Source organism: Pelecanus crispus, chromosome W, assembly GCF_030463565.1.
Source record: "Pelecanus crispus isolate bPelCri1 chromosome W, bPelCri1.pri, whole genome shotgun sequence".
NCBI classification, from domain to species: domain Eukaryota; kingdom Metazoa; phylum Chordata; class Aves; order Pelecaniformes; family Pelecanidae; genus Pelecanus; species Pelecanus crispus.
In genome coordinates this window covers 21,789,578-21,861,503 of record NC_134675.1, presented here as the reverse complement: position 1 = coordinate 21,861,503, position 71,926 = coordinate 21,789,578, and the positions used below count along the sequence as shown (strand labels likewise).

The 71,926-nt window shown below is 47.3% G+C and overlaps 1 protein-coding gene across 1 annotated transcript; it reads right to left on the bottom strand.

Moving 5' to 3' along the window:
* Positions 1–19,787: 19,787 nt before the first annotated feature.
* Positions 19,788–36,754, bottom strand: LOC142596523 (aquaporin-3-like). Its single transcript, XM_075725672.1, has 6 exons — positions 36,647–36,754; positions 24,109–24,235; positions 23,801–23,938; positions 21,625–21,743; positions 20,648–20,865; positions 19,788–19,956 (listed from the first exon to the last, which is right to left on the bottom strand). Exons 1-6 carry the CDS (start codon positions 36,752–36,754, stop codon positions 19,788–19,790), a joined length of 879 nt encoding a protein of 292 aa, XP_075581787.1.
* Between the last annotated feature and the right edge of the window lie 35,172 nt (positions 36,755–71,926).

Here is a 71,926-nt window from a genome sequence, read left to right as displayed (position 1 = left end):
ACTGAAGCAGTCTCATGTCCGTGTAGAATATGAATGAAGGACTGAAGCCCTCAAAACCTAGGTTAGGGACCAGTCACCCTCAGCCAAATCATCCTCAACTTCCTGCTTGTTAGTCCCAGTCCAGAGCTTGTAATGAGCCACGTGTGTGGGTACATGTGGGAAAACAAGAGTCCTACCTCACCATACAATAATGATTCAGCATAAGTAATTTCACAGGGAAAAGACTGCCTCCTAATCAAGTCAGTAATGAAAGAGGTCATTTGCGGGGAGAGGGAGCAAGATTTGAATCTGAACAGAACTTCACATTGAGTTTGGGTACAAAAGGAAGATAAATATTGAAATGTGCATTTGCTACCGTGAAGGACAATTTAAGACTGAAGAGTTTGCATAAGAAAAGCGCAACAGGACAGGTAGAGAAATGGGTCTTGGACTAGCTCTGTAATGCACAGTGAGAGAGGCCATGCAGGCCAGCCTTAGGATGACTAGTACAAAGTGTGGTTTTCACTCTTCTTCCAGCACATTCAACTCTGCTGTTTGTTTTGCTTTCATAGATAAATTATTTTTTTACTTTTCTTTAGCTTGGCTGGCATTGTAGTTCTTGTTGAATTAATTGCCACTCCAAGAAGACCATGCCAACAGGTGTGATAACGCTCTCTCCTGCCCATGATATTACAATACTCTAGGAAACTAAAGGGTTATAGGCTGTACTTCACTCACCTGCATGGACCACACTAGGGGTAGGTAATGGAGAGGGCATGTGAAAAAGACATTAGCCAGGAAAGCTCTTTGCAATGCATCAGGACAGTAGGAAGAGCCTCTGAGGGCCCCCAGGAAGGCTGCACTGAGAGTCTTACAGTGTCTGTGACCTGCAGTGGCTCTGGCTCCATTTGGAACAGCATCAAGTTACAAAATGTGGGTTTCTGGTCTCACACCCTTCCTCAGTTTAAGCCAATTGCTCTTCTTCTTTCCTCATTTTGAATAATAGTCTTGCCTAAGGAATAGTGGATCATTTGTAGGTGTTGTGAGTCCACAGCCAAAGAGATGGTGACAAATGATGTCTTGATAGATGGGACAGGCTGGGGCAACATGGTTATTGCAGCTCACCACAACTCGTTAAGCTGTAATATCTTGGTTGCTACTCTTCATGTGTCCATAGTCTAGGGTATACCAAAAGGGAAAGGAGAATCAGAAAATATGAATTCTCATGTCCCAAGTCCACTACCAGACAAAAAGCATAAGCCAACAGCAACAAATGCTGCACTATACAGTGTTAATAATTGCTCCAGAAATGTTTTTCCAAGGTAGAGTCCCAAGGAACGAGTGTCTGAGCAGGGCTGGAAAAGCAAAAGTCAGTGGTGAATGAATGATGCCATACAACTTCAGCAAAGCCTTTGCATGGTAGCACCCATCCTGGCAGCACTTTGAAGGACCCTGACATCCATCTTCCCAAGGACTGAGCACAGAGCTGGAAGGATCTGTCAGACATTGGGGTGACAGGGAGTTATTGCTGTCACCACGATGTGTGATCACTTCCTCCAGCTGGTCAAACCCCACATGGGAAGCCATCAGTAGCCACCACAAAGGGGTTGGCTCTCAACCCTGGGTAGTCCAGGTAGCCTGTGCCATTGCCTGCTGATTTTCAAACATGTGCCTTTGTCTTTTATGCCATGCTCTTCATTCCTGGGGGAATGAGGACCAACCGGCGGGGAAGACGACCAGCCTGGCTGAATAAGGAGCTTTTGCGGGGACTCAGGGAAAAAAGGAGAGTCTACCACCTTTGGAAGAAGGGGCAGGCAACTCAGGAAGAGTACAGGGATCTCGTTAGGCTATGCAGGGAGGAAATTAGAAAGGCAAAAGCCCAGCAAGAACTCAATCTGGCCACTGTTGTAAAAGATAATAAAAAATGTTTTTATAAGTACATCAACAATAAAAGGAGAGCCAAGGAGAATCTCCATCCTTTGCTGGATGTGGGGGGGAACATTGTCACCAAGGACAAGGAAAAGGCTGAGGTACTTAACGCCTTCTTTGCCTCTGTCTTTAATAGCAGGACCAGTCATCCCCAGGGCATTCAGCCCCCTGAGCTGGAAGACAGGGACAGGGAGCAGAATGGAGCCCTCATAGTCCAGGAGGAAGCAGTTAATGACCTGCTACGCCACCTGGATGCTCACAAGTCTATGGGGCCAGATGGGATCCACCTGAGAGTATTGAGGGAGCTGGCAGAGGAGCTTGCCAAGCCACTTTCCATCATCTATCAGCAGTCCTGGTTAACAGGGGAGGTCCCTGATGACTGGAGGCTTGCCAATGTGATGCCCATATACAAGAAGGGCCGGAAGGAGGACCCGGAGAACTACAGGCCTGTCAGCCTGACCTCGGTGCCGGGAAAGATTATGGAGCGTTTCATATTGAGTGTGCTCAACAGGCAAGTGCAGGTTAACCAGGGGATCAGGCCCAGCCAGCATGGGTTCACGAAAGGCAGGTCCTACTTGACCAACCTGATCTCCTTCTATGACCTGATGACCCGCCTGGTGGATGAAGGAAAGGCTGTGGACGTCATTTACCTGGACTTTAGCAAAGCCTTTGACACAGTCTCCCATAATATTCTCCTTGGGAAGCTGGCAGCTCATGGCTTGGACGGGTGTAGTCTTCGCTGGGTAAAAAACTGGTTGGGTGGCCGAGCCCAGAGAGTTGTGGTAAATGGAGTTAAGTCCAGTTGGCGGCCGGTCACGAGCGGTGTTCCCCAGGGCTCTGTTTTGGGGCCAGTCTTGTTTAATATCTTTATCAATGATCTGGGTGAGGGGATCGAGTGTGCCCTCAGTAGGTTTGCAGATGACACCAAATTGGGTGGCAGTGTCGATCTGCTCGAGGGTAGGATGGCCCTGCAGAGGGACCTGGACAGGCTGGATCAATGGGCCGAGTCCAACTGTATGACGTTTAACAAGGCCAAGTGCCAGGTCCTGCACTTGGGTCACAACAACCCCATGCAACACTACAGGCTTGGGGAAGAGTGGCTGGAAAGCTGCCTGGCTGAAAAGGACCTGGGGGTGTTGGTCGACAGCCGGCTGAACATGAGCCAGCAGTGTGCCCAGGTAGCCAAGGCAGCCAAAAGCATCCTGGCTTGTATCAGGAATAGTGTGGCCAGCAGGAGCAGGGAGGTGATTGTTCCCCTGTACTCAGCGCTGGTGAGGCCACACCTGGAATACTGTGTCCAGTTTTGGGCCCCTCAATACAAGAAAGACATGGAGGTGCTGGTCATGTCCAGAGAAGGGCAACGAAGCTGGTGAAGGGTCTGGAGCACAGGCCTTATGAGGAGCGGCTGAGGGAACGGGGGTTGTTTAGTCTGGAGAAGAGGAGGCTGAGGGGAGACCTTATCGCTCTCTACAACTACCTGAAAGGAGGTTGTAGTGAGGTGGGTGTTGGTCTCTTCTCCCAAGTAGTTAGCGATAGGACAAGAGGAAATGGCCTCAAGCTGCGCCAGGGGAGTTTTAGATTGGCTATTAGGAGAAATTTCTTCACGGAAAGGGTAGTCAAGCATTGGAAGAGGCTGCCCAGAGAGGTAGTGGAGTCCTCATCCCTGGAGGTGTTCAAAAAACGGGTAGATGTGGCACTTTGCGACATGGTTTAGTCTAGTCTACCCTTGATTGGTTTAGTGTGGACTTGGTAATGTAGGTTAATGGTTGGACTGGATGATCTTAAAGGTCTTTTCCAACCTAAACGATTCTATGATTCTATGATTCTGTTCCTCAAAGATGACCCCTGGAAACCTCACAGCCCCTGCCCCTCACCTCCTTGCACCCCTCTGTGTTAAAGCCATCATTTGTCAGGCTGATCCTTCGGGTCTCACTCCCTTCTTCTGCCCCGTGGATCTTCATTCAGCTGTCGGTTCTTGTCTGACATTAGCTGTACCCACTATGAAACAGGCATGTGTCCTTAAGTGCTGTGAGGCACAGGGGAGTCCACATCCACAATTAGGTCACTTATTCTCTATTATGGCAACAGAGAGGAGGAATTGGGGAAGAAATGCACAAATGCTATGGCAATAATATAGGGAAATGGGCCCTGGAGGAATCCCAAAGGCTCTCTGGTTGTAGAGCCAACAGCTAACAATACAGACAGTGAACGTTTTTGTTCAAATCACTTTTCGGCCAAACGCAATCTTCTTAGGAAATGGGAAGCTTCTGCAAAAAGCTTAACTACGCCCACATCTCAGTGCAGAGGGAGCCAAGTGATGCCCCCCAGGACAGTCACGTTAGGCAAACCACCGATTCCTGCTAGCTTCCAGGTGTGGCCTATATAGCCTCCTACCAAGCCATGCTGGGAGGAAAAGTGCTGCCTTGGACACAGACAAGGCTGGAAGACACAATGTGAGTCATCTCATAGTTGTCTCTGATCCAGGCTCTGTATGTCACATTCATTTTCTGCAAGACACTGGAACTGTAGCAGCTGATAGATAAAAGATGCTCGAGAGCCAGAGACAGACCTGCTCCAATAGGAAACCTGTCCAGCCCCAAAGGCAAAGAATAAGAAGAGAGATCAGGTAAGAAAGTGAAAAAACAGAGGGTGAAGGGGAGGATGGTAGAGCACAAAGGAGTAGCTGTTGCCTTACATCAGAGCTTCCCATCCTCACTGAACCATGGTCACAACTGTCAGCTAGTAACTAACTGTAGGCATTGCTGTGTTTCCCCTTCTAGACCATGCGTGTGTCTTGTTACAGACCTAAAGAGATCTTTTGGCCAAATTACCCTTTGAGCTGTGGGGACACACTTGAGGGTATTGCCCAAACACCTGGAGCATGAGACCACAGGCTTTGTACCTTGGACAGAAAGATTAAACACCCTGGAGTTGCAGCTCTGCAGGCCATGGAGTGAGGCATCCAGTAATGGGAAAAGAAGTGTGGAATAAACACACACCACCCACCCAAGAAAAGCCTTTTTCTGCTATAAATTTAGGTGAGAAATAGATGTGGTTTATACTCATAGCTTTTATACCTTGAAGACTGCAGTGCTCTAACACTAACCATGCGTTAGCATAAATACTATCTAAATTAAAGGTTTGCATTACCCCAGCTGCACTCAAACGCCTTGGACAACGGGCTCAGGAGAGTGACCCGTCAACTCCATAGCTCCAAGTCCCTCAGGCAAGCATTGCAGCAGTGCTTGGATGAGGAAACAACAACAAGAAAGTCACTTCCCTTCCCCACCCTGGGGCTTTGTTTCACTTCAGCCTCCCCAGAGAGTTGGCCCATTCCTGGTGTGATCTCTGCAGCAGCCTGATGACATGATCGTGTTTGCCTCATATCTGGAGAGGATCCATGTGACTCACTCACGGTTCCTCTGGGGCCTTGAAGCTTTGATCCTTGTCCTCATTGCTCATTTTTGTTTTTTCATGAGAGAGAAAATAACAAAGATGACTGACAAACACGCAAGATAAGGAGTCTGCTCCATGGGCACCAAGTGCCAAGGATACAGGCTCGGGCATCTAACAGCACTAGATGGTGGGCAGGCGGGTGCAATGCTGTGCCTGGATCTTACACCAGCATCTTAGATGAGCCAACTCTACCCCCTGGAACAGCGCACATTTTCCTTTGAAACCGGAAAGACCAACATAATTGTCTTCTCCTTCCCAGAAATGAGTAACAGCACAGAATCACAGACGTTTGCTGAGCTGGCTTACAGCAGTGAGTCAAGGTTTGGTGTTTAGGCTTGATTTGCCCAAGGGGAAAAATAACACCCCGAAACAGCCAGAAGGCTCTGGGGACTGGAAGGATTTGGTGCAGAGCAGAGAGGCAGGCTAGTTAGTATAGATCCCTTGCTTTTGTGGCTAAAAGTAAAATAAATTCCTTAACTAGTAAAATGAATAGAAGTCAGCCAGCAGTTTTAATTTGCAGAGCTGCTGAGAAGCTGCCATCATTAACTTTTCTTTCCTTTTTTCCCCTTAACTATCCCCCCATTTTTCCTTCTTTTTTTTTTTTTTTTTAAATAGGTTGTCCTGGTTTCGGCTGGGATAGAGTTAATTTTCTTCCTAGCAGCAGGCATAGTGCTGTGTTTTGGATTTAGTAGGAGAAGAATGCTGATAACATGCTGATGTTTTTAGTTGTTGCTGAGTACTGCTTATGCTAGTCAAGGACTTTTTCAGCTTCCCATGCTCTGCCAGGCGCACAAGAAACTGGGAGGGGGCACAGCCAGAATAGTTGATCCAAACTGACCAAAGGGCTATTCCATACCATATGACGTCATGCTCAGTATATAAACTGGGGGGGGGTGGCCAGGGAGCAGCGATCGCTGCTCGGGAACTGTCTGGGTATCGGTCGGCGGGTGCTGAGCAATTGCATTGTGCATCACTTGCTTCGTGTATCATTATTATTATTATCATTATTATACTGTTACTATTAGCATTACTATTTTACTTTATTTCAATTATTAAACTGTTCTTATCTCAACCCAGGAGTGTTTCTCACTCTTACTCCTCCAATTCTCTCCCCCATCCCATCGGGGTAGGGGGAGTGAGCGAGCGGCTGCGTGGTGCTTAGTTGCTGGCTGGGGCTAAACCACGACATAGGTGTATTTCCACATAGGGGAAAATAAGCGAGAACTGAGTTGCAGCAGTCAGCAGCTGAATATGGAGAGGATTGTGTCTAATCAAACGGGAGCCCTATGCAAGAACAGCCTGCTTAGCCAAAATGGGCTTTCCTCTCTGAAAAGCCCAGTCACCTTTTTGCCAACTCCATTTTAAACAGGAGAAGCTTTGAAAACCAAGATTGTTTTCCAAGTTTAAAAAAAAAAAATCTTTTGCAATTCTAGGATTGTGTTATCACAAGTGACAACTTCCCAATACCATGCTAGGGGATTTATACAAACATGATGTGATTGCTTGGTCTTGCCAATTCTCCATGACTTTAGGAGATCCAGTGTCCCTGACTGAAAATGAGCTTTTCTGTGCACGGCAGAGATCTGGTTGCTGATGGCTTGCACGCATGTCGAGTCTCTGTCATCCAATAAATGTCATGCTTACTAATATCCCCGTCAGTGGGGTCAATAACACCATCTCAGTCCTCTATCCAGCCAGAGACTTTTATGAAATTTGTAGTAATTCATCATTCCTGCTGTGTCTGCCACTCCTCCATGTTTGCCTGCAATGGGCCAAGTGGTTCAAAGGTGGCAGGGGAGCAGAGAGATGCATGCACTCACCCTCTCGCACACCTAGACTGCATGATCACATAGGCCTGGTCTCCTGGGGAAACCAGACAGAAGCGGCTAATCATCTCCTCATTGTATGTCTCCAAGAGTAAAATTATCTCCTGCAGGAAAGATCACTTCTTGTGTGGGTAGATTTCCCTGCCTACGGAGTATGCATACACTAAAAACATGAGACGAAGAGTACCATGTGAGCTCTGGATCCAAGGCAGAGATGAAGCTTGTTTTGAAGCTGATAGCTTGTTTGCACGTAGATCACTCTAGAAGATTTTACCTGGGTTTATTTTGAAGAAGCTAAACAAAACCTCATAGGAAAAATTACTGAGAATTATCTGCTTATCTACCTGGTCTACAGCTGATACTGCAAGGTATAGCCAAGAGCTCATCTGCAACCCAAACCTTCCCTTCCCCCAGAGACACCTCTCTGCCCCCTTCAATATGGGACATCTGTGATGCCAGAAGGGTGAAAAATAGGAGACCAAAGCTACTAGAAAGGGCATACAATATGAAAGAAGATCCCCCCCTTCATTTCCTTGTACATGCTTTTTCCTGGCTGTGGAGTTTCTCAGTGATGTGCTTCATGATGCTCTCAAACATGCAGAAGGGAAAGAGGGTAAGGAAGGAAAAGGAGAGAATACAGGAGAAAATAAGAGGGTTCCCAACCTGCAAGTCCTCTCAAAGGACCCCGAGAGCCTCCTGCTGCTGTGCTTATACGTGTACAAGACTTCCAGACATGGTGACAGGGAGACAGATCTTAAGCAGGAATAAATGAGTTAGAAAGTGGCCTGGGGGTTGAGGGAATGTGAGAAATGTGTTAGAAAATAAAGATACCAGTACAAGAGCAGAAGCTCCTTCCAAAACACTGTGAGGGTGCAAAGTGACCGAGCTGCACACCAAGGGTGGAGAAACAACAGCCCAAGGGCATTGGGTGAAGGAGGTCTCATCCCAGGCTCACATGGTGCCCCAGGCATGGCCATGACATGGTACATGTGTGGAGCAAAGGCAGGGACAGGCAGGCATCAAGGGATGAGAATTCACCTGCCTCTGTCCCTTCACCTGTCTCCACCGCGGGAAAGTCCCTCATGCTCCCCTGCCCAGTGAAATCCCCATTGACGTAGGCTTCAACGGGAGAGGAGGAACAAGGAGGAGGGAAGGATTTGGACAGATTTGCTCAAAGCTCAGCTGAAATGGCTGAGTGGGTGCACTGGGTGGGAGGTGAGGAAACAGTGAGGACCCCCTCAGAGAAGAAGGCTTGGGCATGGTAAGAGGAGAAGCCTGGTCAAGGTCAGAGACCTTGGAGGGAGAGGAGCAGAGCCCAAAGGGTCCATGGGACAGCATGCAGGCTGTATCCCTGATCCCCTGCCATGGCTCTTTCCTCCAGTGACCAGCTCCTGATTCAGCATCCTTGAGGGCTGAGCTCAGTTCCCACATGTTTAGGGCATAGGTGACCATAAAGCTGTGTAACCTTGGCTCAGGAAAAGGTTCTCATTATCCCCGCTCTCTTTGTAGCTTACTTTCTTTCCAGGGGCTGACAGAGCTGCAAACATTTCCTCCTCAAAAATGAGAGAAGAAGCCGTAAAGAGACCAAGCCCTGAAGGGAAATAATAAAGAAACCCATGACAGCATCACCTCTTTGATAAAATGCTGGGAATATTTTATGAGAGCTCCTCAGAGAAACATGGCTGGCTGCTAGCCTGGAGCAAGAGCTCCTAGATTCCCCCTGCCCCCAAATTCCCAGCTTGCTTCATTGGGCCCTGCCTCCATGACCCACAAGTATAAATGGGGCTGGGGGGCTCTTCTAGGACTGAGGGGGGTAGAGAGGGAAAAACACTGAAGAGGAGGAGTGCCTTAATGAAAGAGAGGAGCAGGACAAAACCTGGAAGACAATCACAGACATGAAAAAATGTGTAAGAGGCGCATAAAAGGGCTGAGTGGAAAAGAGGTCATGGGAAGGGAAAAATACTGAGCCATTTAACCAAAATGATTAAAGAGCAAATGTTGTGTACAGGCTGTCTCCATCAGTGCATGACACTATCTTCAGGATACACCTTCTCCCCGTCTGCCCAGGGGCAGGGTGGTGCTGCTCTCTTTCCTTTAAAGGCACACAAAGGCTCATGCCCAGACCAGCAAAGGGTCTCAGGCATGGGAAAGCTCTGTGTCACCACTCCTCACTTCCAGGCACCTGGCATGCACACTGCAGGAGAGACGAGTGCCCTATAGCACAAATAGGGAAAGCCACCCCTCCCAAAGTCAACTCCCATCTCCTGTGACCAAGGGCAGTCCCCAAGTCTTTCCATCCTGTGTTATCCTCCCCTTGGCTATAGGCACAAAACATAACTTTTTTCCCTGGTTCTACAGTTCAGGATATACCCCAGAGCCCTATTTTTTATTTGTTTAAATCCAGCCACTCTCACTGAGAGTGGGATTCAAGGCTTTAAAGTCACTGAATTAAAATTGAGCAGAACTATTGCTGTCCTCACCCCTTCAGGGCCAGGGTCCCCCTTGCTTTCTGTCCCATGGATTTTCCTACCAGTAAGCCCAGCCTCAAAAGGAGGGAAGGTGGGAGACCACATTACCCAGGCAAGAGCCTTGCACTTGAGGCAATTAGGGATCCCACAGCCCTTCACAAGACCACTTAGCTTGTGAATCTCAGCAAGGCTGGTACAAGAGCCAGGTTCTTCTGGCCAGGGAGCCGCCAGAAGTGCTGGAGCAGCATTGCTGCTCCTAGAGGTCAGGGAGCAGCTGAGCTGGGATTTATTGGGTTGTGGCTCTCCTGTGGACTAAGTGCTAGTTCTTCTGTTCCCCTGGCTCAGGGGAGGTTTATGAGCATGGCTTCTCTCCGGTCAGCTTCTTTCTTCCTGAAGGACCAATACAGCTGTAAACATTTCCTGAGTGAGCACAAGGTAAATGAGAGGAAAGGACACAGACACGCAACAGTTTATCTGGGATTACCTAAAGTAATGCAGCAAGAAAGGGAAAGCAAAGTTAAAGGGCAAGAGAAATTCTGACCTTCTGTGCTGGGAGTGAGCCCAGGAGGTTTAAGTGAAAAATGTAATTTTTTCAGGGACTAAGCTGACACCCGCCAAGACATAAAATTCAACTATTGCAAGTTGTCCCAATGAGTCATACCCGAGAGGTGAGTGCTACCTAGATATTAGCCATTTGAGTTAGTTACCTGTGCTCTGTGTTTGAGGCTCCTGGCCAGGGACAGGGCACAGTCGTAATAAGAGCCTGATATGTGAAATGGCATGTTTGCATGACTGATGCCTGAGTGTGCTCGGTTTAGATAGGACAGGGAAACCAGCCTGCCTCTGACTCAAACTACATCTCTTTTAGCTCCAATAGCCCAGGCTGAGCCTTAGCTGCTACATCTGGCAGGGAATGTCCACCTGGGACCATTTCCCAATGATGGGAGCCAGAAACCTGAGCATCTGGGGGGGGTTCCCTGCAAGGTTGTCCAGAAAGGTATTGCTGTATTCTCAAGTAAAACTTAGAACAGTTGAAGATCTCCTGGGACAAGACAAGCCTGTCTGGCAGGGAAGCTGTCTTCCAGCGAGAAAAGAAAAGTGTTAATTATGAGACAACATCAGTGTTTCTCTTTGGGACAGGTTGCCCCTCCCAGCATAAACCAACAAATTCCTTTCAGTTATGCAGTGTCACTCCGGCTCCTCAAGAGAGCTGGTTTCAACCAACTCTGTCACAACTCAAACCAAACCAAGAAGAATATCTGGGAGCTCAAAAGCCACCTTATCCATGTGGGTTTTATTGCTCCCTGTTGCAGCATTCCTAAAGAGGGTAAGGAGGTGTAAGTGGCTGTTGTTGGAGATGGGGTGCAGGGGCAGGCAGACCTTTCATCTGGTCCCTGTGCCATTCTTAAGCCTCTATGGAAATGGACATCCTACCACAAAGGAAATAGAAATATAGAGATTTGTTGAGAATTCAACTCCAGTTCAGTGATCTCCAGGGCTTGACCCAGTTGCACACACATAGGATGCCCTATGGTATCTACATGGGGTTTGGAGCTATGACACAGAGCCTGCAGGAGACCTGAGCTCTTCTAGAGTGGCAACTAGAGCCAGGCAGGACTCCCCAGGGCATCTCAAATGGCTCCAGACCCCTACATTTAGGCATCTGAATTGAGCCCATAATCAGCACAGTCAATGAAGCAATTCAGCTCTCCTTTGCAGATGGACTCAGTGAAAGTTCATGCTGTCACTTGTCAGCATGAGCCAAGTCATGGGCTCTCAGACTTTCATCAGCTGCTATTTTCCCCTCTTGCACTACACTTGTCTCACAGCCACGGGCTGCAGGGCTCAGATACGATCAGCTTCTGCACCTGTCCCCTGTGCTGGGTCTTCCAGTGCTCTTGCGCACTTGTCCCTCCACCCTCTAGTCCCTGGAGGCAGCACAGAGGTCTTCTCAGTGTTTCACCTTTCGTGTCTGGAGGGTGAAGACACCATCGTCTTCATCTCATGTCTGGAGGGACAAACACCATCCCAGTATCAGGAACGTTCATCACTCTGGTTTGTTTTTCAAGCTCAGCTGCTCATCCAGGTAAGCACGGGGCTGGGCTGCAGTGCCTGATATCTGCTTAGCACTTGGAGCATCTGGACTAAGGGGCAGCAAACATGGATGAGAGGTTTGGCAACACGTCACTTTGTGTCCCTGTTGCTCAGAGATAGAGGAGACTGTTATCTTGCATTTCCACCAGGGACGGAGTGATGAATTTAAAGAGTTAGTGGTGTTCCAGGCACTGAGAAGTAGGTAAATGCTGAATGTCCCAGATTAGAAGAGGGTAAATCCTGTCAACAGATATATACCTACTCTACACTCAGTACTATTCCTGGAGCAAAAGGGTGTTTAGGATGACAAGACCTGACCAGTCCCCCAGCTATCTCTCTACCCCACCCCATTCTTGCACATTATAGTCACACTACATACAATGAGGGTCACAGGACTGAGACACATTTTTCCCTCCTGGAGGTGGTTACATGGGAGCATGCTGGCAGTTCTTATGTCTCATGACTTATATTTGGGTCTCACGTCTTATATCTGGACTGCATCTCTTCAGCTCCCACCAGAGTAAAACAAGAGGGGCACCAAGTCACCCCATAACACTGAAGTAACTGATGTGGGCACCCATGGCTCTGCTGGGCGAGCAGGGGCAGCAGGTAAGGTGTCTTGATCTGTCCTGAAGGCAGGAGAAAAGTCCCACCCCAGACTCCAGGCAAGGACTCTCCTCCTCCACCCTTGGGTCAGAATGGTTAGCTGCATTCAAAGGGTACTTATTCCCTCCTCTGCCACCAGCTACGAAGTCTGGCATCACTTAGCCATGCAAGTCCTGTGAAGCAGCTGGCGTGGGCTGGACTCATGGACTTAGATGCAGATGAGCTGTGTCTCAGTGCTTGAATTAAAATATTTCATGCAAGCAAGCAAAAGAAGTCAAAGACACGTTCATTTGAGACAATCAAAGTACAGGAGAGTGGGGGACATTTTATAGACTGTTTCCCAGATCCCAAGGAAGATGTTTCAGCCAGTTCCAGGCCAGTAGCAGAAATTAGTAGAAAGCAAGTGGATATCCTGGGGAGGAGGAGTAGAAGATGGGGTAGATGGGAACTGTGCAAATTCCCTGCAAGGAGCTAAGGTAATTTGTGATCCTGCAACCAATAAAACCACCATCTCAGGCAGCACATCTGTTGTTATATTTTCAGAGGTGTATCCTAGTTGGCAATCTTTAACCTGAGAACTTGTTCTCCTTGTTGTACAACTCCTATTTAATTCTTTCTCTTTCATTCACCTCCTTTGTCAGATTCTCAGCCCCAGCTGGACAGGTTCTGCTGGGGAAATGCTTTGTTAATAGCCATTTGTTCTCAGATCAGCTGGCAGATAGACATCGAAGAACAACTAACTCAGGCTTAACTAAACTTTGTCTTCTGGAGCAGTTCAATGTGAAGGCTGCAAGTTTTGGGTTTTTTTTTTAATATCCTCTGCCACTCCCTATCATTTCTCTGAGCAAAGGGGAGAGGTGCTGCAGCTGGTGGGACAAGAGCTCAACCAGTCGGTCCCCCAACAGGGCTCCTAGGGAAGATTTTCCTTCTTCAACTATAAATGCCACTCACCCTATAAGAGAGTAGAAAAGAGAGTAGAATTTGTTGCTGTGCAGGATGAAGTCTCCATCGCCCTTCCTTGACACTCTCACAGGGTGTTTAGCAGTGTCCTGGCTTGAGAAGGGACCAGGTCTCCAGGGCAAGCATGGAGGAGCACACCAGTAGGATAGAGAGAGGGCTGGCCCCTCTCACCGAAAGGAGCAATTCAGGTAGTGGACCCCTATAAAATGCTAATGCTCATTGCCACAGGATGTCCCCAGGGCAAAAAGTAAGAATTGATCAAAAAAAGACCTCAGGGCAAATGTATTCAGGGGTAGTTACTAATTTCCATGTTCTTGACACAACCTCCAGCTAAGAAAGGCCCTGTCATGCAGTTCACTGGCCGTGGAGAATGTACAACCAAAGGAGAGCTCACACCATGCTTGTCCTACCTCCTAGGCTTTTCCACCACAGCACTGGGACCTGAGAGCAGTGGCCTGCTGTGACTGCACCAGGCTGCAGGAACTGAGGGTGAGATATGTTTTATGTCCTGGCTGCATCCTCCAAACTCACAGACAGTGATGGAGAGGTTAGCAAGCCAGAACTGCAGGCAGCAAGCACAGACAGCTCAGGCACCAAGGGGGAAAGCTGAGCATGAGGTGAGAAATTACAGCAGCTGAAGGGCAGCCACCTCCTCTCATGTAGGAGTGGGGATGAGCGGGAGGCTGGTCTCCACTACAGGCTCCCCTGCAGGAATGACTGTTTTAAGGCAGTGCTTGAAATTCCCAGTGCAACCAATGAATGATGGGGGGATTAGAGGAAAACCCCACAACAGTTTAGACTCCCACATCACTTGCACCCAGGATTACCAAGATACTTTGTACGAGCACAGATACCCACTCAGTGGTATTTGTAAGCACATCTAAAGGGATAGGACCACATTCCCATGGGCTCCACAGGTGCAGAAATCTGTTTGGTGATATTTTCCACTTGCTTCCCACAGGTATCACTGACATACCACTAGGTACCTTTCCCAGTAAGGGAAAGGATCCAAAATTGGCTGTCTTCTCATTCATGTTGTTGTAACTTTTCAGTAAGTGTTGTTTATGTTGGATTTCATAACCTGCATAATTCCACAACATAAAATTTCTCGGGTGTCTGTATATCTCGTTCAATGCCTCCTCTGTGCAGCTGGTTTTACTTCCAAAATACCAGACACCTCTGTACACCTACCATTTGTAAAAAAAAACCAAACAAACAAAAAAAAACCCCAAATTCAAGGGATACAGGTACTGCAGGGCTGCCTGAAACTATGGTAAATATAGGATCAAGGGTTTCATTCAGTGGTGCAGCAGCTCTTGGCTTGGATGTGTTTTGGTAGCATTTCTGCACAGACCTATCTAAATGTGAATGCAGACTTTGAGTTGTTTATGCAGTCTGTGTTGTTTCACTTGCAGGGGGAGGGCTTTGATGCTAGCAGAGACATGCTGCTTTCATAAACCAAGACAATTAGATATCAAGATGGGTTTATGGAGATGGATACTGATTTTTTTAAAATTCTTTAGAAATTTTAGGAACAACAGATCAAAGCCACCTTTTTAGTCCTAAACTTGTTACAACAGTTTAACAAGGAAACTCCAATTTTAATTTCTTCTTCAGACTGTTTGAATCCACCTCTGCACAAAACTTTGCCAGCAGAATATTTCAGCTGCTTCGTAACTAAAAATGTTGCCCTTTAAAATGATTGAGTCGTTCTCTCTGTGGCTTTCACACCTTTCTGCTATTGACCTTTCCTTTTCCAGTGTGGCTTTTTTATTATTATTATATGGCTAGATATCAAAATATTTTCAATCTGATAAGCTCATTTGGCTGTATAATAATTCTCCAGCCCCCTGGAGTGAGATGGTTGTGCTTGCTTCTCCAGCCAAATTAATCTTTTACAGTGGTGAAAAACCACATGACAGCAGCTGGGTTGCAGACACCTGGAGTTCCTTAATGTCTTCCTCATAGTGCACACTCTGCACCAAAAAAGCATCATGAGGGACATTGCTCCTGAACTGGAGCTTGAATGGGGAAGAGTGAAGAGGAACCTCACACTCAAAAAGGAATTTGTGGTGCCAGGAAGGATTTTTATTGTAAAGACTAAACAAGGTGGTTTAATAAGACGCATGTGCAAGGCTCCTACAAGGCTACAGAGGCTCCTAAAGAGTTGAATGCTCACAAACTCGGATGCCCTGGAGACACCAGGACTGCAGGCATGCTGGAGATATAGGATGAAGGCAAAATCCTCAGCTGCACAGGAGAGCTGGGAGTACAAGCACAACCTGAGCACACAGAACTACCAAGGTCTTACAGCAGGCAGCAAGGAATAAAACAGACTTCATAGCCCAGCCTTTGCCAGTGTTGTTCCTCAATAGAGCCCATCCCTCACCTTCATTCTAGGAGGGCAGGCAGAGACTTGTCCTTCTCTTCTTTGGCCTGTCCTGGGATAAAGCCCTTGCAACAGCTTCAGGGTTTCTCTCCCATAACAGCCTGGGAGAAGGGGACAGGACCAAGAGAGCTGCCAGGTGGCTCTTTTTGATGGAAAAGGATGTCATGAACCAAGGTGAAGGTGATGGGGAGAAGGGAAGAGAGCAAGCAGCTGATCTCCTTTGGGCACATGTGGAAATCTGCTCTGGTGCAGCTCCACCAGACCTGCTTGGCAGTGGTCAGCCAATTGCCAACCAGCTCTTGCATCCCCAGCACTCACCACTGGCAGATGAAGAGCTGAAACTCATTTTGGGATAGAAGAGCTGCACAAAGGGAGGTTGTATTATTCTCCCATCTGCACTGCAGTGCCTAGCACCATCAGCCCTTTGATTCATGATGCCACCTTGCTCCCACAAGGCAAAGCAGAGCAGGGTGTGGAAGAGATCAGCACTGCTGCTGCCTTTTCACAGATGGACAAAGCAAACAGAGCTGAAGAGCCTCCTGACACATGTGTCTCAAGGCAGCAGAAGAATGGGGAACCAAAAGCAGGTTTCCCTGGGGCATTACAGCACCTGCAGCAAAGAGCTTAGACCCACCTGAGAACCAAGAGGAACTGAATACTTGGCCACTTTTCCAGCCTGCCTTATAAATTTTGTAGGTTTTAAAGTTAGAAGGGACAATTCCTGTCAACTTGACCTTCTGTAATATAGAGGTCTAGGAATTCCCTCCATCAGGACTTGCTCTTAAGAGTATGGTTTGCAGTTTAACTGAAAGACCTTTTTGCAAGACAACCAGTCTTAATTTGAAACCTCACACAAGAGAGAATCCACAACATCTTTTAACATTTTGTTCCAGCAAAAAATTACTCTCCCTGTCAAGCACAAATAGTTTAATTTGTAGATTTATTTCTTATTTCAGTAGCTTGACAGCTGGAGTTCATCTGACCTAAAACCCAGATGACTATATTTGTCCAGAAGAGTCTTACCTCTCCAGTGACTCCAAAAGCAAGACATTAACTGCAAGATAATTCATTGCCTTTGAAATTTAGGTATGGAGAAAAAAGGAGGAAAAAAAAAAAATCAATCTTCTAGTTTGCATGGGCCTGCCAGATGAATAACACCCAAAAGCTCTCTCAAGGCAGCTAAATTGAAAACAAACAGAACCACAACTTGCAGCACTTTAAGGGTACCTGCTGCCAGGGAAAATGCCACCTGCAGTTAACTGCATCTTTCCCTCCCCACACTTTAATAACACTTTTAGAACTCTCGAAATCTGGCATATCAAACTGTCCTCTGCACTGCCCTCCTTGCATGGTTAGCAAAGAGCTGCCCTAATCACATCTCATACGGGCCAGACCCTTCTGGAAGGTGAGGCTAAGTTCTCCATAGGTCCCCATCAGCTGATGGCAGGCTGAGCCTACCCCTTTCCACATGGTAATGGCTCTCTACTCAGCACTGCTTGGTGCTTTTCCAACAGATACCAGAAAAGCTGAAGCTTTACACAGTGGGGATATGGTTAAGACAAAAAGTTTGACCTGAAACTGGTATGGTATTTTATAAAAGAAAAAACAACAACAAAAAACCCCACAAAATCCCACACCTTGAATCAAAAGTCATAAGGTCTGTAGTAAGAATTTCAATACATTGAGCAAGTCAGCTGAAGACACCATGTGATAGAAGAGTAAAAAAACAAAATTAAAAAAAGGCCTAAGTCTTGAAGAAAAAGGGGAATTAACCTCTGCAGCTATGTTAGTTGATTACATTAACATACAAGACTTCTATGCAGATTTTGAGATGAACTTTCAAGACAGAAGCGGAATAAAGCAGCATGCTTACTGCAGATAGAGTGTACCAAACAAACTCAGCAACTTTCTTGCTAAAAATCATTTAATGTCTAGTTGGTGAATTGCAGGAAACCACATTCATTCAGACTTCACTGACTTGTTTAGTATGGCACCATATGGGAAGTTACGAGTTATTTTAAGGCAGTATAATTAATACAGGAAAAACACAGCAGGACACAGATCAGCCAAAGAGCAACAATAATTGTATTTACAGAGGACACAGGCTAAAAGAAAGCTGTTTGTGTAATTCTTTGAGCACTGGGTTCAGGTCTGTAATACTTTTCCTTGCATGGCACAGCTAATAAAAAGAAGTAACAAGTGAAATATTCTGGGTGATGCTGGACAGTATACTGAATGCAGAGTAGGATTGCAGTCAGAACAACTGCATTAATTGAAAGAATAGTAAGAGAAGTTGAATGGTACAAAGGGCAAGGGACAAATGCTGATCTCTTGTACCTTTTGCCTGAAGAATAAGATGCCCGACAGCAGAATACCCCACCAATAGCCTATACCTTGGCCTTTGTACTGAGTACAGGCACCCCCCTGTCTCCTCCCACCTGCCCCAAAAGCCCAGCCCAAAAGGTAAAGGAATAAAACACAAATGGAGCACGTAGATGTATTGCCTGAAAGGGTTAATTGCATTTTGCTCTTACAGGCTGAAGAGGAAAAGGGCTTGAGGAAGATATTGCTATAGATTACTGCCTTTGCATGGCAAATTTTACTGACAGCTGCTTAAAAATACAACCAACACTAGCACTTTACAGTGTGGGTATTGACTTTTTTTTAAAAAAAAGCAAAACAACCCCAAAACATCATTTTAGTGACTGGAAATGTGTACAAAGTTACATATTTCAAGGAATTCACACATTAAAGAAACAGGCTTTGAAAGAGTTTATCTAATGCAGTGGCATGGGACCTACAAATTTTCACAACTGATACTGCTTGTTTCAAATACTCTGCAATAATATGGCAATTGGGAGAGCCAGAGATCCCCCGAGCTGCCAGCACTGCTAGTGCAGGAGGTGCCTGACCTCAGTTCCTCAGCTGTGAGTACCAGGGATACCCCAGTAATTCCGCAAGGTAGAAAAGGAGATGCTCCAAGAAGACAATGCCATAATCTAAGGCCACCCCAGGAAAATCCAACAGTATCTCAAAGCTGTCAGAGAATAGGCACTTCCCACACATCTTTAAATTAACTCTTCCCAACCCTGATATTTAGTAACAGCTTTAAAGAGTATATTTATATATGTCTATTAAAAAAAAACCCAAACACAAACACACTATTGTGAAATTTACATGAACACAGACAACTTTAGCAACACCATGTTTCCAGTAGAACTTGGCTATTAGCTGCTTGCAGTTTATATACAAAGCTGATTAATTAGAAAGGCCGCTATGGTGAGTCAAGCTGTCTTTCCAGGTTAGCCCCTGGCTAGAACAAGGATTTCCTATGTATTATCCTTTTAGGAGTTAGCAATATTAAAAATTTTGATTAGAACACCATGGTGCAGTGATTTGTAAACATTTTGTCTTAATATTAAAGTAAAATCCAGTGCATTCTCACTTTCTGCTCTGACATTATGGATCAGCTGATTGATACGATGTTCTGAGCATTCATGGGAGATACAGAGAGTTTGGCCAATAAAAATCCTTTAGACAAATTCATTCCTGGTGCCAAGTCATTGAATTTAGAGCAACACCAAGCATGAATTTGATCCACTGTAGAATCACATGCAAATTTTTTCCAGGATGTAGGAGTTTCCATTCCTTGCTAACAAAACAATTTACATTTTGCACAATCCCCACTCTACAGATGGGGACACAGGTTTGGAGGGAAGCAGTTTGCCAAGGTCACAGGCAAGGCCAGCAACACAGCCCAAAAGAGCTCTAGATTCCTTAACCATGTTGGAGGTGTTGGACAGAAATGCCCACTTCTCTCCTGACTCCCACAGTCCTCAACCCCCCTTCTACTAGGGAAAGATTACATGATACTGCATTTGGGGAAAGGCTCACAGGAAAATGTCTAAAGCAAATGCATCAGGAATATACACAAAAAAAAGGCTAAAATATCTCAAGACAGGGAAAAAAAACCAAAACACCTCTTCCTGTTGTTCTTGAAGCTCTTCTTAACTCCTTCTTCCTCTTTGCCAACTGCAGTCCTGAGTAATGAACGTCTGCCAGATCTGGGTGGCAGCTTCCTCAGACCCTTTCTTTATGCTTCACATTAGCCAGCTTGACTGTTTCCTGCTCAGAGGCAGGTGGAGAAGGCTCATCATGACATCCAATCATCAGCTGATAGACCATCACTCCCACAATGGCCCCAAGGAAAGGAGCAACAACTGGAACCCACCACCACTGCTTACCAGTCCTGGAAAACAAAAAGAAAGTGCACAAAGCAAGAACTGCAGCCTAAGCATTAGGATATTCCCGTTTGGATCTGAAACAATGCAAGATCTGGTCATCTCCAAACATCACCATTGACTTGCAAAAGACAATGGTACCCACATGTCCACAGCAGTTTCCAAGGCAGGTATTGCCCCCCACTGCAAGTCCAGGTGACAAGCAATTCAAAATAGCTACTTTCAGGTCTTCCAAGACTGCCTCTCCACCAAGAAAGGAGAGAAGCAGTTGCAGTGCCTGAACTAGGCACCTTCACTTCCCTCCCACTACTTGCAGGAAAGCAGCCCTTGATAGCATGTAGCCTGTATTGCTCATGGCTCTCTTAATTGTCTCCAGCAACAACAAAATCTTAGTATAACAAACACCCTCCGTTTTGTACCACCAAAAAAATTATGATAGGCTCATGTTTAAGGTGCAGTTGAACTTCTCATGGATGGTCCTAGATTTCCTCCCTGATAGCAAAGTTAGGTCATTTTCTCTCACCACTGAAAGCTGCCCAGCTTCTACGATTTCTTAAGAAATATCTTTTAAAGACATTTATACAATCCAAAGATACCTCATGGGTGCTAAGACTCTTTATAATGCCAGAGCTACCACCTATTTGGACTTGTAATTTTTTTTCCCCTTGATGCATAAGGTTTTCATTGGCAAGTACTTACCAGAACACTTCAGTGCCCCAGCCAGCAATGGCTGTGAAGAGACGAGGGCCAAAGTCCCTGGCAGGGTTGACAGCGTAGCCAGAGTTGAAGCCCATGGAGGTTCCAATAACAAGGACAACGAAGCCAACTGTGAAAGCCTCCAGCCCAGTGGGGACGGGGTTGTTGTAGGGATCGACAATAGCCAAAACACAAACAATCAGGGAGGCAGTGCCAATGAACTGGGGAGGAAGGTAGAAGAAAAAGAAGAATTAAATCCAGATTAATCTTTTAACCAATTTAACTCCTCTGAAGTCCCATGCATTTAGGACTCATTCTCTAAAAGCTCTTTCAGAGCTGCACTAAGTCATCCCATAGCATTATCAGACCACAGTAGACTGAGCACCCACAGGAATGGGAGCATGGAACGTGCTCCTCCTGGCAGCCCACAGGCTCAATCAAGCCCACACCTTTTTCCCTACCCACAGAAGAGCTATGAATAACTGTTTGAGCAGCCAGAAAAGCTGAAGACATCTTCCTGAACCTGCTTCCAACCTGCTACAGCTGGGTGGCTGCTGTCCATTTCTGGTTGATGGCAACTTTAAGGAGGAGACAGTCACCTCCAACACCAACCACCACCCCACACCCAGTTGACCTCTGGGTTGTGCAACAGGCACAGTAGTACAGTGGGAGTGAGGAAGAGCCATCCTTCCTCACGCTATGGCTCTTCAGGGGCTGAGAGCAAGTGATATCCTTTTCACTGGTGTCCTGGCCAGTGTTGTACCACTGGTTAATCCCCTTAACACAAGCCTTCTTGCTGTAAGGGTCCTTTCTGGCTCTGCTCTTTCTATGGGCTAGTGAGATACCTGTGTGAGCTCTAAAAACATTTCTGGATATCTTTTCTTTAAATTGCAATTCATTCTCCAACTAAAGGAGAGACCCAGAACCACCCCAAAAGATTCCTCTTCAAACACACCTTCATCCTCCCAGCACCCTCTTACCTGGTCAAAGAATCCATTCACAACGTTCAGATGCTGAGACGGGTAGGTGGCAAAGATACCAGCAGTGCCATTCTGTCCTGTTACATAGAGCTGGTTGCTGCCAAAATCCCAGATGGCATCTGGGGGGGGGGTTAAGAGAGGTCAGTCATTTTCCATCACACAGAGATAGGACCCTGCTTGGAAGATGACTAAAATGTAGGCTCCACAGAGCCATGAATATTGAGATAGAATTCCCTGAGCACCCCATTGCTATGTGTTGCAACACCATTTGCTGTAGAGAAAACACTCATTTGGAAAACTTCAGGCATGATCCACCACAGCATTTTACACGTCAGGCTCAGATGCAGATGGCCCGAGTCCCTGTTCCTAATATTTCTTTCCTGGTGCCTGGCAAACAAGATAGAGCTAAAAAGTAAACACTAAGCTGACCCCAAATCTCTCCTAAAAGTACACAAATGCCTGTGGTATCAGTTTTGGTGTCAAGACATGAGATACTGCTATGGATCTGATCTGCAGCAAACAGGATTTGGGCTGATCTTGCACTTTCCTCTAAGCCAATACACAATTAGTTTCACCTCTCAGGGTTGTCTTGTAGAGCAGTCAGCCCCTTGCCTACCACTATGTAGAAGCTAGATAACAAGCCTAGGTGGGCTGTCTAGATTCCCTCCATGGTCAACTAGACACTTTCTGAAGGTATCTCTCTTCCATGGTTTAGGCAGCTGTCCTGGTTTCAGCTGGGATAGAGTTAATTTTCTTCCTAGTAGCAGGCATAGTGCTGTGTTTTGGATTTAGTAGGAGAAGAATGCTGATAACACACTGATGGTTTAGTTGTTGCTGAGTACTGCTTATGCTAGTCAAGGACTTTTCAGCTTCCCATGCTCTGCCAGGTGCACAAGAAACTGGGAGGGGGCACAGCCAGAATAGTTGATCCAAACTGACCAAAGGGCTATTCCATACCATATGACGTCATGCTCAGTATATAAACTGGGGGGGGGTTGGCCGGGGTGCAGCAATTGCTGCTCAGGAACTGTCTGGGTATCGGTCAGCGGGTGGTGAGCAATTGCATTATGCATCACTTGCTTTGTATATAATTATTATTGTTATTATTACCATTACTATTGTACTTTATTTTGTTTCAATTATGAAACTGTTCTTATCTCAACACAGGAGTGTTTCTCACTCTTACTCCTCCGATTCTCTCCCCCATCCCACCAGGGCAGAGGGAGTGAGCGAGCAGCCGCGTGGTGCTTAGTTGTTGGCTGGGGCTAAACCACAACAGCAGCTAAGATGGGATTAACTCTTCTGAAGAGGAGACTTCAGCCCACCAAGTAGAAAGGTAACTGGTGTTGAACTGGAGGTCCTGATGTTTACAGAAATAAAGGTAGGTCCCCCTGCTTCTTTCTAAAGTGAAAAGCAGTTGGTGTTATTGCCAGGGTGGCAGTTTCCTCCCTTCAGGTGGAAGCTACAGTGACCCAGATGTTCTGCTCAGCTACAGGAAACACTGCTCCTATTGCCAGAAACAGACATCAGGAGGCAAAATCTGAGTCAAAATGTCATCCTTTATATTTGAGGAAGAGCAATTTCCAGCACAAAGAGTCAGTTCTTGCCCACTGAACACTGCCCTGTGATGAGGAACATCACTCAGGAGGAATAGATGCTTGAGGGACTGGAAGATTTCTAGGATGCTTTCCAAGGTATAGAATCATTCTGGTAAGGGCAGCAAAAACTGCTAGAAATCCCATCATCCAGAAGCTAACACGAGACAATGCAGAAGAGATCCATGGTGAAGTCTTAATTTTTTTTAAACCAAGGATAAAATGGCTCTGGAACAATGCACAGATATAGTCTCCATCACTACTAGTGTTTCAGCAGCATTTCTGAAAGATCTGTTTTAATCCAGGTAGTACCTACAAGAGGGGCCATCCAGTGGTCCATGTTACAGTGATCATTACTCAAGGACAAAGACTCATGCATTGACAATGCAGGTTGGCCTTCAGATTGATTTGAACCCATCATCATCAGAACAGGAAAGCCCTCCCAGAAACACAGTAGGGAGCTTTCTCACACCTCTGCTCTGCAAGAAAATGCTTCTCTGATCTGGGAACCAACATCCCTGCAGTGAGTCATAAAGAGCATCCATCTCACCCCAACACACACAGACAGTTTCTGCACTTACCATAGTACAGTCCAAAGACTATGCCAGCTCCCAGGAAAGCCCCCAGGGTTTGGGCCAGGGCATAAATTGGTAGCTTGATCCAGGGCTCCCGGGCTAAGAAGCACATGGCAAAAGTGACAGCTGGGTTCAGATGTCCACCTGCAGAGAGGTTGGTGGTCAGTGCACTTTTACAAGCAGAATTTGAGTCCCAGAGATGAGCCAAGGGACACCAGTTTCCATACCAGTGCCGCATAGGAAAAATGCGGCCATCTAGGCCTACACAACAATTATCATAAGTGAAATACAGTCCACATGGAGCCACAGCATACCTGATACCTGTCCTGAGATCAAAATGCCGAGCATCACAGCGAAGCCGAAGGCCAGGTTGACAGTCAAGAAACCTCCATGACTCCCTCTGCTGAGCACAATCTGTGCAACGGAGCCACAGCCAAACAGCTAGCAGGAGAAGAAGGGATTGAAATTACACTCTGTTTCACATCAGGGCCAGTTGCTGACCAGTGCCTGCAACTGCTCCACTTACACCTGCATGCACCATCACAGCTCACCCATGACTCAAAACCTTCAGAATTTCAACCTTCAGTTGAAGTATCTAGGCATTACCTCTAGGGACAGCAGGGAAGGAGAAAGGACACAGGCCAAGACTATCTCCTAGCAGGGGGAACCAAAAGCAGGCCAAAATCAAAAGCAAGATCAGACCACAGTTCACATCTCCAGGAAGCTAGAGGTCTTTGTCAGACCATCTAGTTTTAATGCGGTAAGTGAGAAGAATCAGCCAGACAGCACCCTGGATCGAGGTATTTACAGTGCAACTGTTCAGATGAGGGACCTGGGTACCTTTTTGTTAAAAAGGCTAATAATTGTTTGACACAGTAGCAGATAGATTGTCAAGGGACAGTTTTGCTAATGCCTGCACGTGCAGACATGACTAAAGGCAGCCATATTCAGCCTGACATTCATGGAGTCCTCTTTCAGGTGGCACTGGCTGACAGCAAGTGACTGGGGCTGCCGCCTTGAGCTGAGGTACCTGCAGATGTCCCAGCCCCAAAGTATGCTCTGTGCTGTGGTGGGTTGACCCTGGCTGGATGCCAGGTGCCCACCAAAGCTGCTCTATCACTACTCCCCCTCCTCAGCTGGATAGGGGAGAAAAAAATATAACAAAAATGCTCGTGGGTTGAGATAAGGACAGGAAGAGGTCACTCAGCAATAACCATCACAGGCAAAACAGACTCAACTTGAGGAAAAATAGTTTATTACCAATCAAAACAGATTTGGTTTTATTTCTCATTATCCTAATCTTAAAACACCTTCCCCCCACCCCTCCCTTCTTCCCAGGCTCAACTTCACTCCCAAATTCTCTACCTCCTCCCCCTGAGTGGCTCAGGGGGATGGGGAATGGGGGTTGCAGTCATTTCATCACATGCTGTCTCTGCTGCTCCTTCCTTCTCAGGGGAGGACTCCTCACACTTTTCCCCTGCTCCAACATGGGGTCCCTCCCATAGGAAGCAGTCCTCCATGAACTTCTCCAATGTGGGCCCTTCCATGTGCTGCAGTTCTTCACAAACCGCTCCAGCATGGGTCCCTTCTATGGGGTGCAGTCCCCTCAGGAACAGACTGCTCCAGCGTGGGTCCCCCACGGGGTCCCCAGCCCTGCCAGCAAACCTGCTCCAGCATGGGCTCCTCTCTCTCTCCACAGGTCCTGCCAGGAGCCTGCTCCAGCACAGGCTTCCCATGGGGTCACAGCCTCCTTCAGGCACATCCACCTGCTCTGGCATGGGGTCCTCCACAGGCTACAGGAGGATATTTGCTCCATCATTAACCTCCATGGTCTTCACCACAGTCTGCAGGGGAATCTCTGCTCTGGTGCCTGGAGCACCTCCTCCCCCTCCTTCTTCACTGACCTTGGTGTCTGCAGAATCATTCCTCTCATTCTCACTCCTCTCTCCCACTGCAGTTTTCACAGCAGTTCCCCCCCTCGCTTCTTAAATATGTTATCACAGAGGCACTACCCCCATTGCTGATTGGCTCAGCCTTGGGCAGTGGCAGGTCTGTCTTGGAGCCAGCTGGCATTGGCTCTATCAGAGATGGGGGAAGCTTCTAGCAGCTTCTCACAGAAGCCACCCCTGTAGCGCACACACACACACACACCCCCCCCCCCAAAACCTTGCCATGCAAACCCAATACACATGGGCACTCCAAGCACAGCCCACACCATCTCAAACTAGCCCTGTAAGAAAGGATCAGGGCAACACAGCTGGCCTATCTCTGCAGTACCAACATGGCACAGGCACCATCAAGAGAAGTCCAAATTTCAGACACCATGACACCAGTACAGCCAGAGGCTTGGCCCTCTGTCCAAGATCAGGGGTGCATCAAGCACTTTGGGGTCAAAATTTGTTTCTGTTGGGTGATAAGGGATGTTTCCTAGTAGCTAAGGGAGGCATGCACCCTCTCAAAGATGTTTGCTCCAAACAGGTGATCCTTTTCTTCCCAACCACATCCAAAAGCTATCATTCCTGTGCTCATCCTTAACAACCCAGTTTCCCCTGGCAGTTCAGTTCATCAGTCATCCAGCTGGAGGCCTTCTGCCTGGCCAAGTCTCTCCACTACCCACCATGTAATTTAAGGAGCCCTAATCCTGATCTTCTGTATGCTTTTATCTTCCACTGACTCCACCCGAACTGATTCTTAGTGTATACCAGGGATTATCACATCAGCAGGTACCAAGAACATCCTTAAACTAGGACAGGGATTACAGCTTGCTCCCAAGATCCTCAAATCTAGGGATCAAGGCTTGCCTTATTTCTACTGCACATGCACATATCTACACACCCACCAAGACTTTCTGCTTCTGTGAACTCCATGATCCCAGAGTTACTCAATTGCCACAGAGGCAATATCTGCTCCTAGGGGATAAGCCACCAAATAGGCACCAGGGATAGCTCTCTTCACTTCTCCTGCCAATACTGGACATGGCCACTGAGCAACACACAATCCAGATCGGGGCAAAGCTAAAACACACCTAACTCATCCCCTCCCATCCCCTTGACAACTGATTAATTACTAATAAAGCAAACACTGCACACAGCCTGCTGGGAAAGGAGCAGCCAAGTAGGCTGCAGGCTGACTCATGGAGGTGGACACTGTACACAGGTGCCTCTTGACAAGAAGCCAGGTTCCCAACACAGGACCTTGCATAGAAAGAACAAAGGAACCTGTAGAACTTGTTAATGAGAGGGGATGTCCAGCACTGCTCTCTACTGGGTGCAGTCAGAACAGCCCCTCCAATGTCCTAACCCTGAGCTGCCCAGCTGGGAAACCATGGCAGAGAAGACACACAGGCAAAAGCAGAAAAGATGAGTCTTGTTTATTGTGCAGCAAACAGCCATCATTCCCAGCTATGCCCAAACCATTGAGGGAAGCATAGCTCCAACTGAATAAATAAGTACTGGCTAATGACCAAGGTGACATTTGTTCCTTCCCTTACCCCAGAAGGGCCCCAGCATGCTTCAGACAGAGGTTTGGAGAGAGAACTTGGCCATAGTGTTCACCTCTCTAAGGCCACACAGCACATCAGTCTGACCAGGGAGGGGGTGAGCCCACAAAAAGCTGCAATGTGCATATGAGTTTGGCAGGGTTGGCCCCAGGTTCTTCCTATTGATGACAGTATTTGTGTTATTCACTCAGAAAGAACTGGCAGTTCAGCAAGTGAATGGTGGTTGACTCATTAGCCACATACCTTTTGGACAGATATGTATGGACAGGTTTGACCTTTGATATGCATGTGTGCAATTCCACCCTGCACCAGTGAAGTTCACCAAGTGTCCTGGTTTTGGCTGGGATAGAGTTAATTTTCTTCCTAGTAGCAGGCACAGTGCTGTGTTTTGGATTTAGTAGAAGAATGCTGATAACACGCTGATGTTTTAGTTGTTGCTAAGTACTGCTTATGCTAGTCAAGGACTTTTCAGCTTCCCATGCTCTGCCAGGTACACAGAAAGTGGGAGGGGGCACAGCCAGAATAGTTGATCCAAACTGACCAAAGGGCTATTCCATACCATGTGATGTCATGCTCAGTATATAAACTGGGGGGGTTGGCCAGGGAGCAGCAATCGCTGCTCAGGAACTGTCTGGGTATTGGTCGGCAGGTGGTGAGCAATTGCATTGTGCATCACTTGCTTTGTACATTGTTATTATCATTATTATATTGTTATTATTATCATTACTATTTTACTTTATTTCAATTATTAAACTGTTCTTGTCTCAACCCAGGAGTGTTTCTCACTCTTACTCCTCTGATTTTCTCCCCCATCCATCAGGGTAGGGGGAGTGAGCGAGTGGCTGCGTGGTGCTTAGTTGCTGGCTGGGGCTAAACCATGACACCAAGCATGAACATATGTTCTCATACATGACATCCATCCTTGGTATTTGACTTTTAGGAACTAGTTAAAATCACACTCAGCCATACTTTTGCAGCAAGTGGCTTGACATTACACAATTTTGTTGTGGTAGTGGCTATTACAATTTTTAATCAAACCACTTCCACTTCTATTTGCTAGTTTTGGATTTGTGCTGGAAACAGTGTTTATAACGCAGGGATGTTTCCATTATTGCTGAGCAGTGCTTACACAGAGTCAAGGCCTTCTCTGCTTCTCACACCACCCCACCAGCAAGTAGGCTGGGGGTGCACAAGAAGTTGGGAAGGGACACAGCAGGGACAGCTGACCCCAACTGACCAAAGGGATATTCCATACCATATGACATCACGCTCAGCATGTCAAGCTGGGGGTAAAAGGAAGTTATGGCATTTTGTCTTCTCAAGTAACCACATGTGATGAAGCCCCATTTTCCTGGAGATGGCTGAACACCTGCCTGCCAAAGGGAAGCATCATAGAATCACTTAGGTTGGAAAAGACCTTTAAGATCATCAAGTCCAACCATTAACCTAACACTACCAAGTCCACCACTAAACCAATTAAGGGTAGAGTAATAATTTCATGTTTCCTGGCTTGGTGGCTGCATTATTTATAATGAAAGTAAAAACTAGGGATCATTAAGGTTGGAAACGGTCTCTAAGATCATCAGTCCAACCATCAACCCAACACCACCATGCCCACTAAACCATGTCAAAGTGCCACATTTACCCATTTTTTGAACACTTCCAGGGATGGTGACTCCACCACCTCTCTGGGCAGCCTGTTCCAATGCTTGACTACCCTTTCCGTGAAGAAATTTCTCCTAATAGCCAACCTAAAACTCCCCTGGTGCAGCTTGAGCCCATTTCCTCTTGTCCTATCACTAACTACTTGGGAGAAGAGACCAACACCCACCTCACTACAACCTCCTTTCAGGTAGCTGTAGAGAGCAATAAGGTCTCCCCTCAGCCTCCTCTTCTCCAGGCTAAACAAACACAGTTCCCTCAGCCGCTCCTCATAAGGCCTGTGCTCCAGACCCTTCACCAGCTTCATTGCCCTTCTCTGAACATGCTCCAGCACCTCAATGTCTTTCTTGTATTGAGGGGCCCAAAACTGGACACAGTATTCCAGGTGCGGCCTCACCAGTGCCGAGTACAGGGGAACAATCACCTCCCTGCTCCTGCTGGCCACACTAGTCCTGATACAAGCCAGGATGCTGTTGGCCTTCTTGGCCACCTGGGCACACTGCTGGCTCATGTTCAGCCGGCTGTCGACCAACACCCCCAGGTCCTTTTCGGCCAGGCAGCTTTCCAGCCACTCTTCCCCAAGCCTGTAGTGTTGCATGGGGTTGTTGTGACCCAAGTGCAGGGTCCGGCACTTGGCCTTTTTGAACCTCATACAGTTGGCCTCGGCCCATTGATCCAGCCTGTCCAGGTCCCTCTGCAGGGCCATCCTACCCTCCAGCAGATCGACACCCCCACCCAGTTTGGTGTCATCTGCAAACTTACTGAGAGCGCACTGAATCCCCTCACCCAGATCATTGATAAAGATATTAAACAAGACTGGCCCCAAAACAGAGCCCTGGGGAACACTGCTCATGACCTGTCACCAACTGGACCTAACTCCATTCACCACAACTCTCTGGGCTCGGCCACCCAACCAGTTTTTTACCCAGGTAAGAGTACACCTGCCTAAGCCATAAGCCACCAGCTTCCTTAGGAGAATGCTGTGGGAGATGGTGTCAAAGGCTTTGCTAAAGTCCAGGTAGATGACATCCACAGCCTTTCCTTCATCCACTAGGTGGGTCATCAGGTCATAGAAGGAGATCAGGTTGGTCAAGCAGGACCTGCCTTTCACAAACCCATGCTGGCTAAGCCTGATCCCCAGTGAAGGAATTCCTTGTTTTGCTTTTTTTGCGTGCATGGCTTTTGCTTTCCCTATTAAACTGTCTTTATCTCAACCCACAATTTTTCTCACTTTTACTCTTCCAGTTGTCACCCCCATCCCACCAGAGAGGAATGAACAAGCAGCTGTGTGGTGCTTAGTTGCCAGCTGGTGTTAAACCATGATGCCATGTAAGACAGGAGACCCTCAGCATCCATTTTTTAAGTCTTCCTTTTTCAGTGCTCACAGAGAAGCATTTAGGAGCAGCTAGCTTGAGTTGAAAGGCAAGGAAGGTCAAATAAAAGCAATTCAGCGTTTATCCCAGTGGCTTTTAAGTCCATACAATGGATGTAAGAGTCCTTAGTCAATATTACAGCACTATGGTCAGAGACAGTGGTGCACACCCAAGGCAGAGATGACCCCTCACTGTTGATTTTAATAACCTTCCTCCAGCACTTTTCCCCCACACACACACTTTTTTCCTCTTTGTTTTTTTTTAAACAAACAAACACACAACACATTACTGGAAGAACATCCCAGACAACAGAAACCCAGGCTAGTGCCTCACATGGCAGTGTGTGCAGCAGTCAACTGTTATACCCCCATGATCCAATAGCCAAGTTCAAAAGCAATTTTAAAGTGCTAATAAAATGATTGCAGCAAAGCATTACTCTGATGTATTAAAGCTACTTTCCTAGAAATTGAGGTCAATGCACCACCAGGTTAATGGAAGCCTGCTCCCTAATTTCATCTTACTGGCTCTAGCAGAACTAATGTCTTTCCCTGCCAACAGGGAGGCTTCTCACACCTCCTCCCTCACAAGCTGATCCATCTCCTTGCACTGTGAAAAATAACAAAATCCATGTTCTGCAGGATCTGAGTGTCAAACTGGTTCAAGGATAGAGGGGCTTACAAACTCTAGAGCCTGTACAAGGGAGGGGACAGCCAGAAGCAGCAGCAAGACCAGGAAAAGGTAGCAGATCACTGGGTGACACTTCACTTAATTTTTGAAATTGAAAACTTAAATTCCTGTGTCCAGGGCATGTTTGGAGACTGGCCATTTTGCTTTGTCACCCAAGGTAAAACCACCCTGTCTCAATGTCTGGAGACAAGAAAGCCCCAGAGCTAGTCAGGGCTGGTAGGAAAGGATCTTGGAGGACAAAAAGAAAAACAAAAAAAAAGTTGAAAAAGCTAATGAAGAAGTGAGGCCACCTGAGTTTATAGGCAGACCTTGTGAAAAGCAGCTCCATATGTGAGCTCAGGAGGAAGATAGTGCTCAGCACTCCCCTGCACAACAGCCAGGTTTCTTCCCTTGTTTGCCTCCTCTTTTCTTTGCCTGTGCTTTTTCACACCTTCAAGTGTAACACAAAAGGCCTGGATGCATTTGCTCTTGGACTTCAGACAGCCTGATCTCTAAATCAAGATGGAAAAGTTTTGCTGGCATAGCCCAGGAGGAGTGTTATTACCCAAGTTACTTTTCAGCCAGCAAATAAGCCAGGGATTAGGCAAGGAGCCTGATGTAAGTCTACCCTAATCACCTCGGTGGATGGGAAAGGCTGCTTGCTCAGCCCTTGCTGCCCTCCGGTTAGTGGGAAAGATGCCAGAAGGGCAGTTCAAACCATGGGTCTACTCTGAAGGAAGAGACCCTAAGATATTGATAGAAGATTTTAAGCATTAAATACACAAAGGGACCCCTCTCTTCGTATTGGAGCAGAACTTAAGACTATCCTCAAGGAGGGAGGGGGACAGAGGACTATCACTTTACAGCCAGTTCAAAACAACCTCCCAACTCCTCTTCAGCTCAAAGCAAGAAGGGGTTAAAGGCACTGTAAGTCTCCCCCATGGCCTTTTGCTGCCCTCCCCAAGTAGCAGGACCCAGCTGGGTAGATCTGAAGACAGTTCTATCCCCATTGCTGTTTCTGCTCAAGCAGCATGCAGAGATCTTCAACTGCATGGCCCATGCAGCCAGGACTACCTCCATTAGCCACAAAGACAGTGCAAGGAGCACTGTCATTTTTGCCTTTCCTTCAAAGCATCTCTCGAACAACCAGACTGATCATCATTTACAATGGGCAAAGCAAGGAGAAACATTATACTCACACACAGAGTCAGGTTTCTTGTCCAGCACAGCTGGAGCCAGCCTGGACAGAAGCAGTCCTACAGGGAAGGGCAGGGGCAGATGGTCTGTCATGTTATGGCTCTTTCTACACTGCACACTGTCCTGGAGCCAGGCAGGGCTGCAGGACTCAAGAGATAAGAGGGTCTAAGGAAAGTTGTGCCGCACATACATCACGTGCCAAAACAACATTGCACAAAGCTGGAGATGAGCAGTGCTCAGCGCAAGAAACCCAAGCAACCGTCAGAGGAGTTGGGCATTAGAGAGGAAACTCACTATTTTAGCTTGTTCCCCACACTGAAGCAAGAACACTTATTCTGATATCCCTCAGATCAGGAAGCTTTAGCTCTTAGAAAGACTCATACTTCCAGTGGGGTTTTGGTCACAGGGTTGGGCACTCCTGGGGAAAAGCTGCATCCCCATCAAGGGCAAGTCTTGGTGCCTGAACTGTCCTCTTTGTAGGAAGGAGAAACCTCCCTGCTCCTGCATGGGGACAGCAAGAAGGGAGAGTTAATGAAGAGCTTCAACCTCTTCTGGTAGAAGAGGTGAGGGAAAGCAGCAGTACTATTTCCCATGCCTCCACACCCAGCAGCACAGACCCTTTGCATGGAAGGATCAGCAGCATTCGACATACTTACAGCAGAGATTTCCAGCCCCTTTTAAAACCTAGCAAAGCATTAACAAAGAAGAAAATTAAAAATTAAGAAAAAATAAAATCACATTCTCCAAATACAACAAGCTGGGTTCAAGAAAATCAGCACAAATCAAACAGCAACTGTGGGAATTGCCATGCCGCCCTGGATGGCTGCAGGATGAGCAGAGACTTTAAGCTCTGCACTGCCAACAGTTAAATGAGGTTCCCTTCACCTTGATCATCCTAACTACTTTGTTATTTTAGTTTCTGTGGTCTGCAGCACACTCATACCCAAAAAAGCTCCCACCTGGCCACAAAGTCAGGACAGCCCTGATTGAAAAGCAATTAGGAATTGTTTTGTTCTTTCTTTGTGCCTCTACAGCAGTGAATCACAGTCCAACTTTGAAATCAATTATAAACAGCAAGTTACTTCTGAAAATGTAAAAACAGAGTCAGTTTTGGTATTTACAGCCAGCAGAGCAAGGCAAACAGATCAAGTCTTTAAGGGAGACATGGAGACCTGCCACTGAAAGTCTGGCTTTAGTGAGTTACTACAGTAATACTTCAAACAGCAAGTAACTGGGGAAAATGCCTTCAGCATTTGCATTGCTTCACTATTGCCAGTAAGTAGTGCTTCCAACATAGGTATAGAGTTCAAACCTAAAGTACCACTCAAAGTGCATTTTGAAGGGGGGGAGTCATCTTAATTATCAAAGGGAAGGTAGAATCAGCATTACTATTCTTGTAACAGAAAGGACACTACCCACAGACCAAAACCTTGCACAACATGGCACTGTATGCAGCAAAAGCAGCTTGCAAGTAGAGAGCACCTTGCCTTTGCACTATTCAGGGCTTGGCTGCCTTAGTTGGATTATTTTTCTTATCAAAAAAGAGGCACTGTTTTAACATTCACTACCTTTACAAGCTCCTTAAAAAAAAATAAGAAAAATAAAATCAAGCACTAGGTTAATTCTTACAGCCAAGGAAACTTTGCAGGGGTCTGAAATAGCTTTGCTCTAGAAGAGTTTGAGCATGCTGCAGTCATTATGCAAGTGAAAGGGAAGAGGGAAGAAGCTGAAGCTGCGCGAATATCCACAGTGGGACAAGTTTCACATTACACAGTGAAATTTAAAGTAAGCTGCAAACTTTAAACAGTCTCACTCCCTTCGGCTCAGGAAGTTTATTTCAGTGTGATATCAAACCCTAAGTCATCCCTAATATTGTCCTGCTCTAGACATATTTGCATTCAGTAAACTCCATTTCCCATGAAGAGAATTTCATGGATCCCAGGTCTTTCCTCAGATATTTTATTGCCTGAAGCCCATGACAGCTATTTACTGAGCTAAAATGCAGCTAAATGCATTCACACCTAGCTCAGCCTGCTGGCAGGATGGGCAACAGGGACTTTTGCAAGGTACAAATGGTCAGTTTTGTTCCAGGCAGAACGAGGATCTCTCCTGGGATTATCCAATTTAAACTACTACCCATCTGAAAGGGGAAGAAAGTCAACTTCAAGGCCCTGTTTCAGGCAGATGATACAATAGAAAGATGCAGTGGAATCCAGGTGGTAAGGAGAAAAAAAAAATTCTTTTTAGTAAAATAAAATCTGTAAGCATCACATCATTAGCAGAAGAATAGGCTGTGACAGCTCCAAGGCAGAAAGGGACTGATGCCCAGCAGAGCCATATTGCAGGCTTGCTGCCCTGGAACCCATTTCCCTCTCTGTATACCTTGTTTTTGCCTGCTGACAACCCAGGAGTATTCACCATGTTTGGGACTTTCCCATTTCTCCCACCAACCCACCCTATCTTCTCCCACATGAACACAGAGTACCCACAGCCCTCCATCCACTGCAGAGTTGCTAGGTGACTTTTACAAGACCTATGAGATGGAGTTGAACGTGTCACTAAAACCAGCGTATTCTTTGGCTCCAAACACCAGCTCAGGAATTCCTGAACAAGGTGAGGGATCTACTTGTACACTTACACACACACTTTAAAACACAGCAGGTGCGGTGCTCCCAAGGACAAGGCATGTGTTGCCTACTTTTGCCAGTACAGCATCCAGCCCGGTTGATGAGTGTCTATTACCACCCTCATTTTTGAGGCTGGTTACGATTTTGTAACAAAACCTTCCTCAGGCTCTGAGCACATCCCAGCTCCTCTCTGCCCCAGAGAGGCAAGGCTGTAGGAAAAAGTAATCTCTGTTGTACCAACTAATACAATCTGAAGAAGGAATAACATTTTTTTGATCACAATCCCTTCCAAAAGCTCAGATCCACATGGCTAAAGGCTTGCCTTGTGTCTCCAGCAATATTAACTTGGCTAGCAGGAGACATTATTCCTCCTTACAAGTCTTACCTTGCTTCAATCCTGAGGCTAACTGCAGCAACATCAGCTATTCATAGACAGCAGCTTTCTACCTGTTAATCACTTTCCTATCAGCTTCTCCCCACCTTAATCCCAAATAATTCTTCCCTGAAAAAAGTCAACAGGACTTGTTTGCAAATCACCAAAGCTGGGTCACTCTGATGATAAAGCCATTGCACTGTGCAAAGCTGCTTTCTTTTAAGAATGGTAGTATTTTATGGGGAACTCAGTTGAGCCCCCTATCCTCCCACACAAGACCAAGTAGCTTCCTCATCAAAAAAAAAAATCTTATTTGTGAAAGCATAAAATAGTGTCAGTTCTTTTGTGTTGTCCCCAGGAGCACATGCAGCTTTATCAAGCCTTCCTCCACTTTCAGCTCCTCCAACTATTAGATTTCTCCCTAAACAGTCCTGCCAGTTACAATGAGGTGTAAACTCAGAGTCACTCCACTGAAACCTATAGGATTTCTGGCTTTACACCACTTCAGAGGAACTTTCACCTGCAGATATTCACTGTGCAAACACAAACTCATTTCTGCTGCAATATCAATGCACCAGACCTGTGGCCCTTTTTCAAATACAGATGCCCAAACCAGATATCCTATCCCAGTTTTGCTACACAGGTATTCGCTCCCCACAGCTCACACACAACTATCCTAACACTTCACATCTGCCTGCGACTTCAAAGCAAGCCAGGGCCACTCAAAACATCTGCAAACTAAATCACTTATACAGATATCCACCCTGCTTTATCCCATCCCTTTGGAAACCGAGCACTAGAACAGGCAGAAGAGTTTTATTACCATTCACCATTTAAGAGCACATCAAGTGACAGCTCAGCGCTGCCACATACATGGCAAGTGCAAGCTTCTGATCAGCTGCTGGCACAGGCTGCCGCAGCGTCATGCAGCACCGCTGATAAGACCCTGGAGAACATGCAGCCAACAGCAAAAAACCACTGCAACAGTTTAAATTCTGGCTGCTGCTTCTCCATAGGATGCACAAGGAAAACAAAGCAAGGTAAGGAAAAAGCTTTCACTTCCCCAGGTGATAACACTTGAAGTATTTCAGGGCCAAGAAAATATTCCAGGGCAGAAAGAAAGGAAGCTTTGCACAATCCCTAGCAAGACACTTGCTGCTTACACAGAGACTTTTTTGCTCCCTGCACTTTGCAGACACAAAAAAGCCCCCAAACACCCAACAAGCTCTGCAGAGCCCACCCTTTGCCAGCAACACCAAAGCTCACCCTATGGCAACTTGAATGAATTTTTTTACTGTGAATAAGGACTTCTCCTCTAGTGCCCATGCAGCAGGTTGCACTGGAACTGGGCTCATCCCCATTGCAAAATCTGGCCACAGCACAGCCCCTTCACCAGAACAATTTCCCCCACACCCAGGGGTTAGGGAGCATCCCCACACCACATAGCAGACTCACCACCAGGATCAGCGTCCCCAGGCACTCTGCCAGCACTTGCCGGACTAATTTGTTTCTGATCCTCAGGTGGTCATCAATAGTAGCAAGAACATCCTTTTGCCTCCCCATTGCAGCAGAGGCACCCTTCAAGCAGTACCAGGGGAAAAAGCAGCAGCTGACAGAGCATCAGCAAGGTTTCTTCCCTACTAGGGCTGCCTTTGCTTATAAATAAGTTCAGCAATGCCTGACACGCCTCCTGGGTAACCACACCCCTTCCACCCACTCTTCAAACCTAACTTTTTTTTTCCCCCCCTCCTTTCCAGTGTGAGACAGAGTGGGTGGTTTTCTTTATTTTCTTTATTGCTCGCATAGGTGAGCGAAAGATTCAGGAGTTTCAGAAAAAGGAGGAATTAAACATGGCAAAGATATCCTGCCCAAACCCCTGCTGTTTTCATTACTTACCACCTAAAACATGGGACCGTATCTGCCCAGCTTCAGCTGAGGTCCTAAAAGCTAAATGCATGGACCAGTGTCTTAACCCATTTGTGCAATCACAGTACCCTGCTTTCAGCTTGCTTTCCCTCCCAAGCTCCTGCAGGATGGCAAAGTGATGAGTGCTCCTGTGCTAAGCCAGAGGCTGCAGGTGCTTTTGCAGCAAAATCGTGGGGCAGGAAGGTTTGATCCCTACACCTGTACTGCGGGCTGAGGCCAAGGCATCTCCTGACTCCAGCAATTACCCAGTTAAAGTTGGTATCATGAAGCAAGACCAGACCTCTCTCTCTGTGAAAAGCTGTATGTGGGTCCAAACTCTCGTATATTGTTAGTTTGTCTCTCCCTCCCAGGGCTTTGGGAGAGCATTTCCAGCCCAGTCCCCATGAAAGCTATGAAGAAAAGCCATGAGAGATCCCCAATGTGGAGCCAATCCCCGTCATAGGACCTTGACGAGGAGACCACAGGCTCACTGAGCCTCACAGGAACCAACCCTTGCTGCCTTTTCATCCTCAGTAACGTCCTGTATCACCCTGGTCCAGTTCTACGGGAAAGCCTGAATGAAAGCTGTCCCAGTCCATACCATCTGGGGTGAGGGCTGCTAACAGGATGCCACTTGTGGCATCTGGTTTCTGTTAAGTGAGTAGAAAAAATTCCCCAGGCTCTTTAACTCATCGGGGCTTGATGCAGAGCAGCAGGGCTAAATTTTGCAGGACTGAGGGGGACCCTTTTCCTGGATTTGTTCCCCCACCTCCTCTGCAAAGCCACAGATGCCTGGCTTTTCCTCTTTCCCTTATTTAACCATCAACTTTCCTGTTGAAAAAGCAGAGCTTTTTAGTGCAGTGGTGAATGGGCCTTTATTTCATACAGAAACTGCAGCCAGCCCAAGGAGCAATCAGGAATGTGGTTAAGAAAGCAATAACTTGTGAGGAATCAAATGCAGGGAAACAAGTCCAAACATAATTACAGGGACAGGAAACTTTCCTTATTACTTTGTGCCCAGGCCTGGTCTGGTATCACCAGCATCAATGGGGCCCTCTGAACTACAGCAAGCACTCCATCAGCCCCATGCATGCTCACTGCGGCTGGGGTTTGCAAACCAGCGCTCAGGACACCCATTTGTAACCCTCTCCCCTCACCCTGTTGCTGTGCATCACCCAGGCCATGGAGGATCCACAGCTGCTCCTCTGTCTCGCTTTCTCCTGCACTCCCCTCTCCTTTATACTCCGCTCTGTCCTTTTCACCCTGACTTTGTTTCAAAGCCATCGCAGCCAGAAATGAAGCTGTGTGTTGGGTTTTTTTTTTTCTTTTGGCAGTTCCTAAGCTAAGGCCCATGGGCTGTTTTGCCATTTGTTGAACCACCAGTGTGAAGATGCTGTGTTCTGTGGTGTAGGTTTATTGAGATTTATTTAGACTGGGTCCTGGATCCCATTCCTTCCCTGGTGGTGGGAACAGGGCCATAAGACCAGAGAGAGACAGCTGAGGAGCAAGAGGCATGGGGAGGTGTGATGTTCTCCAGGTAGGTAGGTACATTTCTCCTGTCTGCAGCATGAGCCCCTCTGGCTACAAGTTGAGGATACAGAAATTTCCTCACGACTGGTGAAGGGAGTGGAGATGTCTAGGCTCCCAGGCTGATGACAGAAGATGGTGGCAACACCAGCATCAAAGCTGGTGCTTGGAAAAGTCTAGACAGACGCAAGCCCGAGGAGCCGGGGTGGGCACTCTGACACTGGCTCTGCAGCTGACTCACTGCCAGATGCTGAGCAAATCCTTCACCTTTCCACACCTCAGCTTCTCCATCAGTAAGTTGGAGAGAGTGACATCGGATTCCCTTCCCGGGGATTTGTGAGGGTGAATCACTGCAGCCCAAGATCCAACAACTTACAATGAGCAATAGGGACTTATGTAATTGCTTTCCCAACAGACAGACATGTTATTATCTAGGAAGGAGCTTGGGGAAGGGACAGTGATGCAACACTGGAAGAAGCAGAAGATCTTTTCAGAAGTAATAACTAATCAAAGTGTGGGTAAGGGCTGAAAGGCCCCAGTTCTGGAGCTTCTCTGTACCAAGACAGGAATTGCCCTGCCACACCATTCAACTGGACTCCAGGGACACGTGATCTAAGCACAAAACAATTAAAGATGTGCATTAGCAGCAACAGTTTTCCAAACAAGCCCGTCTCCCCCAGTACTGGTACCCATCCTGGTGGTCAGAAGAAGTCCACGGGTCAGTAGAAGTAAACAAGGAAGGATATAGCAGTAAGACTGACAACAAGGTAGGACCTCAGAGCTGCTCGGCTCTCCTAGTGTTGGGTGGACACAGCAAGATGTCCATGCCTCTAGTGGTGCCTTGCATGGACATTCAAAGATGCTCTTTCAGAGCACAAAGGCTTGAAAAAAGGAAATTTCCAAAAATCTGTCACAAAAACTCATGCCTGACCTCCTGGTGGTAGTGCCAAAGCTATTGAAGCCCAAGCAAGGCACTTCTGTTGTCAATCACAGTACGAATCAAACAGCAGGTGTCAAAGTGCCTAGAGTGAACTACCCCTTATCAATCTGTACAGTGTCAAAAAATCAAGGCATTTTGGGGCAATGGAAACTGCTGGTTGCCCAGAGGAAAGCTCAAAGAGAAAAAGGAAGCTCAGCTTGGCAGGGAAATCAGTGACAACATTGTTCTGTTGTGCTCATGCCATGAATCTCAGTCTTTTCTTCCAATATCTTCTGTGACCCAAAAATATGGGAGTAGCTAGGGATAAACCAATATTTGAACCCATGCCCTCTGACCCTGGTCCAACAGAGCACTTGTCTGTAATGTTTGTCACTTTCTTATTCCTTTCCTTTCTCTCCCGCAGAACCGTGCAACGTGCCACAAGAAACTCACTGTGCTTGGGCTGTTATTTCTAGACAGGATCCAAAACCAATACCCAGGTTCCAAGTTTGCTGTTTGCATTTCAGCCTTGCTGCTTGGCTCCCTCCCTCGTCACTACACACCAGGGGAAAGACACAGATGAAATTTTAAAGGACGAACCGATCCTTGGCTGCTCCCCTTCAGCTGTTTTCCTACTGTCTCTAGTGACACAAAATAAACTCAGGCTCATAAACTCCTTGGCTTCTGCGGAGTGCTGCATCAGCCTCCAGCAATGTAATTTTTCCTATTAAAAACCAAGTTTAACAAAGTAACCAGATTTTTCCTTAAGCAGCTGAATGGCTAAACCTGGACCAATGGGTTCCACATGTTGCCCAAGCCAAATTGATTCACCCATCCCAGGATGGATGGTGTAATCCAATAAGGGGAAAAGCATGAATCACACAAATCTGTAATGAGTCACTCATTGCACTGATGCCTGGGTCACCTGGTGCAAAAGCCATTAGGCCAAGAGAGGTCACTGGGTCAAAGCATGACAGGATTCATCCTTGTGAAATCTCCCTTTGGAAGATACCTCTGACCATCGCCTTCCCATGATCTACTTGACAGAGCAATATGGTGACATGTTCAGAAGATTTCATTAAAAATAAAAATTATAGCTTGCCTAGCAAGGCAGGGTAGGAAGTAAGTGGGTAGGAAGTTTATAAGCTTTCTAAACAATTCTAGCTGGAGGGTTGAGTGCAGTGATTTCAACATCCTGCCTTGAATCTCCAGATTTGCAGAGCCAGGTGTTCATTTCATGTCTGGGTCTGCTTAGCTCTCCACCTTGACTTAGAAAAATGGAGAAATTTCTCCAGGGAACAGAGGTAGTCTACACAGCTGAGGGTTGTTGATGGCATCCGTGTTTGGAGAAATTTAAGGTGAAACTGCAATACTAATTTAGGTTCCTTGGACATCTAAGACAGGCCTGGAAGTTGGCAAACTGGGTTTGGACTTTGAATTACAATATAGTAATGGGAATAATATTTAAAATCCCTGAAAACAGCTCTTCATGAAGTCCACTGCTTAGGACCAAGTGGAGCAAAAGGTGACCCTGAGCTGAGGCTATACCTCTTGTTCAGCAGCATCCCATAGGGATGAATCCCCCAGAGTTATACTGGAGCATGGGCCCACAGCATGTTCCCACTGGCAGTTCCTTTTCATGTCTGATTTCCTCCCCATCCCAAAGCTGGTCCCAATTTACAGGAATAAACATCATTCATCACATGCCATTCCTGTAGAGAAGCCATTTTCCAGTATAAGCAGTTGCATAGCAGAATAACTACTGTACACTGGAAAAGCACCAATTGTTCCAGAAGAAAGCTTTATTTATTAATAACACATCTGAAAGGAAAGCTATTACAAACAGCTCTCCTGAAATAGGGTTTTGGCAGGAGCTTCTCCCATAAACTGCTCTGTGTAGACAGTCATTCTGAGAGCTGCAGAGCCAGTCCTGACTTGGAGACACTGCTGCTGCTAAGCACCACAGCAGGAGAGTTCAAAGACCCTGAAGGCAGAAGTCACAGAAATGGGGTGAAACTCCACCAGCCTAAAGTGTGAGTCAAGAACACTGCTGAGAGCATCGTGTCTGCAGCCCTCCCAGATGTGTCCCAGATGAGATGTTGTCGTGGTTTAGCCCCAGCCAGCAACTAAGCACCACGCAGCCGCTCGCTCACTCCCCCTACCCCAGTGGGATGGGGGAGAGAATCGGAGGAGTAAGAGTGAGAAACACTCCTGGGTTGAGATAAGAACAGTTTCATAATTGAAATAAAGTAAAATAGTAATGATAATAATAACAATATAATAATGATAATAACAATAATAATATACAAAGCAAGTGATGCACAATGCAATTGCTCACCACCCGCCGAACGATACCCAGACAGTTCCCGAGCAGCGGTCGCTGCTCCCCAGCCAACCCCCCCCAGTTTATATACTGAGCATGACATCATATGGTATGGAATAGCCCTTTGGTCAGTTTGGATCAACTCTTCTGGCTGTGCCCCCTCCCAGTTTCTTGTGCACCTGGCAGAGCATGGGAAGCTGAAAAGTCCTTGACTAGCATAAGCAGTACTTAGCAACAACTAAAACATCAGCGTGTTATCAACATTCTTCTCCTACTAAATCCAAAACACAGCACTATGCCATCTACTAGGAAGAAAATTAACTCTATCCCAGCCGAAACCAGGACAAGGAGATATTCAGAATTTCAGTCTTAAACTAGGAGCACTGAAATGGGGCTAATCCTGTGCCCGGGAATACATCTGTTAATTCCTGTGTGTGGACACAGGAAATCCAAGTCCTAGTTTGCTTCATGACCCAAGGCATGGATGGGTTTTATCTTGAGAAACCCACTGTCAAATCAAAGTGGTTTGTGGAAACAGAGGGGAGAATATAGCAATCCCTCCCCAGACAGGCAGCCCAACTCAGACCTCCCTGATCTCCCCGTACCCCTTACATCTGAGGGCAGGGCTGGTTGTCAAGAACAGCTAGCCCTGATGCCACAGGAGCCCCGCTGCCTGGCCCAGCACAGGATGGGGGTACAGGGATCAGAAATTGGCAGACAGGAGCAAATGCTTCCCTGTGAGTCACTGCTGCATTCATAGCCGGCATTTGGCAGCAACTTCCAACTCCAATCGCCTCCTCCTGGGGTCAGGAACCCCTTTTCCCTTAGGTGAGGAAACCCCCAGCCTTGCTGTCTGCCAGCGCCCGGTGAGGGCAGGATGAGCCCTGAAAGCAGCACTGGGTGGAGGCAAGCATGGAGTGTACCAAAGGGTCAAACAAGGTGTCCTCTCCCTCTACCCATGGAGAGCCCTTGCATCTCTCTCCCCCCTGGGGTGTCGAGGGGATGGATCCCATGACTCTTGCAGCCCCCCAGCTCCCAGCTCCAGCCCTCCTGGCAAATCCCAATAGTGGAGTCCTGTCCCCACTACAGCTCCTGTTCACTTCCAGGAGAAGAATGAATAACGGGAAGGTGACAAGAGCAGCAGTGGGCCAGAGAGCTCAAAAAAATGCAGAGAGGAGGAGAGGTTACCCCTCCCCAGGCTGACAGCAGCCCCAGGTCTCCCCATCACAGGCACTTTGCTGCACTGTGTGTTTTATGGGGTGGTAGGAGCAGGAGAATGCTGCCAAGGTACCAAAATGTTCATCCTGTAGCAAGGTATCTTGCCACACACCCTGCTTGGGAAACCATTTCCCAGCACAATCTGTCAATGAAAGTCTGGTGTGTGTGGCTGGGGCTTCCCATGCAGGAGCTCTCCATTCTCTGGGGACAGGCAGCATCTCTCCTGCTTTGCCTGTTAACCTACACACTGCCGATGTACCCATTCTTCAGCTCCAGGCTGGGGGTATCAAACTCCCCAGCCCCTACTGGGAGGCACAGGTGATGGGTCTTTGATGTCCACCCCACCCTTCCCCGAGCCTGCTGCTCAGACGTCGCACCCGCCCTTCCTGCCACCACATCCTGCAGGAAGCCCACGGAGACCTGAATCAGACCTGAGTTGGGCAACTGGAGTCAGCAAATTTGATACCTATTACTGAACAGTGAGATAAGATCACTTACACTCATAGCACTTGTGGCTTGGGAAGCATCTATTGCGGGCATCCAGCTGGGGCATCCACTCAGCCTTGCAAAACCCTTACAAAGAGGCACCAGCCCTGGCTTCACACATACTCTCCCACCCCTCCCACAACGAATACACTCAGCTGGCAGAAATGACAATGCGCGGAAGGAGGGAGTGGGGCTTGGCATGGCCATCGCGCTGCTCATTCATCCCTCCACCTGACACACTGAGTCAGCAACGAGGAGGGAAGGGTGGAGGGGCAGAGAAAACCTGGTGGGATACCCCAGTGTGGACCACTGGGGAGGAATAAGACATGCCAGTTGTTTGTGGAAGTTTTCCCTAAAGGATGCGCCAGGAAGACTTGGTCCTGGCTGCTGCCAAAGAAATCACGGGAAATCTGAACTCAAGGCTATTATTAACCTATATAGGAAACCTTGCCTTGCTTTTCTTCCAGGAGAGTAAAAGTATGTGTGAGGGTGAGGAGAGGCACCAGTCTTCCTCAGGTTCCTTCCTCAGGTTTGCCATCCCAGCACATCTGAGATCCCAGAGAGGCAGGAGCTGTGCCACCCACGCACCCACCACCGGCACAGGTGGCTTCACAGCATGAAGCAGAGCACCCTGCAGCTCTTCTAGTGGGCATCCCTGATGCCTTGTGGACACAGCACCAAGGTGTAAGGGTGGTGGCTGAGTTCAGCAGGCCTCTGAGCACAAGCTGTCTGGAACCAGCGCATGTGGAGAGCCAGCAAACATTATTGGGATTTCAGCCGAGGGCTGTGGGCACTGAACAGCACACAAAGATCCAGACCTAGGGCATGCAGGAGGGCAAAGCTGTAGCAGAGGGAGTTGCCTTGGTGGTGGTGGGACCTGCTTCTGGGGGACATGTCTCCTCTGAAACTATAGCCCTTTGCTGCTGTGCCTCATATTGTCCCCAGGAGCAACCACAGCAGCCCATCCTGGCTCCTTCAGAAATGGGCCAAGACTCTTTGTTAGCTTCAGTCAAGAGAGAAGAGGTCTGCAGCAGTCTGTACCCACATACAACCCATGCCACCCATGCTGGAGAGGCGAGGTACCCCTCAGATAGGATGTTCCTTTCAGAAAGACATCGTGGGGGATAAAGACCCGTGACCCAGAGGAGGCACAAAGCCTTTACACCAGAGGTGTCCCAAGAGGGAGGTGCAGACGTACACTCAGGCTCAGCAACCCGGTGGGTTACTTCAAGTTGGACCACAGCAAGCCCTGCTGAGAGCAGCCCAGGAACTGGGGCCGATTGCTGGTAACTCTTCCTGAGGCCCCGTATTTAGAAAGGAATTAATTTTTGCTCATTGAAATGGAGTTTCGTCAGAGGCCAGGGAGGAACGCTGCTCCCTTGATTGTTTTCTGCTCGTTGCCATTTACCATAAGGTGCTTCAGAGACATTTCTGGAATGTGCAGTGCCCTGAGGATGACTCTGGGCCATGAAACTCTAAACCAGCTCGTGGACCTCCACAGTAAATGATCACATCTGTCATTATTACCTCCAGCTGCTGGAGCTGTTGAACTCGGGTCACTGCTCTCTCTTGTTTTTGCTGCTTGGTAAACAGGCAACTTTCCATCCCCGTTTCTGGGACAATGCATCATTCAATAGATGTACTCCAAACCAACACCTTAAGGTTACTGTTAACTTATATAACAAGAAATGCTGGGCTAAATCCTCTGTGTGTGTAAACTGGAGTGTCTTTGGCTTTCAGCAGCAGAGAATTTGACCCCTAAAACTGGGTTGCCCTGGGTCCTGGAATGCTCCCCTGCTTGCGCTCTGCACCATCGGCCTGTGAACAACACTACAGGTGGTTTAAGATGTGTTTGAGCTCTGCCCTAGCATGTATAAGAGCCCTGGTCACTGACTGGGATTATACTTCAGCTATTGCCTCCTTTCACAGGAAGGAAGATGGAGGAAAGCAGAGACACTGTGTACCAAAGCTGAGTTTCCCTGGCTACAAACTTTAGCTGCATTAAAGTTCAAAGAGCCCTGCTCAGGAGTCTGCACGGACATAAGATACACTACTTAGTGCTGGGATTTCCAACAAGAATGATGTTCTGGTTCTGCATCCCCATCCCCCATCAGGACTGCCAATGCCACTGGCATGTAATTGCAAGAGCTGGACAGCCAGTACATAGCCCAGCTTGTCTGGTCACCTGGACCAGCTCTTGAAAGGCCATGGCAATGAAAAGGTTGTCACTGCAATGTCTGACCTCCTCGCTGACATTGCTTATGTAGTAGATTTGGAGGCTTGCTGGAAAGTGCGGAGAGGAGGGGAAGGGAACCTTGCATGATAGCAGATCAACAAGACAGGAGTATCTGCACCCAGCCCTGATGAGTGCAGGGCTGTGGGGTTTGGGATTTTTGCTTTTTTGAAGGATGTTGAAACGTTAAAGACAGTGAAGACAGCACCAGGAAATTCACTCAAGGGCTAAAGCAAATACCCTTTGCAGGGAGAAACTCAGAGAGTTCAGCATGTTCAGCCTTTCAGAGAGAAGGTGGAGAGGCAGCTTGATTACAGGGTACAAATACCACTGTGGGGAGAAAAATACAAGGTCTTTAATTTCCAGGAGAAAGGTGCATCAAGTCAAACGGCTTTTAGCCTTGAGCCAGACAAATACAGACGAGAAGCCCAGGCACAGGGATTCGTGCTTCCCCAGTGTGGTGCTGGCTATCCCAAAGCAAGTGGGCTGGTGGGCTCAGGAAGCATGTGTCTCTTGGGGGAGAGGGAAGAAGCAAGTGCAAAGAGCTGGAAGACTTTTCTAGGTGCCCATTGACTGCGGGTGCTGCTGCTCCAGAGCATGCTCCATCACGTCCCCCTTTGAAAGGAGCATACACTTCAGTAGAAAGAGAAAGATGCCAGCAGAATTGATTTGCTAGCCTGAGGCTCAGCCGGGCTGAGCCTGTGCTGCAATAATCATGTTGTGTGGCATCCTTGAGCTCCAGGGATCCAGAGCCAAGCCAGAATAATTAATTGTGCAACACCTTTCTGACTGGGAAACCTGCCTCCCCTCCCTTATATAACAGCAGCACCTGGGGGTGATTCATCTCTTGCTGACTGCAGAGCTGCATGGCGCAGAGCAGCCTCTGAGCCGGGGGATAGGCACTGCCCCAGCACAGGGCATGGACATCCCCCTGTCCCCCTGCGTAAAGGACGGGATGCATTTGCAGGGCTATGCCTCTAGAGGAGAGACACTTCTCCGATCCCACAAGCGAATGAGAAATGTGTTTAAACACCCCATCCAAGCCCAAAACAAGAATTTCAACCAACCCACCAGGTCTAGCTGATTTTTCGCCTTATCCCCACCATTGCAGGCTCCTACAGTCATCTCCCACTCATCCTCCCTTCCCCCTTCACGCCATCGGACATGGCCAGACTGCCCACATCAGGAGGATGCAGCCACACAAACACGCCCCCGCGTGCTCCACAAGACACAGACAGTGCCCAGCGCCACCACGCATGCACCCAGCACATGCATCACACCAGGCGCTGCCCTCCTCCTCTGCTGCCTGCATGCACACATTGCAGGGCCACTGGTCCCCCTGCCCTGAGCAGGCAGGGGTAGGGCAGGAGCAATGCCCAGGGCAGGGCAGGGAGAGGTGGGTGTCCTGCCCACGACACTGGGAGCTGAGCTGTGCCTGCACCACAGGGGTGGGAGTGGGATGCGCTGAGTGCTCATGTGTCGTGAGGGGTAGCCTAGCTGGCACGGGCAGCAGAGGGACCTGTCGCAGAGCAAGCACTTCTGGGCAAAGGGGATGGGTATGCTTTTCCATGTGAGACCCAAACATCTGCCTGCACAAGTGTGTCTGCTATGCCTTATTGGCACAGCTGCCAGCACAGCTTGTTGCTCTGTTCCCAAGCTTGTCCATAGCATTGCCAAACAGGCACGGCTGGGGGTTGAACGTTTTCTGCCTTGTTTGTTTGCCTCAAGCATATATATACACCTCTCCATGCCAAGACAATTTCAAGCACTTCCAAAAGTAGGCTAGTAACAAATCTATGCTTTTGCCCATCTTAAAATCATACTTGTAAAAGCATCAGTGACCTTGCCTTGGATCTGGGACTTGATATATGATTGGGAGGCAGAGATGTAGGTAAGTGCTTTTGCCCACTGGTGAAAATCCACCCCAGGGTGGTCCAGGTGCAGCTCAGGTGACCTCAGCAGATTTTTGCTGACAAGACTCCCCTGAAATTTTGAAATTCATCCACCTCTTTTCTGAAAATTTCTGCAGCTCCTAGGGAGGACAAGACCACTCATTACACCATCCCCACAGAGAAAATGGATCTGTTCCCTTGGGCTGGTGGCTCCTGACGGCTCTGTGGCAGAAGGTGGGCACCAGGGATGAAAATCAGGGTCTAACAACCTCCCCGACCATGCTCTTCTCTGTGAGATGGTGTCTACAAGGAAGTAGGCTTATCTGAGGGGAAAAACCCAGATTAGGGTGGAGGGGCAAGTACAACGTGAAATGAACACTAGTGACAAGACTTGGAAAGTGGAGGGAATCTCTGGGATTTAGAGAGGGAGACCAGGCAAGGAGATGGAAAGGAAAGGGATGGGGATTGGGGTGGGGTTTGGGAGGTGATGCCAAGGAAGACCTTTCTTGGAGAGACCATCTCGTGGCTCCCCAGAGAAAAAACAAGACAGACAAGAAGGCGGTGGGACCCAGGGGTGGCTGGACCAGGTCACAGGGACTGCCAGCCTGTGGAGGATGTGGGAAGGGATGGAAGGTGGACAGGAGGACTCCAGAGAGATATGGCATCAGGAACATAGCATCTGCAACAGGGGCCAGGGAGGAGGCATGCGTGCAGCTGATAAGGGACTCAGGAGAAGCAGCAGAGGGACTGGGACCAGCAAGCTGTGCACAGAGGCATTTTAAACCAAGAGCTTAAACTGGGAGTTGATACTCAGCAGATAAAGGGACTGAGGTTAAGAAAGGGGGCGGGTGTCTCTGCAGAAAGGCAAAGAAGAAGGGAACAGGCACTAATTTAGGGGTCAAGGGGCTGAGAGCCTTAAACTGGGCAGGGGGACATGGAGAAGGGCAAAAAGACTGGGGCGGACAGCAGGAGATGCTCCAAAAAGGAATGAATCCAGGGAAATGAGCATGTATCAACAGCGACAGGCTCTGCTGCTGAGCTCCAAGAGAGCCATGAGTCTCACCCTGTCTTCTACTGTCAGCAAATACTCATTAAGACCTTCAGGCAAAACATATTTCAACCCCACTTCATAAGGAGACCAGGGCATCCCACCAACCGTTCATCCTGGGATCCCTCTGCTCTGATGGAAGGGGAGGGGGTGTAATGAATCATGAGGACTAAGACCTGGGTTTTGATCAGTTGGGTGGGTTTTTTTAACCACAGAGAACTGTTCCAGATGCATGCATTAAAAGAATCATAGAATGCTTTGGGTTGGAAGGGACTTTTAGAGGTCATCTAGCCCAACCCCCCTGCAGTGAGCAGGGACAGCTTTAATTAGATCAGGTTGCTCAGAGCCCCATCCAACATGACCTTGAATGTTGCCAGGGATGGGGCCTCTACCACCTCTCTGGGCAACCTGTTCCAGTGCTTCACCACCCTTATTGTAAAAAATTTCTTTCTTATGTCTAGTCTAAATCTATTCTTCTTTAGTTTAAATCCATTATTCCTTGTCCTGTCACAACAGGCCTTGCTAAAAAGATTCTCCCCATCCTTCCTGTAGGCCCCCTTTAAGTACTGGAAGGCCGCAATAAGGTCTCCTTGCAGCCTTCTCTTCTCTAGGCTGAACAATCCCAACTCTCTCAGCCTGGCCTCATAGGAGAGGTGCTCCAGCCCTCGGATCATTTTGGTGGCCCTCTTCTAGACACGCTCCAGCAGGTCCATGTCCTTCTTGTGCTGAGGGCTCCAGAGCTGGACGCAGTACTCCAGATGAGGTCTCACCAGAGCAGAGTAGAGAGGCAGAATCACCTCCCTCGACCTGCTGGCCATGCTTCTTTTGATGCAGCCCAGGATACGGTTGGCTTTCTGGGCTGCAAGCACACATTGTTGGCTCATGTCCAGCTTTTCATCTACCAGTACCCCCAAGTCCTTCTCCGCAGGGCTGCTCTCAATCCATTCATCCCCCAGCCTGTATTGATACCGGGGGTTGCCCCATCCCAGGTGCAGGACCTTGCATTTGGCCTTGTTGAACCTCATGAGGTTCACACAGGCCCACCTCTACAGCTTGTCCAGGTCGCTCTCGATGACATCTCATCCTCCTGGCGTTTCAACCGCACCACTCAGCTTGGTGTCGCCTGCAAACTTGCTGAGGGTGCACTCGATCCCACTGTCTATGTCATTGATGAAGATGTTAAATAGCACCAGTCCCAGTACGGACCCCTGAGGGACTCCACTTGTCACCGGTCTCCATGTGGACATCGAGCCATTGACCACGACCTTCTGGATGCGACCATCCAGCCAATTCCTTATCCACCGAACAGTCCACCCATCAAACCCATATCTCCCCAATTTAGAGAGAAGGATGTTGTGGGGGACTGTGTCGAATGCTTTACAGAAGTCCAAATAGATGACATCCATTGCTCTTCCCTTGTCCACTGATGCAGTCACTCCTTCATAGAAAGCCACTAGGTTGGTCAGGCAGGACTTGCCCTTGGTGAATCCGTGCTGGCTGTCTCGAATCACCTCCCTGTCCTCCATGTGCTTGAGCATATCTTCTAGGAGGATCTGTTCCATGATCTTCCCAGGCACAGAGGTGAGGCTTGACAGGTCGGTAGTTCCCAGGGTCCTCCTTTCTTCCCTTTTTAAAAATGGGCACAACATTCCCCTTCTTCCAGTCCCCAGGGACTTCACCTGACTGCCATGACTTTTCAAATATCATGGAGAGTGGCTTGGCAACTACATCAGCCAATTCCCTCAGGACTCTGGGGTGCATCTCATCTGGTCCCATAGACTTATGTACATTGAGGTTCTTCAGGTGGTCTCGAACCTGATCTTCCCTTACAGTGGGAGGGGCTTTACTCCCCTGGTCCCCATCTTTTGGTCCACTGATTTTGGAGGGGTGAGGAGAGAGGTTGCCAGTGAAGACCGAGGCAAAGAAGTTGTTGAGTACCTCAGCCTTCTCCTCGTCTGTTGATACAATTTCGCCGTTCTTGTTCATCAGAGGGGGTACGCTTTCTTTAACCTTCCTTTTCTGGTTGACATACCTGTAGAAGCCCTTCTTGTTATTCTTTACGTCCCTTGCCAAATTCAGCTCCATCCTCGCCTTGGCCTTCCTGACCCCCTCCCTACACAACTGGGCAGCTTCCCTGTACTCTTCCCAGGACACCTGTCCCTGCTTCCACTGCCTGTGCAGTTCCCTCTTGCTCTTTAGTTTGACCAGCAGGTCTCGACTCAGCCATGCTGGTCTCTTCCCTTCCTTGCCTGATTTTTTATACTTGGGGACTGAGAGCTCTTGTGCTCTATGGAAGGTGTCCTTAAAGATCTGCCAGCTCTGTTCCATTCCCCTGTCCCTGAGGACCGTTTCCCAGGGGGTCCTTCTGACTAACTCCTTGAAGAGCTGGAAGTTTGCTTTCCTAAAATTTAGGGTCCTGACTGTACTCCTCGCTTTTCCCATGTCCCTCAGGAGCGTGAACTCCACCAACGCGTGATCACTGCAGCCCAAGTTGCCTCCATTCTTGACATCACCGATGAGCTCACTTGTATTGGTGACCATCAGATCCAGTACTGCATCCCCTCGGGTAGGGGTCTCTATTACCTGGCTTAGGAAGTTGTCGTCTATGCATTCCAGGAATCTCCTGGATTGCCTACAGCTCGCCGTGTTGCTTTTCCAGCAGATGTCGGGGTGGTTGAAGTCCCCCAGCAGGACAAGAGTCTGCAAGCGCAAAGCCTCCCGGAGCTGGAGGAAGAAGGCTTCGTCAGCAGGCTCCCCTTGATCAGGCAGCCTGTAGTAGACACCAACCACAAGGTTCCCTTTGTTGCCTCTGTATCCGACTCCTACCCATAAGCTTTTGACCTGCTCGTGGCTATTCTTCAGGGACAGCTCTTCACACTGTTTGTTAAGGCTTTAAAGTCCAGCCTTCCATTAAGAAGAGCCAGTCTGAAGATCACCCACACAGCCTTGGTTTAAAAAAAAACCCTTTGAGTTTACACATGAATATATAGTCCCCACTATGTGTCCCTCCTTTCGGGTGTACAACAGGCAGTGCTCAACTGATGAGCAGCACTTGCATCTTCTGTTTTCCTCTTGCTGCTCCTCACTTGTCTTCAAACAGCTCAACCCTGCTCCAAAGGACCATCATGACCTCGACTTTCCTGGGTCAGTCACCACCCTTCAGCTGGAGCAGTTCATTGAGGTCCCTTCACTCCTTGGGATGGGAGCATGGGAGAGAGACATTACCCCCTCTTCAGCTAGACACAGAATACAATCTTCTAGGTCCCTCATTTGATGCTCCCCATGTCCATTGTATCAGAGCATCCAGTGATGTACATTCAAGCCCAGCTCATGTTGCCATCCAACATTGTACACTGACAGTGAGACCGTTAAGATAAAGAGCTGTCAGTTCAACCCTCTTGGAGGAGGTCAATCACATAAGTCACTGGTGAGCAAAGTTAACACTCAGAGAAGACAGAGCCTGCCCATAGCAGGTAGGTTCCCTGGCATATGCCTCTCTCTCTGGCTGAGATTGCCAAGATGTACAGGAGTTCCCAGAGGAGAGAGAGCAGATCCACCTAGTTCCTGTGTGCACTCAGCTACAAAGTGTGGGGACACTCAGCTGTCCCTGATCTTCTCTCACCATTGTCATGCAGACCTCCTCTAACTGGGCAAGACATATACACAAGCAAGTAAAGAAGTCCAATCAGTTGGCATTAAAGGAAACCAGGACCTCGACTGACACTCTCGGGGAACTGATGTCTGAGTTGTCAGTGTTAAATCCTCCTGGTGATACTGATTTCAGTAGAGCCAACACTGGAGTAAGAAGGATACTGGAGGAGAGACCCAGTATGCAATGAGCCTTAGGGATGATAACAGGGGGACTGAGAGCTCTGAGGGGAACAGTAGGTCCTGCAGTGACCTTATTCCTAGTGCACAGATGTAGCATCAGCAGGCAGATAGAGATCTTTTCCAAAGCTCCTAAATTACTTGGGCCAGGAAATAAATACAGGAACTGGCCCCAACAAAGTGCTTAGACTTCTCACCCAGAGGACTTCAAAGACTTTTCAGAGGGTGCTCACATCACCTTACTCAGTGTCTGAGATAGGGCTACATCCCTAGAGAAATAGGTTTGGATGTTGTGAAACACATGCTGGACATGCACTGACAACACAGGCTATTAAGCTGGACACCTGGGGCACAATTCAGTTATCCAAAACTAGGTGTCTCTGAGGTGCCCTGAGGTGCCGAAACCAACTGGCAGATCTGACATGGGACCTTCAGGAGAGCTTTGTCCTTCCGAAGAGCAGCCAGAGGTCGTCTCAAAGAGCCCTGGGTGTCTACATTTAGACAACTGAATCAAGCCCCAGATGTGAGCCATTAGTGTGAGTTTGTAAATCCCACGCAATGTCTAGACACATCTTCCTTTACCCAAATACTTTGATCTACATCTGGTCCTTCAGCTGGCCGTTATGCACTTTTGCAAGGACTTTGACTCCTAAGTCATTTGGATGGTTTGGCAAATGTTAACTCTGGGCAACTGAAAAAATGTCTCTAAGATATCAGGCCAGATCCAGCCAAGGTCTAGACCCACTCCACTGTTTTGACTCTGTTAGATGCCTACCTACCTCACCTGTTGCACTGGGGCCTTAGTGACTTGAAAAGTATCAAACAGCAGCAAAAGTAGGAAGAGCCAAGGCAGTGGACAGGCACAACCTGGCAGGAATCGAGGTCTTGGTTAACCCTGTGGGGCTCTGTCCTGTACACCAGGGGGGCAGGATTTTGCCTTCCACATTTTAGCCCCAACTTTGCCTTTAGTGTCTTCAAAATGGGGCTGCAGCAGGTTTTGAGAAGCACCAAAGCACTTCAAACCCTTCTGACAGGAGTTTGACCTACCTGATCCTGGTATTCCTTTCTGCCTCAGTTTCCCCTTCTGCACAATAAAACCTTATCTACCTCATGTGGGCTATGCAATGATGACTAATTAATGTTAATTAAGTGCTTTCAGATCCTCCAATTCAAGGAGCTATATGACTGAAAAATATTAATTACTGTTTACTTATCATGAAGCCAATAGCAAAACCAGCTGCTTATCTGCCTCAGCCATGACTCAGAAGGAGGATGATGGCTGATAGAGGTGTAGAGTCCAGTTAATCCTGTACAGTGACACACGTGTATGTGTGTGTGTGTACATGTGCAAAGGCACCTGACACAGCAGGGCCAAGGCTAAATTAGGCCATACTCATGCCAAAGACATGCAAACTGAAAGTCCATGGAGATGAGCAAAAACCCATCTTGCCAAAGATCTAGTTGGGAAAACAGAAGTCTAGCAATGATTCACATGTTTGAAAATCATGTTCATGAGAGAGATTATGTGCCACAGAAAATTATAATAGTCAAGGCTCTAATAAATTACCTTGAATGACTACAAAGTTGTTGTAAGCGTAGGCTATCCTCACAGTGTGCTTGAAAGCCTCATTGTCAAAGATAAAGCATACATGAGGGGCAAGGAGAGAAAGAGACAGGGAGAACAACATCCAGGAATGGATAACTTGACAGACAGATGGAGAGGAAACTGAGCTTAACGTTTTGTCATATTTTTGTCAAAGTCTTGCAGGATGATAGAAATGGGTTTTGAGTTGGACTTTGAACCAGCTGGTGGTCAGAGGACTGGAGCAGGGTGGGTATTCCACAAACAAGGACCACATAGGTCATATCCTCTGATTAATAGGTGTTTAGGGCTGACCATGTTGGTGGAGCAAAAGAGATTGACTCTACTGGAAAAGAGACAATTCCAGGCAAACTCTGGTAGACAGATTTAGGAAGGACCCTGAAGAGGGATGAGGGGCACTGAGCTTGATGCAGCTTGTTGAGGCCTCAGAGGAGGGGTGAAGGGTTCACACTGCTGGATCAAGAAGAGTTGTGCTTTGCAAGGAGCACTGGGGAAGGGAGGAGAAAACATGGAGGAACACTGTATTTGGGAAATCCATGCCATGGACAATGAAGAACTTTACATTACAAAGGTTTTCAGGCATTTACAGGTGTCTCCAAATTACCATCTGACCTCAGAGGACCTACTGAATCCCTTAGGTATCCTTAAACACCTCAAATTGCAGCCTAGCATTTACACTGACATGTAAAATTATCTGCCCTGTGAGGGCTTGAAAGAGCAACCTGGAAGCCTGTGGCTGTGGCTCCTGTTTGGCCTTGCTCCCCAGTGACTCCTGGCTATGGTGGAGTCAGTTTGTGCAGCCTGAACATCGCAGAAGTTCAGCTACATGTTTCTGCTGGTGGCTGTGGTGCTTTCAGGAACACTGTTTGCTCTTGGTTGCAACATTACTTTTAGAAGCAATGTTCTTCCTTATTACTTTGTGGCCATCAAACCTCCATCTTTCCATCATCCCCTTGAGATTCTGCTGAGTCTCTTGCACTGTCAGAATCCTATTGTGCATTTGGGATGAGCTCAACCATTCAGAGAGAACAAACAATTTAAATACGGACTGATTTTTTTAGGGTTATTATTTTACATAGCTACAGCCCTTTCTGTTCCCATCCCTCAAGCTCTTGGAACCACATATTTCCTAAAACATCTCAAAGAACCAACTTTTAAAGCCTTATCAACCATGTCTGGGCACAGATCTCCAAAAGCAATCCACATTTATTGGGTTGTCTTCTTACAAAAAAACAGCTGCTTGCCTTCACGTTAGGTGTTTCTAGCAGTTTTGACTGAAAATCTAAGTCTTAATAAGCAGAATTTATTCTTACAGGCTCTTGCAAGATCTGTTTTATAGCCATGAATAAATCTGGGTCATGACCACATTATAATACTAGTTTAATCATAAAACCCAAGCCAACAGATTTAATGGCTTCAGTATAAATAGGACTAAACTCTGCTAAACAGAAATAAATGGATTAAAAGGTAGGTGGTGTGCTTCACTCTAGGCCTGGAGTCTGATTCTCTTCTGTCTCTTCTGCCTGGAGGTCCTGAGAGGAGACATACCAGTGGCCATAAATACTACTGACTCCAGGGTGTGGAATTTGAGATTACAGCAGGGTTCGTTAAAGAGAACACTTGCCTGGTCTCCCGATGAACGCAGAGTCAAAAAGTAAATTGCAGACATCAATTCTGTCTCTTACTGTCCAACAAGAAGCAAAAATGAATAAATGATGAGTCACAGCATCTTCCTGTTTATGCTTCTTTAGCTAAGAGGAGGTAGATTTCCATCTGAGCACATCCATCCCGTGTGCCTCTACTGTCTTATTTGTCCTGGCTCCCATACTCGCTACTTTTACACTCATGCACACACACACCCCCACACACACAGCATCTTACCTCCTTCCCCATCTCTATGTTTGCTGAATGGCTGTTGTCACTTTGTTGCAGAGAAGCTAACCACCCTTGCAAGGGGACCCCACCAGAAATAAGGTCTCACCAGTACTACAGATTCAGTCCTAATAGTGGACCTACTTTTAGTGTTTCTGTGTTCCCCAACACAGATCTGCTTATGAGGGCAGACAAGACCTAGCCACATTTTATCAAATAACATCTGCAAATTGTCCTAGACCCTTGGATAAGTTGGGATCATGCAAATATCTGAACTACTCACAACATGGATCTCTGCTCTAGCTGGGTCTCCTGCCACAGTGAAAGTTGTAAGGTAAATACACTCCAAGATGAGGAAAGGAGAAGAAAGGAAATATAAGTGGCCTTGTGAAGGTGAGGCCACTTAATCCTCATCTTCCACCATCTATCAGATCCTGCAACTTCCTCTTCTATGAGACTTCTGCTGGATCTGACTAACAACTTCACACTGGAAGATGCCTGTGTGTCAAAAGGGACAGGACTGACAGCTGCCCTCAGGGTGTCAGGTAGAAACTCTCCCCTGAGTTCTTCAGGTTGGAGGAGGCCACAGCAGAAAAGTCACAGACTTTGTTTTTCTCCATACATACCTCAGTTCAAACTGAACTGTTCTCCACCAGCCTTCCCATGGCGCTTGTACTATTGGATCTTGTGTGGCAATAGGAGAATAAGGTCAGTGGGCTCCAAAGAGAGGATTTCAAACATGGATAATGAGTTTCAAAGAAAAAAAGAGTAGTCAGCAGACTTGGGGAATTGACCTTAGGGGAAAAAAAACCCTAAATCAGTAACGCAAGAGAGCCTGCATGCTACCAAAAGACATTATGGATGTGTTTACATCATCACAAGAGATCAATTAGTGCATCGGAAGGCATTACTGCCAAGAAACAGATGTGATAATTGACTATATGCAAAAGACTAGTCCATTGCAAATGAGATAAAAATGAGATAAAAAGGGGTTGCTTAATCGAGCCATGAAGGTATTTAAACTAACCCACTTAATTTCACAACCAGGACAGGTTCAAACACAAGGAGAAAGTCAGTTACTATGTTTCATCTGACAGGTAATAATTTCTTATGATGTGTTGACTTAATTCTCTTGCAATCACACAAACATGCCCTTAAGCACACAAAGACAAACTGTCCTGATGCACAGGGGAGAGAGGAAGTACCGTGAGAGATGACAGTGGCAGCATCAGACACCAGTTGGTGACCAGGGAATCAGAAAGGAATTGTACAACAAATGGAAATGCTGTCATACAAGTAACGATGAGCATGATGGAAAGGCCCGGGTGGGCAAGGATAAACTCAGCTAGGCTGAGGAACCTGAAAGGGTTAGAAGCTAGTGAGATATACAGAGGACTCTACAGAAAAGGTTCTTGAATTACATTGGAAGTAAGTGGAAGATGAAGAAATGAAGACCTGCTATTTACATGAAAAGAGAGCAAATATCAAGTGACTGAGTGAAAGCTGGTATGTCCTGTGCCATGCTTTGGATGTAGGAAAAGGTTAACTGGGACAAGCTAACAACAACAGAAAGTGTTAATAAGGGGTGGGAGAAGAGTCCAGAATAGGAAAAACACAGGTTGAAGCCCAGTGGGCAGAGTCTAATAAACAAGGGGTACTTAAGGAAGCAGCTGGAGACACTTTGGACCCATTAGTAATTATCTCTGAGATCTCTTGGCATTCCCATAGGACTGGTACAGGGTAAACAAAATATCTATCTTTAAAAAACAGGCCCAGGAGGACACCGGGAATCCCAGCTCAGTCAAGCTACCTTCTGTACCCGGAAAGATCCCTGCCTGCTCTATTAACTGATCCATTTGTAAGTGCTGGGAACGTAATGAGGTGATAGGCACAGCCAAGATGGGTTTGTTGAGAAGAAACCATGTCAAATCAAACCTGTTTCCTGGCAGATTACCTCGTGATCTGGGAGGAATCAGGAGATGAGATACCACTCTTGGCACTATCCTGCATGAAATCCTAATACAAAATCAACAGATTGCAGCTGCAGTTCTGGTTAAAAAAAAATCTGCACTCGGAAACTTTGTTCTGCAAAGCATGCTCTCAAATCTGGGAATGTCTCAAAAGGATGCTCAGAGGGGCCAGCCTTGGACATCCTTTTGGTCTGTATTTTTACTGATTCCCAGGCAGAAAAAGAGGATGCTTACAAGTGAGTCTGGGAGGGCTCTGGAGAACAGGCTCAGGTAGAATATAAATTACTTTAATAAACCAAACTAAAAGACTGTAGTGCCCAGGGAAAAAAAGGGTGGCTATTGTGTGGGTGGTGAGGACAGGAGAGCCAAAACTGGGGCATGGGAAGTAATTATTTTGCTTTTTCCAGTGCTGATGGGGCTGAAGCTGGAGTCCAGTGTCCAACTGCAAGGCACTGCGCCTCTGAAACAGCAGACAAGCCAGAGGGAGTGAGGACAGATCAGCAAGAAGGGTTGGAGGTTTCAAATGGAGAGGTTTGGTGTGAGTTGCAAGCTGCCTGGAGCACAGGGCCCAGCTGCCAGAAGCTCAGCATGAAGACCACAGGTATTGCACCTGTGGGGGACATGCAGGCAGGGTTGGGGCACCCATGTGAGCCAGGGAGAATGAGGGTCCTGCATGCATCACTGGGATGCTGGTTCTGGTATTTGTGATCTCCCAGCTCCAGCAGGTGCTGGTATCACTGACCCCCCCCTTTCACAAGCCCTCCCCAAGGTTTCATGCCAGAATAGCTGCATTCGCTGGGGGCTTTGCAAGTTGCTGCCGAGTTTAGGAGAAAACAGCACTGTGTGTGCAAGGGCTTTGTATGGGAGAGACATCACCTTTGCCCACACAGACCTGGACTTCATGGTTTCCACCAGTCAGTACCCATTTAAAGCACAGACCTTTCTCCCAGTGGTTGGCCAGTATAAACCCAAGGGCACAACCCTGTCTGGGAACCAGAGAGATGCACATGTTCAGCAGCAGGCATCTGGCGGGGGCTGATGGAAAGCCCGCAAGAGCAAAGCAAGCAGGGTAAAAGGAAGAAGCAAGGAGTCGCTGTCACCCCATCAGTCCAGTTCCCTGACTAATGCCCGGGGTGACACAATGCAGGTGATTCAGCAAGGAGGGATGGAAGCAGCACCCCTCTGCTCGAGCTCCCCACAGGGTCCCCATTCCCCTTGCCACCCCCAGTTCTGCTGCCAGACCCAGCTGGGCTGAGACACCGGGCACCCAGGGCCAGCCTGCCTCCACACACCCATCCCCTCCCCAACACAGCACCACCTCACCTTGTCCTCAGTCACCTCGCACCAAAGGGATCCCACCAACTCATGATGCAAGAGTGTTATTCATTGGCAGCTGGGAGAAAGGGAAGTCATGTTTTACTTTCACAGTGACTTTTTTTTCTTATGCCGTTCCCTCCCCCAGGGGATGCCTCCGCAGTTGGCGTTGAGTAGGATAAGCCAGTACCATCAAGCAAGATTCACATCTTCATGGGGCTGAAGGACATTTTCCCAGGATAGAGCTGCTCACCAGTCACATCAGGCTGCTACTGCAATAGTCTGAAGGGGTTTGGGAAGGAGACCTACCCAAAAGATGGGCATGCACCCAAGGAAAAGGTTCACGCTGACATTTAGGGCCAAGCCTAGTGTCATCTACCCCCCCAACTTGAGCCACCCCCTTCTCCATTTATTTTATGTAGCCTGCACCAAAGCTGCTCTCCTGTGCCCCTTATTGCTGGAGCAGAGTCCCTTGGGGATAGATCAATCTTTCAGACAAAACCCCTCAGCCACAAAAGGCCACTCAGCACAAAGCCACATGGTTTCCTGTGCCCCTGCTTATGAGATGGAAGCAGTTACCACCTAATCACAATTACCCCCCAATCTTCCCCAAATTTGCAGGCAGAGCATGTGGGACATCCTTCACCATCAGCTGCACAACTCCCTGCTCCTGAGTTTGGACCCTTCTTCCTCACTGTTGATTAAAAGTTGATGGTTTTGGTCATTAACCTGGAAGAGAAAAATTCAGCCCTACCCACCCAGCTAGCACAGCTGCTGGAATTTTTCTCAAGTAACAAGCTAACTAGGGCCACCTCCAACTTTTTCCTTAGCTGTTCTCCATGCTCAGTCCAACATCCCTCTCCCCATCCCATGCAGGGGCAGGACTTAGTGCTGCCAGCTGCAATGCCCCCAGCAAGCTGCTTAAAGAAAAATTCCTCCCAGCTCAATTCCTACTGCAGAGAGACTCCTCCACTGCTCGTGCTTCCCAGGGCAGCCACGGCACCTTGTCTCCAGCTCCATCCAACCACGCGTGGCTCAATGAGGTTCCCCAAGATCTCCCACCTCCGCAGCATTGGGTCCACCAGGACCTGGCACTCCCTGGGTCTCCAGTGCTAAGACCTGCCCTTGCTGAACCTCTTGAGACCAGTCTTTGCCCCAGCTCAGAGGTGTGTGCAAACTGGGGCGCTGCTGGGAGAGGGTTAAAAACCCAGTTAAAAACCCAAGCCAATAGATGGCTGGAAAAGTTTCTACAGATGTTGGTTATCTTTCTGATTCAAGACTCTAACTAGCCTTGGTTATTCCTTAACTGATTGTGATGACAAAACTCTTTGAAGAACTTTAATGTGGATTTTTTTCACCTTATACAAACCTTTGTGAAATTACCCCTTCATTGCTTTTTTATGTAGATCTGGGAGGGTTTATGTTGCATATAGCAAATTCCCTAAAAAATCAATTGTTAGCATGATCACCACCAGGATACAGAGTATTTATAAGAATCAGGAAATTATTTGTCTGGCAGCACATAGACAACTTCCTTAAAACATTCAGAAAGATCTGAAGGATGTTAGGAAGAAAAGATGGTGGGATTTTTAAAAAGAAATTGTCAAGACTGTCTTCAAGAATTAATATCATTAAAAAGACAACTTGCATGCTGGAGGACTTTTATACAAATAGTAAAGTTTGTCCAGTTTATCTGGAATAAAATCTCCACTCCTGTAAGACCCTAAAAAATCTAGAATGGCATCTCACCAAGTTGAAATTCATTCAGATAATTTCTCTACTCAAGAAAAAAGAGAAAAAAAATCATTCCTGTAAGAATGAAAGAGTCCACAAAGCCATGAGCTGAAAATTTCAACAAGTTAACCCCATGAGGACACTGACTCATTGCAAGGACATGGAGGCAACACAACAGCTTACTTCAAATCCAGACAAGTACAAAAGAATTGTATTTTCTGTCTTCTTTGGGTCTTTGGAAAGAAGTGATCATAAAAAAACCTCTGAACTGAACATGTAAATGTGTCCTCTATCTTCATCCCTCAGCACTCATCACACCCTCTCTGCAAACAACCTCGGCAAGAGGAACAGCAGAAATATCACATAGCATAATTGTCAGACTCAGCAAAGTTTCAGCAAAATGACGTATCAGAGACTTCTGCGCTATGGGTGGGGCAAAACATTTAAACCACTGCCCATGAATCAGACTGACACCTTTATGTTAATGGGGTTTTTAAACATTCTGGCTAATTCAGTATATCCCTGTTAATCTCCTGATTGGGACATGTTTTCCTGGAGATGAAACACAAACAAAATTTCAGTGGGAAAGAAAACCAGTAGGATTTGATTGTGCTTTGGCTAGTTACTGAGATTTTCTATCTCAAGACAAGTCTTTAGATTACTTCTTCTGAATAACAGGCTTAGAGGATTTCTTTGATTTCATAGGACTTATTAATAGCACTTGTTTTTGTCCATTCAACCTAAGAGTTTATTCTTGACATGCCCGTAAGGATTCTCCAACGAGGAAATGGTACTGCCACCTGTGAAGCCTCTTGGCTACTGATGATAATTGCAGCAGCTCTTCTACTAATTTGAGCAAAAGGGTGAGCCCGCTTAGATCTGTAATCCCTGCAAGGCCTTTCTGCAAAGGGGTTGCAGCTAGCACGAAACACTGTTTGCTTTCTGCTTACTTTAACAATAAATCACCCTACAAAATAACTTTGCCTTTGATTATGTTGCCCGATAAGTCCTGGGCAAAGATATCTGGGTCACCCTCTAGAATGGAAACCCCCTCTCCATGAACCAGGATTAAAAGAGAGTCTGTTAAGAAAAATCAGGCAGCACATGTAAGTGTCTCAGGTGGTGTCTGCAGTGAGGTGAGATGCATTTGCACCAGTGCTGTGAAGCTAATGTGGGGCAATGAGTTATCACATGCCAGAGACATAATGACTGCCCCACTTCTAAACTGTGCCTCGACTTAACAAAGCCTTTTAGACATGTCAGTTAAGGATTTGAGAGACAAGAAGCTCTTAAAACCACAAATGAACTGCAGTGAATGTAACTGGAACAGAACCAGAAAAAGCATGCCCCTGCCCTTGCACTGCAATTACAGAGGTTCTGAATCTGCCCATGTGGAGTACAAGTGTCTCACCTCGCCTGGCTCATCCTCATTAAATACTCTGTCCTCAAACGACCTTCCAAGTTCATCAGCTCTTTCTCCTACCTCTTGGTAAGGTCCTCTGCAAAAAGTGCTGCCTCTCTAACAAAGCCATGTATACAACAAGGCTTTGACTGGCTTTCAAGCATCTCTCCTCGCTAGCAAATAGAGATATTGCTGTGAATAACTGCAGCTTTTGCTTTCTTCAAGCCACAGCAAGTGTTTTTAGGGGAATCGGATCCTTGTCAAACAACAGCAGTAGCATCGCAGCCAAGGTTTCTGCCTGCTGTTCCTGGAATTACCTTTTGTCTCACTGCTACCAGGTAAAATTCAAGACAGCACAAATTAGGGGAGAGGTGGATGACATTCGGGAAGGTATGTTTGTCAGCACTGTGAAAAGTTAGGATCAAATCAGATGCTGTAAAAAAAAGAGTATCTGAGGCCACTGTATTTATCTCTCAGAATCAACATGCCAGTCTCGTGATGTAGAATCATAGAAAAATAGACTTGGGGAGGTCTGCCTAGCAATTTGTCGATACTTGGGGCTGGATTGGTGGATTAGTATTGCTCAATATACTTTTACTAACCCAGAAAAGGAAGTGAGCAGTTAGGTGATGTCCTGGTTTCAGCTGAGATAGAGCTAATTTTCTTCCTAGTAGCTGGCATAGTGCTGTGGTTTGGATTTAGTAGGAGAAGAATGCTGATAACACACTGATGTTTTAGTTGTTGCTAAGTACTGCTTATGCTAGTCAAGGACTTTTCAGCTTCCCATGCTCTGCCAGGTGCACAAGAAGCTGGGAGGGGGCACAGCCAGGATAGTTGACCCAAACTGACCAAAGGGCTATTCCATACCATATGACGTCATGCTCAGGATATAAACTGGGAGGGGTTGGCCGGGGAGCAGCGATCGCTGCTCAGGGACTGGCTGGGCGTTGGTCAGTGGGTGGTGAGTGGTTGCATCACTTTTTTCTCCTGGGTTTTGTTTCTCTCTCTCTCTCTCGTTGTTCTCCTTTTCATTACAATTTTTTATTATTGTTTTTGTTATTATTATTATATTATTTCAGCTATTAGACTGTTCTTATCTCAACCCACAAGTTTTCTCACTTTTACTCTTCCAATTCTCTCCCCCATCCCACCAGGGGAGGAGGGTGAGCAAGCAGCTGTTTGGTGCTTGGTTGACAACTGGGGCTAAACTACGACAGGTGACAACTGGATCATTGCTCACTCCCTTCTCAACTGTGTTTATGAATATATTAAATAGCAGTGACCATAAATCAGTACTAGTTAGTTACACAGTCGTAGAGAATTGGGATGCAAAGTGATCTTGAGAGAGCCAAGAAGGGCTCAGCCCTATCCTTGTGATTATGGAGAGATGTTTATCTAGCCTGTTCTTTGAGATTCCCATGCCAGGAATCTCAAGTCTGCCCAGATGACACATTCCAGCACCTGGCAATCCTACTATCCATAAGATTTCACTCCCTCCTTCTCCATTGCTACAACGCACTCTCCTAACTTTCTGCCCCTCCAACTGAGAGAACAGCTTCTTCCTTCAACAGTATTTTATGCATTAAACAATTGGCACTGGGCTCTTTTCAGTCTTCTCTGTGCAACAGCAGTGGTTCGCTGTCTCTCACTTCAGTGTTGGACCCTAAATAAGTTCTCCTGCAAGTGCGGACCTTTTTAGAGATATTATATCTGTAGACAGCTCTAAAGTATATAGAAACTTGCTTTTCTTAGTCACCTCTTCCAGACCCTTTAAAAATAGATCAGAAGACAATAGGCCACAGTCCAAAAAATGACTGCTCTAGACTAAACAACCCCAGTCTCATCAGTCCTTCTCCATGCATCATGTTTCCTCACCCTCCAATTACTTCTGTTGCATTCCCCTGGACTCTCTCTCACTGGTACATATCTTTCCTGAAGGGCAGTGCCCAGAATTGGTCATATTACTGCCATGTAGGCATGGTCTATACTAACAGGTTGTTGGAACTATTTCATGTGTCCTACAAACAATGCTGCTGTTTATACATCCCAGGGATGTTTAACTTTTCCTTTCTTTTTTGCAACACCATGACACTGTTGACTTATGGTCAGCAGATAATTACTATAACCACCTGCAAAGCCTTTTCTATACAGCTGCAGTCTACCCAACTGTTTGTCTGCCTCTTCCCTGTTTGTACAGAGGACTATTCCTGCATCCATACTGAAACCTGCGCCATCCTCCTCAAATTGCATTCCTTCTCTCCGGTCAGAGCTAACAAATATGGTGAGCAAAGAGCTGACGGGGCTGGGCATGGTGACCATACAGTGGTCTCTAACAATGGCAGATGGAACTCTGTAATGCCAACTGCAAGGAAAAAAACATTTTAATTATTCAAAACATTGCTTAGTTCAGCCTCTCCACAGAGAGACCTGACCACCACAGTAGACAACTCACTGACAACCTCTATTCCATCTGCGATGAGTCACATAGTTTATTTTTTAATTAAATATTTGCTTCCAAGTGGGAAATTCTCCCAACACCTCCTGGTTCCCTGCTGGCGGTCTGGAAGATGCAGCCCAAATAGTGCATGTCTGATAACAACCTGTGCAAACAAGTACATGATTGTGATGCTGGCACCATACAGCTCGTTATCTCTGGGGAACAAGGAAGTTCAGGCAGGGATTCTCAGAAGCAAAAGCGAAAAGCACAGCTTTCCTAATGCTGGAGCTGTTACCCAGCACAACCTGCCTCACTGCAAAAATCTCATCTTGACGCAACACCCGTTTTCGCTTCACATTTCACCTATGAAGGGTAGTGACCCTGCAAGCTCCCAGCAAGGTGGAGCTTCAACATCTACCTGGGGCTCTATATTTTGTTTGCTTGGCGGGTGAGGTGGATAAAACAATGATGGTATCTCTCAAGAACACTGACCAGGAAACCCATCAGAGTCATCCTGGCCTTTCATATGTGCTTCAGTGAAAGCTGAAATTCAATGCAAAACAGCAGCAAGAAACAGGAGGATGGATGAAGGGGAAGTCTCAGGAAATTTCCAGATTTATCAAAAGATTTAAATCTCGAGAATTTTGATGAGTATCTTTACTCTGAAATGCCCCATGGACAAGAGTCGTGTCGGGTGTCTCATGTAGGGAATTCTGTACAGGCACACTCCCTGGTGAGACCAGGGCACTCCACCTCCTGCAGAGGTAATGAGGATAAGCCAAGCAGATCCATGAACGATCTGGTAATGCCCATCTCATGAAATTTCCCTCTTTTATTTCTCTTCACGCTGAAGAACATTTTAACTGGCATCAAGCTTCTCAGCTAGTTCAGGTCACAAATTAGAATCATAGAATCATAGAATGGTTTGGGTTGGAAGGGACCTTTAGAGGTCATCTAGCCCAACCCCCCTGCAGTGAGCAGGGACAGCTTTAACTAGATCAGGTTGCTCAGAGCCCCATCCAACCTGACCTTGAATGTTTCTAGGGATGGGGCCTCCACTACCTCTCTGGGCAACCTGTTCCAGTGTTTCACCACCCTCATTGTAAAAACTTCCTTCCTTATATCCAGTCTAAATCTATCCTCCTTTAATTTAAAACCATTACTCCTTGTCCTGTCACAACAGGCCTTGCTAAAAAGATTGTCCCCATCCTTCCTATAGGCACCCTTTAAGTACTGAAAGGCCGCAATAAGGTCTCCCCGCAGCCTTCTCTTCTCCAGGCTGAACAACCCCAACTCTCTCAGCCTGCCCTCGTAGGAGAGGTGCTCCAGCCCTTGGATCATTTTTGTGGCCCTCCTCTGGACCTGCTCCAGCAGGTCCATCTCCTTCTTGTGCTGAGGGCTCCAGAGCTGGACGCAGTACTCCAGGTGAGGTCTCACCAGAGCAGAGCAGAGAGGCAGAATCACCTCCCTCAACCTGCTAGCCACGATTCTTTTTATGCAGCCCAGGATACGGTTGGCTTTCTGGGCTGCAAACGCACATTGTTGGCTCATGTCCAGCTTTTCATCTACCAGTACCCCCAAGTCCTTCTCTGCAGGGCTGCTCTCAATCCCTTCATCCCCCAGCCTGTATTGATATCGGGGGTTGCCCTGTCCCAGGTGCAGGACCTTGCATTTAGCCTTGTTAAACTTCATGAGGTTCACACAGGCCCACCTCTCCAGCTTGTCCAGGTCCCATTGGATGACATCTCATCCTATATATACTATATATATATAGTGTATATATACTATAAATATACTATATATATATATATACTGTATATATATACTCCAACTGAGAAAGAGATATTGGCAGCATATGAAGGGGTTCGAGCTGCTTCAGAAGTGGTTGGTACTGAAGCCCAGCTCCTGCTGGCACCCTGACTGCCAGTGCTGGGCTGGATGTTCAAAGGGAGGGTCCCCTCTACACATCATGCAACTGATGCTACATGGAGTAAGTGGGTTGCACTAATCACACAACGGGCTTGAATAGGAAACCCCAGTCGCCCGGGAATATTGGAAGTGATCATGGACTGGCCAGATGGCAAAAACCTTAGAATATCACCAGAGGAGGAGGTGACACATGCTGAAGAAGCCCCACTATATAATAAATTGCCAGAAAATGAAAAGCAATATGCCCTGTTCACTGATGGGTCCTGTCGTCTTGTGGGAAAGCATCGGAGGTGGAAAGCTGCTGTATGGAGTCCTATACGACAAGTTGCAGAAACTGCTGAAGGAGAAGGGGAGTCGAGTCAGTTTGCAGAGGTGAAAACCATCCAGCTGGCTTTAGATATTGCTCACCAAGAAAAGTGGCCAGTCCTTTATCTCTGTACTGACTCATGGATGGTGGCAAATGCCCTGTGGGGGTGGTTACAGCAATGGAAGCAGAGCAACTGGCAGCGCAGAGGCAAACCCATCTGGGCTGCTGCATTGTGGCAAGATATTGCTGCCCGGGTAGAGAACCTGGTTGTAAAAGTATGTCACATAGATGCTCATGTACCCAAGAGTCGGGCCACTGAAGAACATGGAAACAACCAGCAGGTGGATCAGGCTGCTAAGATTGAAGTGGCTCAGGTGGATCTGGACTGGCAACATAAGGGTGAACTATTTATAGCTCTGTGGGCCCATGAAGCCTCAGGCCATCAAGGAAGGGATGCAACATATAGATGGGCTCGTGATCGAGGGGTGGACTTAACTATAGACAATATTGCACAGGTTATTCATGAATGTGAAACATGCGCTGCAATCAAGCAAGCCAAGCGGTTCAAGCCCCTCTGGTATAGTGAACAATGGCTAAAATATAAATATGAGGCGGCCTGGCAGATTGATTATATCACACTCCCACAGACCCGCCAAGGCAAGCAACATGTGCTCACCATGGTGGAAGCAACCACCGGAGGGCTGGAAACATATCCCGTGCCCCATGCCACCGCCCGGAACACCATCCTGGGCCTTGAAAAGCAAGTCCTGTGGCGACATGGCACCCCAGAAAGAATTGAGTCAGGCAATGGGACTCATTTCCGAAACAACCTCATGGACACCTGGGCCAAAGAGCACGGCATTGAGTGGGTATATCACATCCCTTACCATGCACCAGCCTCCGGGAAGATCGAACAATACAATGGGCTGTTAAAGACTACCCTGAGAGCAATGGGTGGTGGGACATTCAAACATTGCAATACGCATTTAGCAAAAGCCACCTGGTCAGTCAACACCAGGGGATCTGCCAATCGAGCTGGCCCTGCCCAATCAAAACTTTTACGTACTGTAGAAGGAGATAAGGTCCCTGTAGTGCACATAAAAAATATGCTGGGGAAGACAGTCTGGGTTACTTCCCCCTCTGGCAAAGGCAAACCCATTGGTGGGATTGCTTTTGCTCAAGGACCTGGGCGCACTTGGTGGGTGATGCGAAAGGATGGGGAAGTCCAATGTGTACCCCAAGGGAATTTGATTTTGGGTGAAAATAGCCAATGAACTGAATGGTATGATGTTAATTGCTTTATAATACTGTATGTTATCTCTTAACAGCATGTTAATATAATAATATAGTATAATGTTAATATAATAATATAGTAGGTTATTGTTAAGTTTATAATACTGTATATTATGGTTGCTATATGCCACATCAATCGTATGTATCAATTCTTACTGTAGTAAGTATTGCCCAGCTTAATGAAAATGAACTTTGATGAAACCGTGTTGGAATGAGAACTGGCTTCAGCATGCAACAATCCAACACTGCACACCGCCTCTCCTGCTCTGAAAGACTGTGATGACAGATGGAACCCAAAGTCATGGGCTAAATGAACTCAATGGACATTTTAGAGGGATGGCCCATAGGCGAAGGGAATGATATCTGTGTGGATATATTTCAAGATAGGGAAAGTGGTGGTGATTAATTAGAACACATTGGAAAGGGGAGGGCCTGTGCATGACATAGATGGCATAGAATAAGGAGTGGATACTGTCCTGGTTTCGGCACGACAGATATAAGGAAGAAATTTTTTACAATGAGGGTGGTGAAGCACTGGAACAGGTTGCCTAGAGAGGTAGTGGAGGCCCCATCCCTAGAAACATTCAAGGTCAGGTTGGATGGGTCTCTGAGCAACCTGATCTAGTGGAAGGTATCCCTGCTCATTGCAGGGGGGTTGGACTAGATGACCTCTAAAGGTCACATCCAACCCAAAGCATTCTATGATTCTATGATAACTCACATGCTGGCTTCGCAATGACCCAGCAATGCTGCTGAGCCAGAGCCTATTTCGTAAGAGGGCCCCATAGCTATTTTTCTTCCATTTAGCATCTGCATCGGCTTTTTCTCGCCTATTAGCTGTTCTGCCACAGCCCGGGTGTGGATGCTTCCACTCCTGGGGCACTGATGAGGCCCCATTGATGGATTAACCACCTCATTGGGCAATGTGAATGGCAGGCACGATTTGTGCACTCAGGCTGCAGCTTCCAGGAGGAACTGGATTTTAATCTCATGCCACGGGGGTCATATCCTCAGCTCACAGCCTGAATCACATCCTCGCATTACATTCCTGACCCACCTTCTAACATGGTCCAGCCCCCTTGGCGAGGAAATGGTGAGGGATAACTCCAAGTGTCTCACTGAGGCATCGAAGGGGAAAGCCATGCCTGAAGCTTCCACCCTAAGCAGTGGAAAGTGGGGGCAGCTGAGCCCCCCCTTTAGACCTGGCCTTCAGGACGACAAAGCCTTCTTTCTTTTTAAGGAGAACAGAGTACATGCCAGCGGCAATGGTAATGTGGGTAACACCTCCAAACCTGACACCTCACTCCTTTTTCTTGAAAAGAGATTTGCTGCAACCAGGGGAGACCTTTTAGGAGACTGATGTGGATGGAGAGCCATCAAACCCACAGCTGCATGAACTTGCTTTCCTGGTCCTCTAACTCTACACTCTCCCAGGCAGTGAGCAGCCCAGCAATGGCAAACCCCTCTGTTCCCCTCCACTTAGCCTTCTCCCATATAACAGGAATCAGGTCTGGTCCTTGATTTGGCAAATGCCCTGCAAATAAATTACACAAGAAACCTCTGATTACATAAAGTGCATTGCACAACACATTATATAAAGCTCAGGTCATGGCCCAATCAGCCAGCACTCACCTCTCTTACATCAAAGAAAATTAATCCGAGGAGCAGCAAGGAAGGGAAAGAAGGAGGAGGAGGATGCTCTCCCTCTCTTAAGGAGGAGTGTGGCACACACGTGGCAAACGTGCCCACCGAGCACACTTCCATCCCCAAGCCGGCCCAAGAGGAGCAGCTCCCAGCCAAACCCTACCTTTTGGCTCAAAGCCCACCTGCAGGATACCCGAACTGGAGGGAGGGTTATGCATCCTGCAGAAAACAGACCTATAATCACTACCACCTCGCTGTTAACCTCATCTGGCTCTAATCGGGTTGCCCAGAGGCAGGGGGTGTCCATCCACCCCTGTAACACACCTTGGAGGGGAGAAATAAGAAACTTCTTATGAATGCATTGTTCAAAAAGGCCTGGTTTTCTTTTCTGACACTTTCTGATTTCAAATCAGCAGGAAATAACCATGGGGAATGTTTGAATTCTGACAGTAATAGAACAAGTACCACACCAGAAGGTGGAAACCAAAACAAAGTGGGAACGCTCTGCCAAGTCTGGTGCCAGAGATGCCCCCAAGATGTACAACGGAAGCCAAAGGTCACATTTCTGTGCCCCAATATTCAAATTTTTCCAGGGAAAGGTTTTGGGATTCATAGATTTTTGAAGCCCAAGAGCCCCATTGAATTAGACCCGGCATTTCCAATCAGTCCACCACAGGGAGACAGCAGGTGGGACCTGCTCTTTCTCTTTGGAAAACCTTGCTCTTGGAGATCCCTGAAGCTACCTATGGTTTTAGTACTACAAGACCTATCTGGAAGACTTACAGCACTTTCTTCTTCCCACGATGTAGGAATGTGTATCTTGCTACTGCATGTTAGGAAGGAATTAATGTTATTAAAAGTTCTCGGTCTCTTAGAATGTATATAAGCTGTGGTTATGGGATGTAGTTGGAACTGGTGAAATCTTTTCAGGTCATACTGCTCCCTTCCTGTTTTGACTGACATGCCTGGCTCCTCCTATGGCGACTCCAGACAGGCAGAGTTGAACTGAAAAAGCTCTGTGGGCTCTTGTAGCACAGAAGAAACCTTCCTGTCTGGATCTGTGCCCTCGGAGGGGCAGAGATGGCAAGAAATTCCCCAGTCTTACAGCCGCAGAGCAGTTATGTGACCCTTAGCATAGTATCCAGGGTCGGGGGTGGATGCACACACATATGCATGTGCGTATTGAGGCACCAGGCCCTCATGCTCCTTGGGTGAGCTTCTGAGGGTACCTGTGGCTGCATTTCTTCTGTGTTGGTAATGCTTTCCCAGAGGTCTGCCTTGGACTTCTCCCATAGGAAGTGACCAAAGACTTTTGTCTCAGATGGTTTGTTGGATCAGTGGACAAGTCATGTTTTCTAATGCAGCCAGGCGAACATGGGTGGCTTTTTTTCCTTGCCATACTTCTTTGCCACTGCCCCAAACCCCTGAAACAAGGATGTGCGTGTGGCTCTGAGGCACTTGGAGATGGAAAAATTGAATGGTTTGAAATGCCTTTTACCATCTGAATCCCAAACATAACACCCAGGTTTCTTTTCTCTTTTAAAACCCCTCAGCCTGGTTTTCTTGACAGCGCTCCTTGCTCTGTTTGGGCGTGGGGGAGGGCTCTGTCTGTATCATGTAACCTGTGAACATCAGGGCAGGTCACAGTAGGATGACAAGGACCTTAAAGTGTTAACCACAAATGTAGTTGTTTGTTGGAAGCAAGTAGCTTTTAATATGGTTTTATACTGGTAGATCCCTCGCTGAGAGCACTTAAAATGAACTAAGCATTGAGCAAATGTTGATTGATGCATTTGCTACTTGAACTGCCTCATACCAGGAAGAGCTGCTAGGCACATTTCAGGTACAGAG

What these genes read in the sequence shown, in the direction of transcription:
- LOC142596523 (XM_075725672.1), bottom strand. Translation starts at nt 36,754, where the DNA reads ATGGGGAGGCAAAAGGATGTTCTTGCTACTATTGATGACCACCTGAGG. An exon ending in TGGGGACGCTGATCCTGGTG is followed by an intron (nt 24,236 to 36,646) that starts GTGAGTCTGCTA and finishes TTCTCCTGCTAG; the next exon opens with CTGTTTGGCTGTGGCTCCGT. An exon ending in TGGGGCACTGAAGTGTTCTG is followed by an intron (nt 19,957 to 20,647) that starts GTAAGTACTTGC and finishes TTTGTTTTCCAG; the next exon opens with GACTGGTAAGCAGTGGTGGT.